This window comes from Salvia miltiorrhiza, chromosome 1 (genome assembly GCF_028751815.1).
Source record: "Salvia miltiorrhiza cultivar Shanhuang (shh) chromosome 1, IMPLAD_Smil_shh, whole genome shotgun sequence".
Taxonomy (NCBI): domain Eukaryota; kingdom Viridiplantae; phylum Streptophyta; class Magnoliopsida; order Lamiales; family Lamiaceae; genus Salvia; species Salvia miltiorrhiza.
Genome location: NC_080387.1, coordinates 23,072,169 through 23,125,213, shown reverse-complemented (window position 1 = coordinate 23,125,213; position 53,045 = coordinate 23,072,169). Strand labels below are relative to the sequence as shown.

The 53,045-nt window shown below is 43.1% G+C and overlaps 1 protein-coding gene across 1 annotated transcript; it reads right to left on the bottom strand.

Moving 5' to 3' along the window:
* Positions 1-21,935: 21,935 nt before the first annotated feature.
* Positions 21,936-26,466, bottom strand: LOC131001840 (uncharacterized). Its single transcript, XM_057928492.1, has 6 exons — positions 26,133-26,466; positions 25,871-26,033; positions 25,717-25,804; positions 24,910-25,197; positions 22,218-22,292; positions 21,936-22,133 (listed from the first exon to the last, which is right to left on the bottom strand). Exons 1-6 carry the CDS (start codon positions 26,464-26,466, stop codon positions 21,936-21,938), a joined length of 1,146 nt encoding a protein of 381 aa, XP_057784475.1.
* Positions 26,467-53,045: the final 26,579 nt, after the last annotated feature.

Below are 53,045 nucleotides of genomic sequence, written 5' to 3'. Positions count from 1 at the left end.
GTTCGTCGTGCATCACACGAATGGGCACACTAGTTTCCATAAATTGGAGGTATAGAGGAAAATCAGTAAAGAAAAGTTCAGAGATATTTATAAAACATCTAAGGTTATTTACGACTTACGAGTTTGTGCAATGCATATATGTTATTCGTTGAATACTATAGTAGCTGCATCTACACATCTGTGTCCTTTTCGTCTTGTGAATATTTTGTGAACGACAATTGTTTTAAACTTTTTTTGATATCCTCGTGCTTTAAATCACAACAGATTCTCACTACTCACTTATTTTTTGATAAATGAACAATATGAAATAAAGAAATTTAAAGGTCGCGTCACAAGGGATTTGAACCCAAAATCTTTAGCTTTAGACATTAACCCCTTATCGCTTGGCCGACACACGCACATCACTACTCGCTTACTGAGTACTAGTGTAGTGGGTGATTTTTTAATATATGATCTTTTTATTAAGTTTAATTAATTTTTTAATATATGAATTTTAATTTTGAGCTATTTAACTTTGGACTTTTAGCAATAATATAACTTGTGTTTTTATGCTTTTTTTTTTACTTAGAGTGATTTTTCGCTTTTTGACATAGTTGAGTTTGGTTTTTATTTTTTCCATGAATGATTGAGATCGATTTGTGTTTTTACGATGAATGATTGAGATTAAAAGTACACGTATTATGCTTTTTAGATGAATGTCAGAGATCGATTTGTGCTATTGTGATTAAGTATTGAGATTAAAAGAACGCAGATTGATCTTTTGCGCTTTATTGCTTTTAGACGAATGATTGAGACCGATTTGTACTTTCGTGATGAATGGTTGAAATTAGAAGCACACTGATTATGCTTTTATCAAACTATTGTATAGTCAAGATATGATCTAACAATTTCTCCACATCAATCCACCTACTTATATTGTTCACATACTTCTCTTCTTCAAACTTTCTTCGTCCATAAAAATGAATGAAAACTTTCTTCGTGTCATTTGATCATCAGACGATGATGAAGATGTGCATATAACAATTAATTATACTTCTTCAACAACAACAAAATATACTTCGTAGAATTTCCAAGAATAACACGATGATCCAATACTTTCTTAATCAACAAAATTGTCAAATAACATGTAGCGGTTCAAATTATCATCATTCATGATCTGGAGAATGCTCATGTACAATGATTATTTTGTAGATAATCTATTGTATAATGAAGTTGTGTTTCCTAGGAAATATCAGACGTCTTGTTCATTGTTCCTTCACATTATTGATGTAGTTAAGGAGCATGATCCCTACTTCGTACAATGGCCATATGCAACTAGGAGGCTCATTTCTCGCCGAAGTATTCTGTCGCATCTGTGATCGCTAATTTATTAGCAATAAAAACTGCAACTATAACAGTGTAATTGTAGCAACAAATAACAAGCAGAGTATCGTATCCACGATGAGATGAATGAAATGGTTTTCGGGAAATTTGAGAGATGAACTTCTTACGGCTCTCTCTTCTCTCGCAAGCGGCTGCGGCCGCCGCCGCTTAACCTCTCCATCCTCCTGTTTCGCCGCCGGTTATTAGTTTTCACCGAGGCGGTGATCTCATGGCGTCTTCCGCCTCCCTCTCGAACATGACTTCCCAAAAGTCTCAAACAATTTCACATGATCGAATCTTTCGGCTTCGTCTCTTGCCGGAGGCCGAACTGATATGATTGCTATGGATTACAGACCGAAAGTTTCCCATGCCACGACGCTACACAATCCGTCTAGGGTTTCTGCTACCAAGCAAATTCAATCTAACCCTAGCACCGCCGCGCAGCCTAGGGTTTCTCCGATGGCTGACACTTTTTCTATTTCGTCGTCTTCACATCTGGTTTCTCCGTCGACTCATGATCTCATGTTCCCCGAGATTCATATGTTCATGCCACCTTCAAACTCGTCTAGGGTTTCTCAAACATCAGCCGATGCCAGCCTGGATCTGAGGGGCTCCTCCTTCATGGTTCTTCTTCTGTTGGGATTGCTATCCCTTCTACACACCCTCTGGTGCCGCCTCAATCTTCCGACCCTAGTTCGGTGATTGCCACTTCGATAATTCCCACAACGTCTAATGCAGTGGCTATGAGCGACCCTGCTATCCATTTCCCAGAGTCTACTGCCAAGGAAAGCTCGGGGATGGCCATTGATCCGAGCGCTAAACTGCCTCCAAACCATGTTCGCGCTAAAGCCTCATGCGCTGCCAAGGTCAGAGGGCGCGCTGGCCAACTGGCGGATGTTCCTGCGCATTATTATGCGGTGCTCTGTCTAACTTTGGTGAATAACAAGCCTTGCCTCATTATCTCACATGAGTTCCATCAACGTCAGATTTGCTCTTTTCTCTACGCTCTCCACGGTCGTCTTATTTTGTGCAAGGGTGACTCTCCGAGGTTCGCCGATGATTTGCACTCGAAACTTAGCTCGCTTTGGCGCCCGTCCTCTCCGTGGAAGATCATACGTCTCGGGAGAGGTTATTTCACTCTTAAGTTTTCTTCGCTGGAGGACTCGGCCAAGGCCTTTGCGCGGAGCTCGTGGCGGTTGAGATCTGGGATTTTGGATCTTCAAGCGTGGGTCCCAAATTTTGATCCTTATAAGGCTACTTCCACTCTTGCTCAGGTATGAATACGTATTTTTAATCTTCCTCATGAATACTGGCATCCTGAAGTGCTTTCTGGCATTGCTTGTCATATTGGTACTCTGATTATTGTTGATGGGATATCTGCCATTGCTGTGGTTGGTCACTTTGCTCGTATTTTAGTTGAGATGGATGTCTCTACTGATGTGCCTGATGTTTTGGATATTAAATGTGGAGACAAGGTTTTTGTTATTGAGTTTGGCTATGAGAATTTACACTACTTCTGTCACACTTGCAATATTGTTGGCCATGCTACTAACTCTTGTCGGCGTTCAAATTCTGAGACGGACTCTTCCGGTGTCACGGCTGAGCGTGCTACAGGGAAGAATCCCATGTCTCCTAGAGATGGTTGGCGTAAGGTTACGTCTAAGAAAGCTGCTCGCACCGATCCTTCTTCTATGGGCGTCTCTTCCTCCACTGGCGTCCCTCTTGAGAACGGGAACTTGATGATTGTGCCGTTTAAGGAAGATATTTCGCATCCCGACACTGGCATTACCGAAGACACTACCGTGGAGGGAGAGCCCAAATCCCCTAATAGTTTGCATTCGGCTCCGGTTGGTGGCACCATGACTTCTAATCCCTTCGCCATTCCGGCCACTGAGGGAGATGTTAGGGATATTGTCACACCACGTCTTACCACCGTGGGTTCTTTGCATCAGGTCCCACAATCGGGGGTTATTTCTGAGTTGAGTCGGCATGAGTCGGCATGAGTCATCGGATGGGATGCTTCCTCTAGCGATTGAGCATCCTGCTTCGGACTTGGCTTCTACTGTGGTTGATATGCAGATCGATAACGTCACCCGTCGCATTGTAGCAGTCCAGATCTAGCTTTAATTGTGACGCCAAAAAAGACGATGATGGAGGATCCCCCCTTAACTCACGGCCAAGGGCGTCCGAAGGGTGTTACCAAGAAGGGGAGGGTTTTTGATTTCTCTATCTCCGTTAGGTTTCAAGAAAATCTATGGTGAAGCACAAAATCATCCATATCCCAAAAGAGTTAACAAGTTAGTGAGAAAGAAAAACCTGAAGTGTAAATCGTGCTCTAACTCAGAAGTTTCTTGATGAATAATTTTCCTTCAGATACAATAGGTGTTTTAGTACAAGTACGCAGTGATAGAGTAAACCGGAATCCTTTCTACCATTACAGACTTAGTATTTATAGATGATGAAAATAAAGGGTACAAGTGTCTTTTTCTCCTACACACGTACTCAACACGCACGACATACTCCCGGTGTCACTATCGCGGTTGATTTTCCTTGTTTTAACGGACTTGCAGCTTTTTTCCTTTATCAGAAGGTAGTTGTGATAGTCTGCGCATGCATTCTCTTGATGGCTGCGTAGGTATATTGCATCAAGTGGTAGTGTAGGTATCCTCGGGTAACTGTGTAGGTATATCTTCGAGTAGTTGTGCAGGTTAAGTTCCTAAGCCTGTGCCGTCTTCGAGGTAGGCTTATCTTCACACCTTTGGTTTACTCTTTTACCTGCGTTGTTAGTTCCCCAATACGTAGAATAATCAATATAGCATATGAATATTATTTAACCATGAGGTGCATATTGAATCCTACACTGATGAGGATCTTACCCCTCATCAGCTACTCCCCTATAGTCTACGAAAAGAAGTGAGTTTTTATATGAATTTTCGTAGACGAAAAGTTCATATTCTAATGAGTATAAAGATAATCAGCGCAGGAGAATATGGTAGGAGGTCTGCACAGGATATTACGATACAATGGTCAGCGCATGAAAATTTCATGTCATTGTCTGCGTAGAAAATTATGGTACAAACGTCATCCATCGCATTTAATGTTATCTAACACACTCAGATACCCGTTCACGTTCCCCTACGTCCCACTTTTGAGATGGTAGAATCACGACCCTCCGTTTCTAACCGCCAAAATGAGGGATGATCTCGGCCCTTCCTCTCCCATCACACAGTTTCCCAAACCTAATCATTATCCCCCTCTTCGATTCAAATTCCCTTCTTATAAATAGCCGCCCCTTCCCTTTCATTTCCTTCTTCTTCTTTCCCTTTCCGCCATTAGAGATCCTCTTAACTTTCTTCATCTCCAGGTTTTCCTTACCATTTCAAGCTTTCTTCTTCTGAACGATTACCATTTCCTTAGCAGGTACAAACTTCTCATTTCCTCTTTCTTCCTTGTCTCCCCTGTCGATCATTTGCAGATTTATTTTAGTGTGCGTGCACCTGTATATAAATTTTACCCATGACTACCGTTGGAGCCCGACAACAATAATAGAACAGGGAGGATGACATGACATGTCATGGATGTTCATTCCCTCGATCCACTATCTCGAGTGCGCAAATGAAGGAGATGTGCCAATCCCTGCGGATTCCTTCGAAAGATCCAGAATTGAAGATTAGACTCCAACGTTCTATTGGCGATATGCCAGACGGTGAAGGGCGGTGGGCCCCCGATACCATTCCCATTTGGGTAGCCCAGGTTAGGGCGGGTCTGCCTTACCCCCCTTTAAGTTTCTTTTAGAAGTGTGTGAGAGGTTCGGTATCCATTTTTTTCAAATTTCTCCCTCTTCGATTCGTAGAGCCCATATCCTTCACATTATTTTGCGCTGTCAATGATTATCGTGACATGCAGCGCAACATTTTTTCACAAAACCCATATAGTCAAGAAGACTGGATGCCATTATAACTTCACATCCAAGCCCGGTAGTAATATGAAATTCTTATCAGGGTTAAATTCAATGGATAAGAAGTTCCACGATAAATACTTCTTTGTTCAGGTTAGGGAGGGTACATGAGAAGATTATATGGGTTCTGCAGAAGTGGAGTGGCACCGCTTGAAACATACCGTCCCCGTGAATAAAGACCGCGTGAATGATATAGAATACCATTTAATCGAGTGTTTAAACGAGGGTCATACCAAAAAAGCTTTCGATGTATTACAACTGGTAACTTCGCCCTCGGTACTAGCCGACACATGCTTATTTAGGTGCTATCCAACACAGTCAGTTGGTATAACCTCAAATTATCACATACTTAATTTTATTTCGTTGTTTGTTCTTTTCATGATTGTGCAAATTTTTGAAATAATACCTTTGTGCTTTGATTGTGCTGCGTAGGTATGTCGAAGGTAACCAAGCACGGGAAAAATCCTTTCTTCGTCCACTTTCCCTTCCTCAGTCAGGAGGATCTTGAGGGTGCGCCATCAAGAGCCGGCGCAGTCGAACAAGTGGACCCCGAGTCCTTCAATCTCGGCCAGCCCCACCTTATGTCTGCCCACGGAACTGTTGAGCCTCACTTGGTAGAGGAGGTTCTCGAAGAAGAAGAAGAAGTGCCTCTACAACGCAAGAAGCGTTCCGGCCAACTCGAGTCCTCCGAAGGGAAGAAGAAGAAGAAGAGGACTGCGCAGGTAGTAAAGAAGGAGGAATCCTACGAGACATTGCTGGCCAACTCTCCCTTCTACGTTGAGGAAGTGCGCAGCGTGGGTGAAACATTGCTGTTGGGACCTGCTGGTCCCCGTGCACTACGAGAGATGACCGGTGCAGAATGCCAATCTTTCATGGAGGCCCAGACTGCCTCCGTTGACCTCGAAAAACATGACTCCAAGGACATTGTGGAGTTTGCTGACGAGCTATGCTTCTCTGTGCAAACGGTACTCATTTTACTTATACTTTGTTAGTTACATCATTTATTTATTCCTGTGTTCCCTTAAGATACTGATTTTAATTGTGAATTTATGTTCTTGGATTGCGTAGGAGAAAGTGAGGTACTTGGCCGCCGCTCGTCACCTCAAAAGGGCTGTGGCGGCCTTGAAGGCTAAGGAGGAAGATTTGTTGGCTGCGCTGGGAAAGTGCACAGCTTTGGAAGAGGAGCTCCGCTAGTCGAAAGAAGCGGAAGCAAAGCTTCAAGTGGAGCGGGACTCCCTCCACTCCGAGTTGGCTAGGATGGCCAAGGAGAAGGATGAATAATTGAAGGCTCAAAAGAATGCGCTCACCGAGGAGTTTAGGGAGAAATTGAACAAGGCGAAAGAAAGCTTGGTTGAGAGGGAGAACCAGGCCTTCAACCGGGGTATAAAGAAACACCGCGCCCAGTATTTTTTATCTGCGCATGGTCAACAATTCTTGCGCATTGTGCTGGAGGATATTTTGCAAGCCTTTCGCCAGACGCCGAAAATACTCGGAGTGTTGGGGCCTGGGATGCAATTCCTAGTGGATGACACCTTCCGCGTGCTCTTGGATTTGATCGAGGCCACTCCTAATCAGCGCAGTCATTACACCTTGGATGCCGTGCTGGATAAGGTTGATGACAAGAAGCTTGATCAAATCTTGGGCATCGACTTTAAGGCTCCAATGACCCCGGGGTGGTGGTTCCTGGTTTTGGATTATGCTCTCCGGCTCTTCATGGAAGGTGAGTGCATGGACCCAATGTCGAAGTAGGCGGCAATGTGGTCCCCTCTTCTTGGATAAGCTGCGAAAATCGTGCCAGTCACCTCGTGGCAACTACCCTGGCAGCGCTATCATCTATCCCCCCTCCTCCGACTCCGGATGTTGAGGCAATGGGAGTGGCCCCCTGAAAGGAATGCGCAGATGGAGGAGCCAGCACATGCATATGTGACGGCGCAGGAGGAGCACACCAGCGAGCGGGCTGACGAAGAAATTGAAATCGATCGGCCTTGAAATTTTCCTTTACTTTGTGAAAATTTATGATGGTTGTTTTTGTATCAAATTTGAAGGCACCTTTTGTGTACTTAACTCTTATTGTGTATATTTTGATCATCCTTCCCATCTATGAAGTATGCATTTGTCGTATATTCACCTTTGTTATTATTGCCTTCTCATTTACTTATGACTTCGTTGAAATGAAGTCCCTAAATGACTATGTTGAAACGAAATCCCTCAAAAAGCTAAGTATTGGGAACGATTTTGCTATGTAATGTGTTAACTTGCAAAGTGAAGTGTAAGTGAAAATGGAACATGTTGCACAAACAATGATATTTATTATTATATATTTTTTCCTAACTCCTCGACTGCGCGGTACTTGCCCGAGTGATATCATTATCCTCATTTCTTGTGGCTGCGCAGTCGACCTTGGTATGTTAAAGCTAGAAATCATGCGCAGTCGTTGAGAGTTGGTTAACTTTATGTGGGATTCTGCGCAGTCATTATTCCGCACTTCGCCTAATGGAGGAGCTACGCAGTCGTTGAGGCATTACCATGATATCATTTATTTCCCCGTAACATGGCTAAGTTACCTTAGAAAATGGCATGATCCCTCCGCAGCGCGGCTAAGTTACCTTAGAAAAGACATTTTCCCTCCGCAACGCGGCTAAGTTACCTTTGAGAAAAGGCATAGTTTCCCTCTGCAGCGTGACTAAGTTATCTTTGAGAAAATGCATAGTTTCCCTCCGCAACGCGGCTAAGTTATCTTTGAGAAAATGCATAGTTTCCCTCCGCAACGCGGCTAAGTTACCTTTGAGAAAAGCCATAGTTTTCCTCTGCGACGCGACTAAGTTACCTTTGAGAAAAGGCATAGTTTTCCTCTGCGACGCGACTAAGTTACCTTTGAGAAAAGACATAGTTTCCCTCCGCAACGTGGCTAAGTTACCTTTGAGAAAAGGCATATCCACATTCATAGACAATGCAGGTGTGTGCCAAGATAATATGCAAACAAGAGTATGTCTTCCTAAACCATGAAATCCATTTTATTAAGATGTCCATGGCCCAAATCTCATTAAAATCCAGTGGAAAAAAGAGTGTTTGGTCTACATGATAATAACGGTGTAGAGAGATTACACATAGAATTTCTTGAAGTGACTGATGTTCCATGGCCTAGTAAGAGGCCTTCCTCCCTGATCTGATAAGTTATAGGCCCCTCATCCCAATACTTCTGTGATGATGAAGGAGTTGGCTTCAAATTTCCCTGTTGGTTTTAAATCATCTGCTCTCTTGAGTACCAAGTCTCCCTTTTCGAGCCTGCAAAGTTTCACTTTCTTGCATAGCTAGCTTTGATGATGCTTTTGTACTTTGCCGCTCTCACTTGAGCCTCTTCTCTTTGTATTTCGACCAAATCCAAGTCTAGGCGGCGCAACACCTCATTATGTGCAGGGTCGTAAGTGGTCACTCAGTGGGATTCCAATCTTACCTCGGCGGGGATCACAACATTTGACCCATATACCAAAGTAAAGGGGGCTTCTCCTGTTGCTATCTTTGGACTAGTTCTGAGTGCCCATAGTACTGTATTCAATTCTTTGACCCAGCGCCCTTTGCTTCGTTCAAGTCTCTTCTTGATCCCTTCACATATAGTGCGATTTGCTAACTCAACTTGTCCATTGGCTTGTGGATGTGCCACTGACACGAACCTTTGTGTGATGTCCATTTGGGAACAAAAATCCTCTATTTTTTTGCTTGTGAACTGAGTTCCATTGTTAGAGACCAAAATTCTCGGCACCCCATACCGACAACAGATATTTTTTCATATGAATTTTTCCACTATGCAGTCATCGATCTTTGTAATAGCCTCCGCTTCGATCCACTTAGAGAAATAATCCACAACAACTAAGAGGAAGCATTTGCCACCTGGGGCGGTTGGCAACTTGCCAACGATATCAATTCCCCATTTGTCAAAGGGGTGTGCTGCGTACATAATTCCCATGTCTTCCCCAGGTAGATTGATCCTTGGGGCATGCCTTTGGCAAGCCTTACACTTTTGCACAAAGGCCTTTGAATCTTTATTAAGCCTTGGCGAATCCTGCCCTTATGATTTTTCTTATCAAGTCTTTGTAGCCGGTATGATTTCTGCAACATCCCCGGTGCACTTCCTCTAGTGCGAACTGCGCTTCCTTCGGGGCCAAGCATTTCAAAAAACGGATGTGTGAAGTATCTTTTGTATAATTGGTCACTGATGAGATAATAGTTCTCATATTTAGCATACCGAGAAGTGTCTTCTTTCATGCGTTCCCCATTCTTTAGGTAGTATATGATTGGAGTCCTCCAATCATCCTTGGTTTCAATGGTGTACACCTGCGCAACCACTTCCCTTTTTGGTTCAAATACCAGGGTGATGTCTTCGCTCTAAGATTGTTCGACTGCGCTGGCCACTCTAGCGAGGAGGTCAGCTTTTTGATTTTCTTCCCTTGGCACCTGTTGTATTTCCAAGCTCTTGAACTTCTTCCCCATCTCTTGCACTTTGTCAAAGTAATATCTCATTCTTTTCTCCCTTATCTCGATCACTACTCCCTTAGCCTCCCAGTAGTTGTTGCGCTACCAATTGAGAGTCGATTTTGATCACTACTCGATCAGCTCTAAGTTCGCTCAAGATGTGGGTGGCTCTCAGCACCGCTTCATACTCAGCTTCATTGTTGGATAATCTATCCTCAAACTTGACAGCGAACTGATAAACTTCCCCTTTGGGCAATGTGATGTATATTCCCACTCCGCATCTCTCTTTTGTGACCGATCCATCGACTTGTGCTGACCACAACTCTCTCATGGGCCACCGTGTTGCCTTTTTGATAAAATCTTCTAACGCCTGCGCTCTGATGGTGGTGCAGGGCTCAAATTTAACTTCGTATTCCCCCAGCTCAATTGCCCACTTCACCATTTTCCCCGCTAGGTCGGGCATTCCCAAGATTTGTTTGAACGGTAGCACTGTTCTCACAATAACTTTGTGTGATAAGAAGTATGGCCTTAATTTTCTTGCTGTGATCATGATTGTATATGCGATCTTCTCAACCTCAGTGTAGCGCAGCTCTGCGCCTTGGATAATTTTGCTTGCAAAGTATACTGGTCTTTAGTGTCGGTTCTCCTCCCGCACTAACACAGAACTTAGAGACTCCGCTCCCACAAAAATGTACAAGTATAACGGCTCTCCTGGTAGGGGCTTTGTAAGTACTGGTAGCTTTGTTAAGTAAGTTTTGAGAACTTTGAAAGCTCGTTGACACTCATTGCTCCATTCAAATCGGCTTCCTTTCCTTAGAATTTTGAAAAATGGTAGGGTTCTCTCCGCTGATCGCGGACTCAGCGCGGTGATCCGGCCATTGAGTGTTTGAATTTCTTTGATGTCTCTGGGTGATGTCATGTTCAAAATAGCCTTGACCTTATCTGTATTGATCTCGATTCCTTCCGGGGTCACCTTATAGCCCAAGAACTTCCCTGATTGTACTCCGAAGGTTCATTTGGCGGGGTTAAGCATAAGCTTATTCATCCGAATGACCGAGAAAGTTTCCTCTAGGTCAGCCACATGCGAATTGGCCTTGATGTTGCACACCAACATATCATCGACATACACCAAGATATTCCTCTTCAGTTGCTCTTTGAAAATTTTGTCCATCATACGTTGATATGTGGCTCCTGCGTTCTTAAGGCCGAACGACATACTTTTCCGCCCGAATACTCCTGCGCAAACTGCAAAGGCGGTTTTCCGAGTGTATTTTTACTTGGTGATATCCTTGGTAGGCGTCCATCATTGACAATAGTTCATAGGCTGAGGTGGCGTCCACTAACTGATCTATCAGGGGAAGTGGATAGCAATCCTTCGGATAAGCTGCATTGAGATCTCTGTAATCTTCGCACATTCTCCATACGCTGATCTTTTTCTCTACCATAACTGCATTGGATACCTACTCAGGGTATTTCACTTCTACGATATGCCCTGCATCTAGGAGACCTTGGACTTGCTCCCGGATAGCTGCATCTTTCTCAGCTCCAAAGTGTCTTGTCTTTTGTTTAACGGGTTTGACTGTTGGATCCACATTGAGACGATGTTCAACCAAATGTCTGTCAATTCCCTTTAAATCAGAAGTACTGAGTGCGAAAACGTCCGCATTCCTGCGCAGGTACGAAATGATTTCTTTTTGTAGAGTAGGTGCCATTCCTGTCCTAATCTTAGTTGTGTATCCTTCCTTGTTTGGAAAAAGCTCAATGAGTAGGCAAGCATCGCTTGTAGAGACCAGGGATTGTTTTTCGGCTTCCTCTCTTAGTTCTATGATTTCTCTTCGTTCCGGCGCCGATGCCGTCACTGCTCTTACCTTTTCTTTTCTTCGGTCGTTTGGTCATCTGAGGTTCTTGCTCGCTTTTGCCTTGCGGTGCTTGATTCACCTCTGGTATTTTCCCTTCGTTGCGCAGCGTGCTGAGTTAAAACTTGCACATAACATTGTTTGGTGGTAGCTTTATCTCCCCATACCTCTCCAATCCTCCCTCCGTCTACCAGGAACTTTATTTTAAGATATAGTGTGGAAACAACCACTTTGAAAGTGTTCAAGGCCGATCGCCCTAAGATAATGTTATACGAAGACTTTAGAGCATCAATGATCAGAAATCGGATCGCCCTAGTTTTGTAATCATGCACTCGCCCAAGTGTAACTGGCAACACTGCCATTCCTACTGGCATTACTGACTCTCCCAAAAATCCTTAGAGTGGTGCATTTGTTGGTTCAATGGTAGCGTCCAATCCAATGGCTTTCCAGTAGTCCCAATATAAGATATTCACCACACTTCCTGAGTCGACAAAAACTCTGTGGACCAGACAGCCTGCTACCTCCGCTGAAAATACCAAGGCATCATCATGGGGAAACAATTATGATCTAGCGTCCTCCGACCCGAAAGATATGGTGGGCTCGTTGGCTGCGTTGTCAATTGCCATCACTGCTGTATTATAGTGCCCGGTTCTCACGGCCCTGACAAGTTGTTTCTTTGCTCGGTTAGATGTAGGAACACCATTCTCCCTTACTATCATATGAACTTCTCTTCAGAATAGGGGCCTTTGCGGAGCCTCCTATCGTTGTCCTTCTTCCCTCCTATTCCTTGGACCGTTATCCATTTCCTCGTACTCTCTCCTTCTTTTCCTCTTTTCATATCCTCCCCTTCCTTTCCTCTCATTGCGCCCCCAACCATTGTTATCATTACATCATTCTCTAGGTGCCTCCCCAAGGGCCCCATCAATAAATGTGTCCAATAATCCCCTTCCTTTCCTTGTACCACCTGGAATACCAACCATGGCAGTAGAAACACAGAGCCCTCCGCCCAGAGCAACACGGGATGAAGGAGCAGGAAGAATAGGAGAGGACCTGCGCAAACGGACACCTTTGAATAGGTCCGCGGAGAAATCTTTCATATCATCAAAGATGAACGCTGGTTTCGAGCTCCATGGGACTATACCCAAGGAGACCCAAATCTGGGGTGAAACAACTCCTTATGTGAATACCATAATGCATATGGACACTCGACTGCGAAGTGCGGGCACCTTCAACACTAACTAGAGATTTTAGTAAGAAAGGGACTACTAGATAGGTTCATTAATGGACTCCATGAAGGCGCACCTAAAAAATAGCGTAACGATACCAACGATCGTGGACGCGATGAAAGAGAAAGAAGGGGAGATCATGAGAGAAAGAAGAGAAGGCTATGAAAAAGAAAGAAGATGGGGGGTATGATAAATGAAGGAATCACGTAGAAAACAGTAGGTCAGTAGTCGTGAGATCACGAGAATGATGCAAACCACATGCTAACCTATTATTCTAATGATTTAATAGCAGGGTATGCCAATGCTCTCCAAAGTATCCATGTGTCCATCACGAGAATCAAATATCTCGTAGTCGTGAGATCAACTACATTATCTAAGAATGTGATGCAAACCACATGCTAACCTATTACATGTCATCAATATCTCATTCTTGTTGACCATTGGTTAGGGCACTTTTAGAATTACACTTTTACCATTAATGTCTCACATCATTAATAACAGTGATAATTCGAGGGAACATATAAAAGAATAAGGTCAAACAATAAAATAAATTATTCTAATAAATGCACAAGCCAATGAAATCAAATAACACATATAAATGTGATCAAGTAAGGATGTCTCATTACAAATTGTTTCTAAAACATTCAAACTAAAACTCTCACTAAATCATAGCCAACTTCTAACATGTTTAACACCCAAGCTCTCAAAGTGTTTGTTGTGTTTTGTTATACAAAACAACTTGGTGAAAGGATCAGCTAAGTTATCATCAGTGGGCACTCTTTCTAATTTCACATTGCCTCTTTCTATTATTTCTCCGATCAGATGATATCTCCGGGGAATGTGCTTGTTTCTATTTGTGGGTCTTGGTTCCTTTGCTTGCGCAACCGCACTAGTGTTGTCACAATACAATGGTACTGCACTATTGGTACTTCGAACGACACCCAGTTCTTTCATGAACTCTGACAGAGCAACAACCTCCTTGGCAGCTTCAGATGCAGCAATATACTCGGCTTCAGTGGTGGAGTCGGCAGTATTGCTTTGTTTGGAACTATTCCAACTAACCGCTCCACCATTGAGGATGAAGACATAGCCAGACTGTGACTTATAGTCATCATGGTCTGTATGGAAGCTAGCATCAGTATACCTAGTAACTAATAACTCTGGTTGTCCACCATAGACTAAGAAGTATTTTTTAGTCCTTCTAAGGTACTTTAGAATAGTCTTAACAGTTCTCCAATGTTCCTCACCGGGATTTTGCTGAAATCTGCCTGTCATTCTAAGTGCGTAAGCTACATCTGGCCTAGTAGATGTCATGGCACACATTATCGATCTTATAGCAGAGGCATATGAGATCATTTTCATGTATTCAATCTCTTGGTCACTAGAAGGGAAACCCTTCTTAGACAAGATTATACCATTTCTCATAGGAAGAAATCCTTTCTTGGAATTTTCCATTGAGAAGTGCCTTAGCAATTTGTCTATGTAGGTGGACTGTGATAATTAGGGGTGTAATCGAACCGAGCTGAACCGAATAGAGGTGTGCTCAAGTTTGGTTTGTTTAGTATCGAATCGAATCCCGAACTTTACTTACCGAATACTTTAAGGCTCACGAGCGGTTCACGAGCCTATACGAACTTTCTAAATTTATATTTATATATATTCAAAAATATTAATTATTTTATTTTAAAAATAAATTAATTTATTCAAAATAATAAATATATTAATTATTTTCTTATAACAACCAAAATTAATTAGAGATTTAATACAATTATTATCAATTTTAGTGGATAAATATAAGTTGTATATACTAATAATTTATATTTTTCAAGGCCGGAACTCCTGAAGTTGTCTCTTCCCGCTCCTGAACCGAATGTGAGTCTTTCACGAGTACTCTTTTTCCTTCTAAGGTCTCTTCTTCTTAGAAGGTTTTAATGAGGCTCGGTCTTTTGTTTGCTCTCTTTTGCGCTTTCTTGGATGTTTTGTACTCTTTTACTTTTCCATTAATACAAGCCTTATTCTCATCATAATTTATATTTTTCAAGCTAAATCACTTGACGAACATGTTCACGAGCTAACGAGCCAAATACTACTAAGCTCAAGTTTGTTTTGTTAATTTATCGAGCTTCTCTAAACGAACTTGAACGAGCTTTTTTAGAGCCGAGCTCTGAATAGTTCGTGAGCGGCTTGGTTTATTTACAGCCCTAGTGATAATCCCAACAATATATTAGGTCTATCCCGATAGATCTTTATCCCAAGGATATAGGAAACATCACTCAGGTCCTTCATCATGAAGGAACTAGACATCCAATCTTTCAAGGATTGCATCATGGAACGATCACTACCCATAATCAAAATGTCATCAACATATATGATAAGGTAGACAATGTTTTCATTCTCGCGTTTACTGATTTATGCCTAATTGTTCTAATTTTGGGTGTTTACATGCGCATAGTTTAAGTTAAATCTTCTGGAAATTGGTGCGTTTTATGGTTTGTTTTATGCTTTTCAGGAGATTTAGGTCTTATAGATGGAATAGTGCGATTTTAGAGATTTTGGGGGTAAGAATGGTGTTTTTAGGCACACTTTGTTATGCAGAGCTGAACTTCTCTATGAAAGCCCGTGCCAGAGTAGAGAAGCCCGCTTCAGAGCAGAGGAGTGCGCTCCAGAAGTCGCCAGCGAAATCCGCTCAAGTCAGAGAAATCGAGGCGAGCGCGGAAATGCCAGAGGAATCGAAGCGAGCGAGGAAGCACCAGAGAAATCACTTCGCTACTGGAAACATAAGTGTCAGAGGAATCGCTATGCCAGAGGAATCAAACGCCAGAGAAATCACCATTTCTCTGGAGTCAGCGAAATCAAGAAGCCAGTGTAGCTAAGTCATCACCAGAGGAGTCATGAGTCAGAGCAGAGGAGATAGAAGTCCATTACAGCGGAATCGAGAAGCCAGAGAAATCACCGTTCCTCTGGCGATAGTCAGAGGAATCACCATTCCTCTGGCGAAAGTCAGAGCGGAAGCCATTCCGCTGGCGATAGCCAGAGCTGAAGCCATTCCGCTGGCGAGAGTCCTGAATTCGGCCAGGGAGGAGATTATTTCTGGAGAGCGCGTCACAGCTGGACTTACCTTCCTTTGCACGATTCTATTCCTTTTAGAGTCCGGCTTTGCATGGCAACTTTCATGGTGATCCATAGGGATTTGAAGTCTATAAATAGGGCCATACTTTTCATTGTAAGATATCAATCTCTTGCCCTAATTTTTGGAGTTCTGCCGTGAAGAAGCATCCAGCGCTGCACTGCTCCGAAGCTTAGGAATTTACTTGCTTTCATAGTTTTCAAATTCATTGCTTTAAGTTAGATTTCAATTCAGTTTTTAGTTTATTCTTGGATTGTGATTGCGTAACACAATTACACGTTCAAGACATTTACGGTATTGCGTATTTAAATTCAATTTCTTTCGTTTAATCATGTTCATGTTTTTCATTCATGTTTATGCTTTCTTTTTAATTATGCAATTTAAATTACGCACTTTAGTTTCACGTTTAGATTAGAAGTCTTTAAATTTACAAGTATTTAATTTCATAAGTAGGTTTAATTTAAGTTCTTTAAAATCTTGCCTAGGGTTTAATAGTTTAATTCGCCTTGTTAATTTTAAGTTCGGTTTTTAATTAAGTTTTTAATTCTAAGTTTTAGTTTAATAATCAATCTCTTTACTGCTTTCTTTATTGTTTTTCCTACGATACTACTAGAAGCCCTTTAAGACTTTCCTTGTCAGATCGACTTGGGTTAGCTTATCACTGCTAGGATGTCCTTGTTCTATTGCAAGTCAATCTAGAGGTGTTTAGGTTGAGTCATTTACTATAAATACATGGATCCTCTTTGCTTCTACAAAATCAAACGATTTGATAGTTTTGTCAAAGCAAATATTCCAACTCCTAGAAGTTTGCTTAAGTCCATAAATGGACTTCTTTAACCTGCGTACCTTATTCGGCCTTTCTTTGGATACAAAACCTTCAGGTTGATTCATATAGACTTTCTCTTCAAGTTCTCCATTGAGAAACGAAATTTTGACATCCATTTGTCAAATGTCAAAGTTATAGTATGCAGCTATTGTCGCAGCCCGACGTCTAGCCAATAATAGCGTAGATCGGGTATTGATACGGCTAAATAAAGGAATGAAGTAAAGAAGGAAGAACTAGATTAAACAACAATAACATCATCTCAAAGACACAAATATTATCGGCTTCATAAGTTCAAAAGTACAGGAATTCTCGACAAAGTTTACAAAGCGGACATAGTTAAATATTTACAAAAGTTCATAATTTACAGAGTCTCGCAGCTAAACGTGATCAGACTATATGTATGAAGACATATAGCCGAGAGTGTATTTCCTGATTAAGTTCAAAATATAAACATCCAACCTCAAAAGGCTACCGTATGAAGTAGAAATACGGTAAAAAAAATAACGTCGTCTAAAATAAGTCCCTGCCAACACCAAATTGATCTCCCCCCTCCTCGCTTATCCTGCACGTTTAGAAATACATGCAGTGCTGAGTACAGAGTACCCAGTGGACATATGCCAAAAAACAAATAAAAGCCTGCTCCTAGAGCTATAAATTGAACTTGCCACGTCTTATCAGGTGGGCTTATTTTCCAAATGTATGTTTGAGTTATTAAGCTCTAAATGTTTCATGAATTGAAAACTGTTTATTCAATAAATATTTTTATGCGCTTTGTTATGTTTAAGGCTCACAATTCATGGATCGATCGAGGTTCTCTTATGACCTAACACGTTGTTTGAGAATTGTGTACACTTGTTAGTTGTTTCGGTGGGTTGATCTCCATCGGGCACTAATTCATGTCAGAGGCGTTATAAGGGTGCTTGGCTGGATGTGTTCCGGAGCATGTATCATGTATGGCCTGCCTGGGTAGCGTCCCGAGGTCAATTCAACTTATCTGAATTACGTCCTCAGGGCAAGTGTTATGGGAAAAAGCGATACGTTGGTGGCTAAAAGGTCCGGTATCACATCGAGTAACTAAAGAGAGTGTGACAATAGCGCGCTAATAAAATGAAATGTTTTAACATGCTTAGAAGTTCTTTTATTTTAAAACCTTCTAAGTTATGTCATGAATGATTGGATAAACTGCTCTTACGAATTGTGAAATGTTTTAAAAGTTGCAGCCCACTAAGTACATTAGTACTTAGCCCAAACATTTTCAAATATTTTTCAGGTTGATGGCTGGTGTTGACGGGGAGAGCTGAGGCTAGGGTTCAACTCCGTGTCTTGACTTCCGCTGTAGTACCAGCCTTTATTTGTCTTTCGTTTCCCTGACTTAAGACTTTTATGTTATGACTCTAAATGATATCTTTTGATGAGCTTAGACTCTTGACTCTTAAGTATTTCGATTAATGAATGTTGGTTATCCGAAGCATAAAACTAAACTTGTGATCCTGAAGTTGTTATGTTTGTCGATTGATTAGTATCGTTTAGATATCTGTCTTTCTTCATCCAAAGGGGCGATGCCCGATTTATCATCCCATTATTCGTATTTTACAAGGTTTTTCCCTTGTTCATTTCAATGATTTAGTTGCACCTCAGTTATAGTTATTCCTTCAGAAATTGGGATGTGACAACTAAACTCAAGAAAATTCTCATATAGGCAACAATTAACCAATTTAATCATTAATAAACACTATTAGTATGCTCAATATCATTTATCGTAAGCCAATTCAGACAATTAACACATAGACATGAAAGCCCTAAATTTTTATTAAACTAAACTTTTTGAAAATTCACAAATGTGTATGAATCATTAATCCAATCTTAGGTCCGTCAATTTAGGTTACTTAATAACATATATAAGCCATCAATTAGCAATTTAAGGCATAGAGACACATATACCAAATTCTCATTAAACTAACTATCATCAAAATTTTACCATCAACTTCAATCATCAATCTACTCCATCAAATATCATATTAGTCATCTCATAAGCTCATATTCATCATCAATTCATCATTTAATCCATAGATTCAAGAATTCCTAATTTTAGACAAACTAACCTAAATGGAAAATCATATCTCATGACAAAGCTTCGCAGTACACATAAGAATCATCTCAAAATATCTCAATAAACATAAATCTCATGCCAAATTAAGAAAAGAATAAGAAATTTTTTTGAAGGGGAAGACCCCTAAATTTTCGAAAAACTAAATTTTTGAAAAATTAGAGAGAGAGAGACAGAGAGAGAGAGAGAGAGAGTGTGTGTTTTCTTGCTTCAATCATACATATATACACATATATAACACCATAGGGTTTAGATCTATGAATTAAAGACACTTACTCAAAGGCTTTGAGAGAAATGGAAATTTCTTCTCTAACTTCAAGCTTCAATCTCCAACAATCTTCTTGAATTCAAGTATATAGAGTGTTTAGGGCTTGATTTTAATGGTGGATAATATCATAGAATTGATTTATGAAGCTTGGAAGTTCTTCTCTAATGTAGTTTCATGGAGGAAAGAGAGATGAGAGAGAGAGGGGTGTGAGTGGCGTGAATGAGGGAGAAGGGGAGTGAGAGGATTTGTTTTGATTTTGTTTTATCCTTTAGATCTTAAGTGTATTTGCATTAAATGCTTTGTCCCCTAATTCATTTACACATAATTAATGCATGCTAATCCACTTGCTCACTTATTCAATTTAAGCACATGTTATTGACTCAACCTAAACACTACTCTAGATTGACTCGCAAAAGTACGAGATCTATTGTAACGAGTAAGCTAACCCAAGTCGGTCTCACAAGGAAAGTCTTTAAGGGTTTCTAGTAGTATCGTAGGAAAAACAATAAAGAAAACAGTAAAGAGATTGATTATTAAACTAAAACTTAGAATTAAAAACTTAATTAAAAACCGAACTTAAAATTAAACTAGGCGAATTAAACTATTAAACCCTAGGCAAGAATTTAAAGAACTTAAATTAAACCTACTTATGAAATTAAATACTTGTAAATTAAAGACCAACTAATCTAGGCATAAACTAAAGTGCATAATTTAAATTGCATAATTAAAAAGAAAGCAGAAACATGAATGAAAAACATGAACATGATTAAACGAAAGAAATTGAATTTAAATACGAAATACTAAATTGAAATCTAACTTGAAATCTAACTTAAAGCAATGAAAACTCGAAACTATGAAAGCAAGTAAATTCCTAAGCTTCGGAGCAGTGCAGCGCTGGATGCTTCTTCACGGCAGAACTCCAAAAATTAGGGCAAGGGATTGATATCTTACAATGAAAAGTATGGCCCTATTTATAGACTTCAAATCCTTCTGGATCACCATGAAAGTTGACATTCAAAGTAGAACTCTAAAGGCAATAGAATCGTGCACAATAAGGCAACTCTCCAGCTATGATGCGCGCCCCGGAAATAATCTCCTCCCTGGCCGAATTCGGGGTTCTCGCCAGCGGAATGGCTTCCGCTCTGACTTTCGCCAGAGGAATGGTTTCCGCTCTGACTTTCGCCAGTGGAATGGCTTCCGCTCTGACTTTCGCCAGAGGAATGGTGATTCCTCTGGCATTTCCGCACTCGCCTCGATTCCTCTGGCATTCCCTCATTTCGCTGGCTTGAGCGGATTTCGCTGGCGACTTCTGGAGCGCACTCCTCTGCTCTGAAGCGGGCTTCTCTACTCTGGCACGTGCCTTCATAGAGAAGTTCAGCTCTGCATAACAAAGTGTGCCTAAAAACACCATTCTTACCCCCAAAATCTCCAAAATCGCACTCTTCCATCTATAAGACCTAAATCTCCTGAAAAGCATAAAACAAACCATAAAACGCACCAATTTCCAGAAGATTTATCTTAAAATATGCGCATGTAAACCCCCAAAATTAGAACAATTAGGCATAAATCAACCCCCCCCCCACACTTAGCCTTTTGCTTGTCCTCAAGCAAAATCCATATGAATCCTAGGAAGAGATTGATTTCAACAATCCTAATTTCCATCCAAACATTCTCAAAGTCAATTCAAAATTTTACAATCAATACACATCTCTCGATCATGCAAGTAACTCAACGTTTAAGAAGCAACAAAACAGTAATGCAAGTAATTCGATCAGACCCAATTCTCCGCTAGAAGTGAATTCCCTAATGTGATCGCCTTTATAATCAATATCACCATTTTTCACACTTTGCGTGCTTGAGATTTTCGACAGTTGAGCCATAATTCGTGAAATAAAAACCATTTGGATGTAATCCAAAGTCTTTTCACGTGGTTTCCCATGCTCATAGTTAGACTAGCGGAGCAGAGACTCAGAGCTATCACATTTTTCAGAACAGGCCAGATGTTTCAGAGCTGGTAATTTTGAAGTTGGCAATTCGTCCAACATTTTCACAAATAAGATACGATCGTAGGCAATCACAATGACAACACTCCATCTAGCATCTATCGGACAAATCACGTTTTACTAACTTACAAAAGTGTTGCAACAAAACTCAAATTCTTTGCACAAACAAGAAACATATATCAAGAGTAAAACAAGAATAACCACCATTCATTCACAAACCCGAAATTCGCATCGAAAACCATCTACTCTTCCATAAATTCATATAAATTAGCAAGATTTGAGACCAAAAACTAAGCATAGACAGACTAATCTCGCCCAATTGAAAGCATAAGCACAATAAAACACCCCTCCACACTTAAAGCATGCCATGTCCTCAGGGCACAAAAGAAATAAGAAGAGTTGAGAAAACGTCCCTGATTATCGGCATGGTAAAACTGAAGCATCGTGAGAGATGGTGAAGAGGGGAATTCACGGTCTATGGCAGAGTGGAGAGTGCCACGCTGAATCGGTCAGTGCTGACAGAGCAGCGCGGAGAAGGGCAGCGCTGAAAACAAGACATGCTCACCAAGCATCAAAGTATCCGCAAAGCAACCGAAACTTAGGAAAGACACAAAACAACAACAGAAAACAAAGAAAACACACAAAAAACAAAAACTAAAAACAAACCAACGGTGGGTTGCCTCCCACCAAGCGCTAGAGTTAGAGTGTCCAGCCCGACTTCAGATCTGACCCTTAGTGAGGATCGTGCAGAGTGTGAGACTCCGCCACCATGAACAAGCTCTGGTGCTCGTAATATGGCTTCACTCGGTGGCCGTTCACTCTGAAGCTCTCATTCGTGTTTTCATTGAATAATTCAACGGCACCATGCTCGAACACCTCCTTGAGTAAAAATGGACCGCTCCACCTAGATTTCAGCTTACCCGGGAATAACTTCAGTCGAGAATTGAACAAAAGCACCTTCATTCCAGGGCAAAGCTTCTTGTGACAAATGCGGCGGTCATGTAGTCGCTTCACTTTATCCTTGTAGATCCTTGCATTCTCGTACGCCTCGTTGCGTAGCTCCTCTAATTCCTCCATTTGCAGCGTGCGCTGCTTCACAGCAGAGTCCAAGTCATAGCTGGCAGCCTTGATCGCCCAATAAGCCTTGTGCTCAATCTCCACCGGCAGATGGCAGGCCTTGCCATAGACTAGACGGTATGGACACATCCCAAGCACGCCTTTGAAGGCAGTTCTGTATGCCCAGAGAGCATCATTCAACTTTGCGGACCAATCATTGCGCGAGGGCTGGACCATTTTCTCCAAAATTCCCTTGATCTGCCGATTGCTCGTCTCGGCTTGTCCAGAGGTCTGTGGGTGCGTGGTATGGTGTTGCAACCTTGTGCGTGATCCCATTCTTCTTCATGAGCTTTGCAAACAGCTTGTTGCAGAAGTGCTTGCCTCCATCGCTAATAATAGCTCTAGGAAATCCAAATCTAGAAAGAATGTTCTCTTGCACAAACTTAAGCACCACATTAGCATCACATGTCCGCGTGGGGATAGCCTCAACCCATTTGGACACGTAATCTACAGCAAGTAAAATATATTGAAACCCATGCGAAGTAGGAAATGGCCCCATGAAATCAATGCCCCATACATCAAAAATTTCGACAATTAAAATGCTTTGGAGAGGCATCTCATTCCTGCGGCCGATATTCCCTACTCTCTGGCACCGATCACATGCAAGAGTGAAAGTGTGTACATCTTTGAAAATGGAAGGCCAAAACAAACCTGATTGAAGAATTTTATGAGCTGTTTTCTGCCCCCCAAAGTGTCCACCACAATGATCTTCATGGCATATTTTTAACACTTGTTGTTGATCCTCTGCCGGCACACACCGTCGGATGACATCGTCCTTTCCAAGCTTGAAGAGGTAAGGAATCTCCCAATAATAATGCCTGCACTGAGCTAAAAATCTCTTTCTCTCCTGCGACGTCAGCTCCGGTCGTAGAATACCACAAGCTAAGTAATTGACAATATCTGCATACCAGGGCTCGGCGCTCGCAGGGCTGCACTGAGCAGCGCTGAGTTCGGCAAGGCTGGCAGAGGTGATCTCGGTGGAACTGGCCAGAGGGAAGCTGGCTGCTCTGGAGTCAGCAAAGCAGAGCTCGGCAGAGCTGGCCAGAGGGGAGTTGGCTGCTTTGGAGTCGGCAGAGTAGAGCTCGGCAGCTCTGCACTTGTCAAGGGTGAATGCATATGCATGCTCGAAAGGAAAAGATTCAGGGATGCAATTAAGACTCGAGTCTATCAAATTATTATCCAAACGGGAAAGGTGGTCAGCTACGTGATTCTCACTCCCTTTCCTATCCCTGATCTCTACATCAAACTCTTGTAACAGTAAAACCCAACGGATTAGACGAGCTTTAGCTTGAGGTTTGGTCATCAAATATCGAAGCGCGGCATGGTCACTATGGACAATGACCTTAGACCCAATGATGTATGCTCGAAATTTATCTAAGGCAAAGACCACAGCAAGCATCTCTTTTTCAGTAGTGGTGTAATTTACTTGTACACTATTTAGAGTTAAACTAGCATAGTAAATCACACGTAACATCTTATCCACACGCTCACCTAACACCGCTCCTACAGCAGAGTTAGACGCATCACACATGATCTCAAAGGGCAATGACCAATCAGGCGCAATCACAACCGGGGCAGAGCTCAACTTAAGTTTCAATTTTTCAAAGGCATGCATGCAAGAGTCATCGAAATTAAAAGGGACATCCTGAGCTAGCAGTTTGCATAGAGGTTGGCTAATTTTAGAGAAATCTTTAATGAAACGTCGGTAAAAACTGGCGTGACCTAAGAAACTCCTAATCCCTTTGACATCAATAGGGGGTGGCAACTTTTGGATTACCTCCACCTTGGCTCTGTCGACCTCTAGTCCATGCTTAGACACCACATGACCCAAGACAATCCCGCTAGTAACCATGAAATGACTCTTTTCCCAACTCAAGGTTAGGCCACTTTCAATACACCTTTGCAACACTACATCAATCTTAGTCAAACAATCATGAAAGGACTGTCCAAAAACTGAAAAATCATCCATAAAAACCTCCACGAATTTACCAATCATATCAGAGAATATGGACATCATGCATCGTTGAAACGTCCCGGGTGCATTGCACAATCCGAACGGCATCCTCTTCCATGCAAATGTTCCAAACGGCGTGGTGAAGGCAGTTTTGACTTGATCTTCTGGTGTGATTGCGATTTGGTAGTATCCTGACAAACCATCTAGAAAACAATAAAAATCATGCCCTGCCAACCGATCTAACATTTGATCAACAAAAGGGAAGGGAAAATGATCCTTTTTGGTGACGGCATTGAGTTTCCTGTAGTCGACGCACATCCGTCATCCCGTGGTAGGACGTGTCGGCACCAACTCCATCTTGTCATTGCGCACAACCGTCATTCCTCCTTTCTTTGGCACGACATGCACCGGGCTCACCCACTCACTATCGGCGACAGAGTAGATAATCCCTTCGGCAAGAAGCTTAAGGATTTCCTTGCGCACAACCTCCATCAGAATAGGGTTCAAGCGTCGCTGGGCATCTCTCTTGGGTGCAGCTCCTTCCTCTAGGTTGATCCTGTGCATGCATGTGGCTGGGCTAATGCCACGTATGTCACCTAGGCTCCATCCCAGCGCTGCTTTGTTTCTCTTCAACACATCGAGCAGCGCCGCTTCTTGCTCTAGAGTCAGAGTAGACGAGATGATGACTGGCTTCTCCTTGCCTTCTTCCAGAAAAACATACTTGAGATTGGCGGGAAGTTCCTTCAGTTCCAGCGCTGAGCTCGGCAGAGCTGGTTGGTCATCACTGAAGGGCAGAGTCGGCTGGGCATTGCTGAAGGGCAGAGCTGGCTGGGCAGCGCTGAACTCTTCAACTTCCCTAGCCAATTCCTCCATGTCGGCTGATCCAGCGTGGACTTCCACGCATTCCTGCTCCTGTAAAAATACCTTCTCAACCAAGCCATTAATAGCATCTATATATGAGCATTCTTTCATAAAGTTGCCAGAAGGCATAGCCCGATTTTCATGTACCGAGAAAGACACTGATTCCCCTAACACTGTCATTTTAATAGTTCCATTTTTGACATCAATCAAAGTGTTAGTGGTCGCCATAAAGGGTCTTCCTAATAGCAGAGTGTGATCTCTACCATTCTCATGCACATCCCCAATATCAAGTACTACGAAATCAACGGGCACAATCAAATCCCCGACTCTAACCAGAATATCTTCTACTATCCCACGGGGGTACCTAACGGACCTATCAGCAAGTTGTAGACACATGCGAGTGGATTTCAGATTACCTAACTCTAATTGTTGAAAAATAGAGTAAGGCATCAAATTAATTCCCGCTCCCAGATCTAACATACCCGTGGCTTCCTTACCATTTCCCAAAGCAATATTAATTACAAAGCTACCTGGATCGCGCTGCTTTGGTGGTAGGGATTGTTGCATGATTGAGGTTGCTACTTCTGAGACTAGAATCTTCTCATTGTCTCCGAACTTCCGCTTGTTGGAGACCAATTCCTTGAAAAACTTCACATATGCCGGGACCTTTCTGATCACATCAAGGAGAGGGAGATTCACGTTCACCTTGGCAAGCATGTTGTAGAAGTCGGTGAACTGTTGGTCCTGCTTCTCGTTGCTCAATCTGTCCGGGAAGGGAATCGGTGGTCGATAAGGTGTAGAAGCTTTGTGGAGCTTGACCTCCTTCTCCTTCTCTCCTTCCTTTTGCTGGTCTGCCTTTTCTCCATCCGTCGAGTTGGGCAGAGCAGAGTTCGGCAGCTCTGTTTTGGTAAAGCCAGAGGGATCGGCTCTACTCTGGCGGGACGGTTCCTCTGCTCTGGTTTGTGTTGGAACATCCACTTTGTTATCCAAGATCTTACCACTGCGGAGAACAGTTACAACTAGAGCTTGATGTGGCTGAGCAGGTTGGCCATGAAACTTCCCGGGCTGCTGTTGTTGTTGAATTTGATTCAATGCACTGGAAAGTTGTCCAACCGTTGTTTCAAGCCTTTTGATTGTAGAAGCTTGGGACTCCATACTTTGTTTGCTGATTTCCATAAAGGCTTGCAGCGTTTCTTCGAGCGTGGATTTTTGTGGTGGAATCGGCTGCACACTCTGTTGCGGAATGGATTGCTGCTGTTGGTATTGTGGTCTGTATGGTTGAGAAGACCCCTGCTGTGGTGGGAAATACTGTTGTTGTTGTTGATAGCCCATTTGGGGTGGTCGACGGAATTGATTCCCCCCAAAATTTTGATTTCCCCATCCAACATTCGGCTGGCCTCTCCATCCTCCAACTATATTCTGTGGACCTTGATTCATATTCTGGCCATATGGTCTGTTCTGCACTTGATTGTAGGATTGGAATCCTTGTGCTGCATAAACCTCAGCTTGTCCTTCCGGAGTAAACTCTCCCATTCTATGGCACTCATTAGCTCCATGGCTGAAATCTCCACAGATACCACACGGCTCAACATACTGCATGGCTGGGTTCTGCGGAGTTGACATTGGCAGAGCCGAATTCGGCTGAGTTGTCATCGGCGGCGCTGAGCTCTGAACTGGAGAATTTTCCATCTTTTCCATCTTGAGCTGTTGAACTTCTCGCATGATCGAAGCCAATTGTTGCTGCATCTCGAACTGATTTGTCACGGCACTAGCCTCCACTCTCCGTCCACGGACTGACTTCTGTTGGGAGCTTTCGGCCAAGGTCTTGAAAATCTCTTTCAGATCTGTTTCCTTCTGCCGTGCTGTCCACCATAAATTGGGCAGTTTGCACTAACCCATCGTAGAAGAACTGCATCAACATAACATTCGTGAATTGATGTTGAGGGCATTGACGGAGGAGTTCTTCATATCTCTCCCAAGCTTCATGCAAAAGCTCATCCGCTCCTTGGGTGAACTCCATTATTTTTGTTCTCAGCTCCTGTGTTTTGTGGCTTGGGTAGTATTTCAGCATGAATTTTTCACAAGCATCTCCCCACGTAGTGATAGAGTTGGGCGGCAGAGAGAGCATCCACGTCCTGGCCCGGTCTTTAAGTGCATAGGGGAAGCACTTGAGCTTGAGTTGGTCCTCCGTGAGGCTAAGCAGAGGAATCGTTTGCACTTGTGTGCAAAAGTCTCGGATGAATTGCAGAGCATCCTCGCTTGGCATCCCGTGGAACACCAGCAGCAAATTCGAGTCGTTTGGTTTGAGATTGTAGTTTCTCACAGCAGTGGGGAGCACGATTGCCGACGTGTTGGTATCTCCGATTACCGGCCTGGTGAAGTCTCCCATATATTCCATGTGCTGGGCTATCTCCTTCTTTTTCTCGTTTAAATTCTGCTTAGGGTTGAAATTGGCGGAGCTGGCCTCTTCCTCCTTAGCTTGGTTTGCCGTTTCTTTCGTATGCTCTGTATCGGCAGAGTTGGCGTCCTCTTTCGTTGGCTGCTCTGAAGGTTCAGAATCAGAGTAGGACTTGGCAGAGCTGGCTTCCTCCTCTTCTACGGTCTGCTCTGAAGCTTCAGGTTCAGAGTCAGAGCTGGAATTGGCGGAGCTGGCTCCCTCCTCTTCTTTGCAGCTATACTTCCGAAAAATCCCTTCGCTCGTACTATGCAACGGGGACACAAGTTTGCCTTTAAGACTACGGCGTCCCTGCATGCATAACACTAAACAAACGGATTAAACGCACCGAGTGGAAGAAACGTAATAACAAAAATTAAATAAAGCAAGTAAAAACGACACAACTAAAACGCCTAAAGCTTTCCCCGGCAACGGCGCCAAAATTTGACTCAACCTAAACACTACTCTAGATTGACTCGCAAAAGTACGAGATCTATTGTAACGAGTAAGCTAACCCAAGTCGATCTCACAAGGAAAGTCTTTAAGGGCTTCTAGTAGTATCGTAGGAAAAAAAATAAAGAAAGCAGTAAAGAGATTGATTATTAAACTAAAACTTAGAATTAAAAACTTAATTAAAAACCGAACTTAAAATTAAACTAGGCGAATTAAACTATTAAACCCTAGGCAAGAATTTAAAGAACTTAAATTAAACCTACTTATGAAATTAAATACTTGTAAATTAAAGACCAACTAATCTAGGCATAAACTAAAGTGCATAATTTAAATTGCATAATTAAAAAGAAAGCAGAAACATGAATGAAAAACATGAACATGATTAAACGAAAGAAATTGAATTTAAATACGAAATACTGTAAATGTCTTGAACGTGTAATTGTGTCACGCAATCACAATCCAAGAATAAACTAAAAAACTGAATTGAAATCTAACTTAAAGCAATGAAAACTCGAAACTATGAAAGCAAGTAAATTCCTAAGCTTCGGAGCAGTGCAGCGCTGGATGCTTCTTCACGGCAGAACTCCAAAACTAGGGCAAGGGATTGATATCTTACAATGAAAAGTATGGCCCTATTTATAGACTTCAAATCCTTCTGGATCACCATGAAAGTTGCCATGCAAAGTAGAACTCTAAAGGCAATAGAATCGTGCACAATAAGGCAACTCTCCAGCTATGACGCGCGCCCCGGAAATAATCTCCTCCCTGGCCGAATTCGGGGTTCTCGCCAGCGGAATGGCTTCCCCTCTGACTTTCGCCAGAGGAATGGTTTCCGCTCTGACTTTCGCCAGCGGAATGGCTTCCGCTCTGACTTTCGCCAGAGGAATGGTGATTTCTCTGGCATTTCCGCACTCGCCTCGATTCCTCTGGCATTCCCTCATTTCGCTGGCTTGAGCGGATTTCGCTGGCGACTTCTGGAGCGCACTCCTCTGCTCTGAAGCGGGCTTCTCTACTCTGGCACGGGCCTTCATAGAGAAGTTCAGCTCTGCATAACAAAGTGTGCCTAAAAACACCATTCTTACCCCCAAAATCTCCAAAATCGCACTCTTCCATCTATAAGACCTAAATCTCCTGAAAAGCATAAAACAAACCATAAAACGCACCAATTTCCAGAAGATTTATCTTAAAATATGCGCATGTAAACCCCCAAAATTAGAACAATTAGGCATAAATCAGTTATAATCTATTATATAATAGGATTAAGCCTTAACTTATGTGGCATATCTAAAGTCTCACCATTTCAAAATTTACCATATACAATATTCATCATTTATTAATTAATTAACTATTACATTTTATATAAAGATTCATTAATCATAATAAATATAATTAATAATAAATGTATATATATAATAATATTAACATTACATATAATCTAAATTAATAAATTTTATCATTTATTTTTTCTAGATAAAAATTAGGTTTATATGTCTGATAAGAAAAAAATTATAATCTATATACGATAAATTATTTTAATTGAATGTTAATGATTAGATGTATATTTGTTATTAATTTTATATTTCTCAATACCGTACATATTATATGTATATGTTGCAATATATTATATTGTGTGTGTGTATATATATATAATATTTATATCCTTAATTTTCAATAAAATTAATTTTAAATTAAGTTTGAATTGAGACATGCACGTATATGTAAATTATAAATAGGTTCGGTCATTGATTTACATGTTTGCATAATAAGGCACAAATTCTATAAACTGATTAATTAAAAAAAAATCTTATTTTATGTCTATCAAAATAATTAAAATTTTATTTTTATTTTTTATAAAATAAATCCATACATTTTATTTATATAGGGAAGAAAAATATATTTTTCATTTCTGCAAACTTTATTTGTTTCAGTTCATCCATTACTATAATAATAATAATAATAATAATAATAATAATAATAATAATAATAATAATAATAATAATAATAATAATAATAATCTATTCTATAATACGATTAGACCTTAGCCTACGTGACAGGCCTCAAATTCTTTCTTTTCAATCTCAATCTCCAACGTGGCATTTGAGAATCCAATCTATATATTCTCATTCTCACTTTTAAAACAAAAGTCACGCCTCCCTCTTCCTCACGCCTCCCTCTTCCTCACCCCATCGCCGTCGTCCCTGAATCCGGTCGGCGTCGTCTCCCCCTTCACTGTCTCTATCTTCTCTCAATCATTTTCTCTCTCTAAAGTCGATTGCACACTCAACTCGAGCTCTAATTCCCCCCTTAAACTGCCCGCCTCTTTCTCCCTCTAAATTCCGGCGTCGCCGCCGTCCGGCGTTGCTCCGCCTCATCTCTAACTACCTCTTCCATTCCTTAATTAGTTCGATTCTGTTTCCACTTCTTAAACCAATGAGAATTCTCCATTCGAAGCAATTAATACAAGAGCCCTAAGATTTCTTTTTCCTATAACCCGTTGCCGTTCCTTCTTCTAGACTCCGGCGAAATAGTCGCCGCTGAGCTTGCGGTTCGTCTGCCGCCGAGTCACCGTTGAGCCCTGGAGTTCGTCCACCGTGCCGTCGACCCCAATCCCACCGACGACTTCTCTATTTTGATACCTTCATTTCCGAATCTGCCGTGATTCTTCCTACACACCTATGGTAAATATTAAATTAGTTTCCTAATTTAATAACACGTTTCACTATTTTAAATATAGAATGATTATTATTTTAGAAAGAACAAATTTTGGAAAGAAGTTTAACAATGGAAACTTATAACCTAGATTTTTAGCAGAGTTGCCAGAGCAGAGGGCCAGAGCCAAGTTGCCAGAGTAGAGATGCCAGAGCAGAGATGCCAGAGCTAGCCAGAGCAGAGTTGCCAGAGCAAAGCTTCTAGAGGAGAGCTGTCAGAGCAGAGTTGACATAGCAGAGCTTCCAGAGCAGAGCTGCCAGAGCCAGAGCAAACCAGAGCAGAGCTTCCAGAGCAGAGGGCCAGAGCCAAGTTGCCAGAGCAGAGCTTCCAGAACAGAGATTCCAGAGCTAAGTCATTAAAGTCAGAGCCAGAGCCAGAGCCAAGTCGCCAGATCCAGAGTCAGAACTAAGTCGTTAGAGTCAGAGCCAGAGCCAACTCGCCAGATTAGGCCTTAGTTAATTGCATACCTACATTCTTAATCCTCGCTTTTCCGATATTTATAAGTTTTAATTGCATACCTAGATTTTTAGCTATAAATTCCTTAGTTAATAATGATTTACGCTGCATCGTGTTTTTTCAGCCAACACAAGGTACTTTTGTTCTTCTTTTGCTGTGTTTAGGGAGCAAAGCAAACCTTTTGCTGTGTAATTTTAGTGCTTCGTATTTGAAAAAAATTTGTTTCTGACTTGTGAAAGATATGTTATAAGCCTTTCGACAGAATATGTAAATTATAGTTGATTGGGTCCATATATACCATTTTGAGTTGCCAGAGTAAAGCTTCCAGAGCGGAGCTTCCAGAGCAGAGTTGCCATAGCAGAGCTTCCAGAGCAGAGCTGCCAGAGCCAGAGCTAACCAGAGCAGAGCTTCCAGAGCAGAAGGTCAGAGCCACGTTGCCAGAGCAGAGATGCCAGAGCCAATGCTAACCAGAGCAAAGTTGCCAGTGAAGGAATATTAAATTGAATTAATACTCGATTGCCCGATGATCGTTTCTTGGATTATTATTAATTCATCATACAACGATTAAACCTAACATGCTCCTATGAATTTAACAGCTGCACGTTGGAGTTCAGAAATACCTGAAGAATTCAGAAGAATTCGCAGATTCGTATCTGAACAGACCAGTCATCTTCAAGCCTTCGTTTGAAGCCTCAAACGTCCTCAAATCGTATTTCGCCCAGAAATACGACTTCTTCGTCTTCGAGAGAGCTTTCCGCGGCCGTCTGATTCGTCTGAATCGGAGTTCTGTGGAGGAAGTTATGGCCGTTTTACGGAAACTGCCAGAACTTGGTTTCCTGCGAAAATCTGACTCCAGCTCAGATCTTCTGAACTGTATCCCGCTCAGCTTTCACCGTTGGATGGACAACGTTCTATGAAAGTCCCAAGAGAGAAATAAGCCCCACACGTTTTTCTTCCCTGCGCCCCATAGCTCTCAAAACCCTAATATTTTATCAGAGTATTTTCCTGAGAGCTGACAGCTGTATTTAAATAAAATTAAATACGTGTGGGCACAGAATTAGTGTAGGAGGCGTCTTTCTCTCCTTCTAGGGCTAGGAGACATTGGGCCAGTCCAGGGACCAGATACAAGGAATAAAGATGGGCCTCAAATAAATTAATTTATCTATGGTCAGCCCAGACCATAATTAATTTATAAATATCAGTTCATTCCACTAGAGAACCGATACTGACTTACCCCTTTATTGCCGGTGATGAGTCGGGGGGCTTGTATTCAGACTTATTAAATCTCCGTATTTAAAATATCTGACATCCATTAATTAATTAGAGCTCTGACAGCTTAAATTAATTAATCTCTTTATAAATCCTTAAGCAGTACCACTCAAACTTTATTATTGCGCCTGAACTTAATCAACCTGCAGGGTTTAGCGCAATAAACCTTATTGAGCTCCTTAAGGGGATGTCATTATCCTATACCGGATACGGGTACTAATACAGATAATCAAATATCATATATTAACCGCTATCACTCAAGATACAGAGTACTCGAGTTAGTATATAACTTTCACCCATAGTAAGTCAAAGTGATATACGAATTAACATATATATCTGAATACTTATTAGTATTAAGATCTTATAAGTCACCGAGATCTTGATTCTTCACTTAAGTCAGATAGAAGAATACATCTCAACTGTGGTCCTATCAATACGTAATGACGTACCAGTATAGACAAGTAGCCAAGACAAACTACTTCCATCTATACTGCAGCCTAAACCAATAACTTGTCCTAGAGTTATTTCGGCTGTGATCATATTATATCTCTTAAGGTTATTCCAATTATATGGTCTTCTGTGATCTACAACACACCATATAATCTACTCATATAGAGATAAAGAACATACATATGCAATCATGAACACAATCAGATAGGAGATTAGATAGTGAACTTAGGAAACATTGTATACAAGCATAAAACGTTCTTGCTTTCAGTATACAAATCCAACAATCTCCCACTTATACTAAAGCAAACTTTTAGTATACAATGCGTCTATTTACCAATCACCTAACACTTCTCCCACTTATACTTAAAGTTTCCTAAGTGGGTGGCATCAATCTGGCATCAATCGCATTCCCATCTTTCAATGACCATTTGCGATAAGCCTTTTGTGAAAAGATCAGTAGGTTTCTCCAATATGTGAGAATTTATTCTTTGAGCACATAACCTCGATTTACGAATAATCGTATAACTTGGTACTTACTCTCCATGTGTTTGACCCCTTGTGGTTCTAGGATTCCTTAGAGTTTGCAACTGCACTTGAGGTACCACGAAGGTGATGCTCTCACGCAAACTAGGAATCACTCTTAGACCCTGGAGGTAGTGGTCAAACCAAAAGGTTTTACCTCCCAAGGAAAACACATAGCTCGAGGTAATTATTCTTTGTTCCGGTCAGCCTGGAAATCCGAAATCGTATAATCCAAAAAGGAACTAAACTGTCTAACTGGTAAACTATCCTTATTTTCTAGTCAGGGACTTGAAAATATAATTTACCACAGTTCAGTATCCTTAACTAGGACTATACATATATCTTACAACCATGCTAACTTCATAGCAAATATAAGATCTCGTACATAGTAATCCATACATGAAGCTTTCTACTGCGGAAACGTAGAATACTGCCTTCATTTCCTCAACCTTAATAGGCATCTTAAGACATAGTCTTTAGATCAAGGAACGCCATATCTAAAAGGTAGCAATCATTTCTTGGCGGTATTCATACTAAAACGAGTATTCTCAGTATCAGTGTAAGACACTCGAGATAAGCCCAACATCTTTTTCTAGTGATCCCTTATAACCTTGATCACAAAGATGTATATTGTACCTCCTTAGTCTTCCATCTGAAACTGTTCGGATAACCATTACTTTATGTCTTGACAATAGCTCCATATTGTCGCCAATTAGGAGGATATTATCTACATAAAATGCAAGATAAACCACATCACCGATGACACGAGAGCGATTGACACGAGATGCTTCTCTCCCTCCCTCACGTAACCTCGATGGTTTAAGTGAGCTGCTATAGGTAAAATGATCCGAATGTTCTGAGCATGGCACTGGCGAAAATGTCATCATAACCTATACCCTTACACTGGGCATAACCTTTCGCCACCAGTCTAGCTTCGGAAGCTACGACGTTGCTCATTCGGGCTTGTCATTATCTTGTATACTCACTTACAACCTAAGGCTTTACTGCCTCCTGGTAGCAAGATTTTCTAGTATACACCCATATTCTTAATGGATTGCTCCGTTGAGGTGTGCCAAGAATCTACATTCTCGTCTCCCACTAATTCCAAGTAGATATCTGGGCCGATTCTCTTATATTCACTACCAGGGACTGAATCCAAAGATTCTCCCAAGAATATAAATCGATCGGGTTGTCCCACAACCCTCCCACTACAATGGATCTGTGGTGGCACATGTGTGTCAACAGTGCGTGCAGTGTCTTGTGGTACAAAACTCTTGCACACTTGGCTTGGGTGATGGAATCGCCTGTCTAGTGTCTTCAATTTCTTGAAGCACACTAACTGACTTGGATTAGTGATTATTCCCATAGCCCACTTCTAAGAATCGTGTGTCATTGCTAATAACCACCTTCTGATTCTTTAGGACTAATTGCAAAGATGCATAACTCATCATCGGACATATTTTTCCAAGAGTGACCTATTTCTTCTCTCCACCACACCATCTTATATAGGGATTACATGGTGTAGTAAACTGGGTTGGAATCCCAAACACTGACAATGAATCAGAAAAGATCATTCCTAACACATTATTGGCCCTTTATCCCCTTTGTCATGAATGACCCAGTCTCCATCTTTTCATCTATACAGGATTCGCAGGTTCCAAATGGTACAGCCTGGATTGAATCCAATGTACTTATTTAGACACGAGCCTTTGGATCCTATTAAGATAGATGTGACCTAATCTAGGGTATCAATATATGCGTAAGATCCTCATGAGAGATTAGCCTTCACTTTTCTCTTTCTTTTGTTCGATGATGTAAATGCAATATAAAGGTATTTTGAAGACAAGTTATAGTATGAAGAGAGATGTTCAAAATACCAGAATAGACAACTTTGTCATTTCTTATGATAGAAACACCACTATCAAAAATGACATAAGATCCATCTATTCAAAACTTTGGAACATGATAAGGAACTCTCAAAAACTAAACTATGTCTTTAGAACTTAAAGACAAGTCTCCAATTGCAACAACTGCGACTCTAGTCACGTTGCCTATGAAGACAAACATCTCATCACTTCTCAGCTTCCTTGTCAGCCTAAAAGCCATGCAAGGTGCAACAATCATTATCAGTTTCTCTCGTTATCCACTACTCACAACTGAGTAGAAAACGAGCTGACATGTCTCAGTTACTATAGCAAGTTTACCTTAAGCCTTTGCCTTGAGTATTGAAAGAAGAAAATCTCCAATACCCAATCTTATCACACCACTACTCCCACTAGTTCCCTTGTCTTTCTTGCCCCTTGGATCCTTCTTCTTCCCGTCTTTTGACGAAGAAGATGGCCATCCTTTGGCAATAACAAGTGCTTGCACATCTCTTTCCCACAACTTCCTTAGCCGTAACCAGAGTAACTCAAAAGAAGTATCTTTCTTGCTCATAACAGCATTGAGGCGGAAGTTCTTAATTAAAAGACTTGGGAAGAGAGTTCAGGATAATATCGACTTTTGCCTCACCGTCGATACTCCCACTGAGCAAGTCAAGTCCGTCAAAATTGCATGACATGCTCGTGCACTGAGCTGTGCTCACTCATAAAATTAACAAGATTACTCTCATCAAATTTAAATGAGCAGCTCAGTCCGACTCTCCGAACACTTTCTTGAGATTCAGCATGATGCTAATAGCATTGTCCATGCCCTGATGTTGGAGCTACAAGGTTTGTGACATTATACTCATAATAAAGCATATAGCCACATTATTCGTCACATGCCACCTTTTATGCAGTTCCTTTTTCCCATCAGTTGTCTCATTGTTCGAACAAATAGAACGTCGAGTAGTAAGCAACACAAAAAAATGTGTTTAGTTTGTGATAAAGATAAATATCCAAAACTGCGTTTCCATTTTATATATGTGGACCGGTAAAAAGAAACTTTGTGCAAGAATAAAGAAACAGGAGACATAGACATATCTGAAAGTAACGAACATAAAGTACATAATTCGTAACAATAATATTGTAACCTTTTGATAAAACAATAGTAATGAAACCTCCAACGGCTCAAAGAATTCCATGTGCAAGCCACGTGGGGTGGACGTTTACACACGAACTCCTCAACCAGACTATTTACCTAGTCATTTAATTTCTATCCATGTCAACTTAACCTTTTGACAAAAGAAATTAATAGTTGGCACCTTGACTAGACCATATCATCATCAAGAAGGGACTCCGTGGGGGAGTTGTACATTGTACTTGATATGATATCTAAGCAATGACCACATTTTAACCTTGAAAATTAAATTCTCGAAATTAACATACTCACTAGGACCATGCCGCTTTCAATTTAATTTTCTTGGTTATCTTATTTAATTCCATTCTCCAAAGTACTTGTGAAAATTACACAAGTAAGCCACGTGGGGTGGACGTTTACTGCATAACTCCCACTACTTTAATGGTTTAAATATTTTTATAGAAATCTCTTCTGACAAACTTATGAGAAACAAATATGAAGTAAGCCACGTGGGGTGGACGTTTACTCACATTGTCAATCACTTTGTCTAGAGACCGCATGTGGAGGTCTATATAATTTTAAGAATAAAAATCATTAAACAATTACCACAATCTAACTTTGAAATTAAATTCTCGAATTTTGACATACACACTCGGACCATGTCGTATTCAATTTAATTTCTTAGTTATCTTATTTAATTCCATCTTCTAAAGTACTTGTGAAAAATTACACGAGTAAGCCACGTGGGGTGGACGTTTACCGCATAACTCCCACTACTTAAATGGATTTAAATATTTAATAGAAATCTCAACTCAACAAACTTGTGAAATAGAACATGAAGTAAGCCACGTGGGGTGGACGTTTACTCACATCTCAATCACTTTGTCTTGAGACCGTTTGTGGTGATCTAAATAATTTCTAATCATCTATAAAATTATGAAAAGCTTAGTCTTTTTCTTTCAAAAGGTTTGATCATGCTCAACACATAATCCTAAACATGCTCTTCTAGAACGCAACATGTAAAACATGCTCGCAGAATTCTAAAACATGCTTAAGAAAACGATAAACCTAGCATGCTTGTCTAAGCGCAGTTAATAAACACATATTAACAAGCAAAGACAAAACAGCATGCAAAGAGCATAAAGGATTAACACCACGACATGCAAAGAACAGAATTAAAAGAATAAAGTTCTTCGTGACCCATTCGTGGAATCCCAACACTAAACTATTACATTTTGTAAACAAAAGTAAAACTCGGCCCGAACATCTCCATCAAGCCCGTATAGGGAATTAGGGTTTGGGCCCCCTAGGGTTTCTTGAAAAACTTGCGCCTACCTAGGGTTTGGTACCCCCTAGGCGCCGCCGTCACCACGCCATGACAGCAGCCGAGCGGACTCGGCAACAATAGCCCGGCTCGGCAGCAGCCTGGCTCGACAACAGCCTCCCATCGCGAGCAACAGCAGCATGGCTCGGCAGCCTCGGCGCCTGGTCACGGCAGACTCGGCAGACCCGGCGTGTAGACAGCAGCCTCGCAAGTAGCGGCCGCGCAGCGCGCAAAGCGCGCACGCACAGCCCTCGGCGCGCACAGCCCCTGCCCGCCGCCTGTCCTCCCTCGCCCTGCCTCGCCTGACCAGCCTCGGCAGCCCACGGCATACAACAGAAGCGGCAGCAGCGGCGGCACAGCATCGCTCGACCAGGTGCGCAGCGCACAAGCGCGTGCGCGCGCGCATCCCTCGGCGTGCGCATCCCCCGCCTCGCCCTAGTCTTTGCCTGCAGCCATCCAACCCGTCCTCCGTTAATCCGGTCTGATCGTCGTCGTCTTCGTCTCGTTTTCCACAATTACAGATTACAATCGAAAAACAAAAGAATTGAAATTCTAATCTAACCACGGATTTTCTCGCGGTGAAAAACGATTACAACGTCAAAACGACGTACCCCACGAATCAACAGACCACGAAGAACAGCAGCAGAAAAAACAACGCACATTATTAATCGTACATAAATTAATAATAGAGCTAAGAAATTAATCCTGGGCTCTGATACCAATTGAAGGAATATTAAATTGAATTAATACTCGATTGCCCGATGATCGTTTCTTGGATTATTATTAATTCATCATACAACGATTAAACCTAACATGCTCCTATGAATTTAACAGCTGCACGTTGGAGTTCAGAAATACCTGAAGAATTCAGAAGAATTCGCAGATTCGTATCTGAACAGACCAGTCAGCTTCAAGCCTTCGTTTGAAGCCTCAAACGTCCTCAAATCGTATTTCGCCCAGAAATACGACTTCGTCGTCTTCGAGAGAGCTTTCCGTGGCCGTCTGATTCGTCTGAATCGGAGTTCTGTGGAGGAAGTTATGGCCGTTTTACGGAAACTGCCAGAACTTGGTTTCCTGCGAAAATCTGACTCCAGCTCAGATCTTCTGAACTGTATCCCGCTCAGCTTTCACCGTTGGATGGACAACGTTCTATGAAAGTCCCAAGAGAGAAATAAGCCCCACACGTTTTTCTTCCCTGCGCCCCATAGCTCTCAAAACCCTAATATTTTATCAGAGTATTTTCCTGAGAGCTGACAGCTGTATTTAAATAAAATTAAATACGTGTGGGCACAGAATTAGTGTAGGAGGCGTCTTTCTCTCCTTCTAGGGCTAGGAGACATTGGGCCAGTCCAGGGACCAGATACAAGGAATAAAGATGGGCCTCAAATAAATTAATTTATCTATGGTCAGCCCAGACCATAATTAATTTATAAATATCAGTTCATTCCACTAGAGAACCGATACTGACTTACCCCTTTATTGCCGGTGATGAGTCGGGGGGCTTGTATTTAGACTTATTAAATCTCCGTATTTAAAATATCTGACATCCATTAATTAATTAGAGCTCTGACAGCTTAAATTAATTAATCTCTTTATAAATCCTTAAGCAGTACCACTCAAACTTTATTATTGCGCCTGAACTTAATCAACCTGCAGGGTTTAGCGCAATAAACCTTATTGAGCTCCTTAAGGGGATGTCATTATCCTATACCGGATACGGGTACTAATACAGATAATCAAATATCATATATTAACCGTTATCACCCAAGATACAGAGTACTCGAGTTAGTATATAACTTTCACCCATAGTAAGTCAAAGTGATATACGAATTAACATATATATCTGAATACTTATTAGTATTAAGATCTTATAAGTCACCGAGATCTTGATTCTTCACTTAAGTCAGATAGAAGAATACATCTCAACTGTGGTCCTATCAATACGTAATGACGTACCAGTATAGACAAGTAGCCAAGACAAACTACTTCCATCTATACTGCAGCCTAAACCAATAACTTGTCCTAGAGTTATTTCGGCTGTGATCATATTATATCTCTTAAGGTTATTCCAATTATATGGTCTTCTGTGATCTACAACACACCATATAATCTACTCATATAGAGATAAAGAACATACATATGCAATCATGAACACAATCAGATAGGAGATTAGATAGTGAATTTAGGAAACATTGTATACAAGCATAAAACGTTCTTGCTTTCAGTATACAAATCCAACAGCCAGAGCAGAGCTGACAGAGCCAGAGCTAACCAGAGCAGAGGTTCCAAAGCAGAGGGCCAGAGCCAAGTTGCCAGAGCAGAGATGCCAGAGCAGAAATTCCAGAGCTAAGTCATTAAAGTCAGAGCCAGAGCTAAGTCGCCAGATCCAGAGTCAGAGCTAAGTCATTAGAGTCAGAGCGGGATGATGAGGACAGAATCCAGCTCAGTAATTAGGGGACAACGACCTGATAAGTTATAATCTAATAATAGCCTTAATTAGTTTAATGACGAGCATGCAGAATAGATGACCAGACGAATTTACTACTTTACCCCAACTGTAATGCCTATAAATACATACGATGATGAAATAAAGCACACGCTCTCTCTTTTACTGCTTTAAGAACTCTTCTCTTTCCTTTCTCTCTAGAGTTTGAACTAATAAAATTACATATATAAATAAAATAGGGTTAATGGTTGAAAATACCCCTTTTCATAAACAAAATCTAAAATGTACCCACCTATTTTAAAATATACAAAATGTACCCACTTAGGACAACTTTGCCCTTTAGCTATTTTCACCCTTAGCTTTACTATGTCCAAACTTGCTATTGTCACTCCAATTTTGCTTTGGACAAGTAATTGTTGGAATTCTCTTTACTTCATTCCCAGATCTCTCCGAGGAAAAAATTCAAATCCTCAAAGTATCTTTAATATCACACAAAGATATTAGAGAAGATGAATAGGTGTCCATTGCCGACGTCAAAAGGAGGATTCAGAAGTGTTACCATGAGAATCCTTTGGCATGGTGGGACAAGAACCAGCTCAAAGCTACCTTAAAAGTTAAAACTGGAAAGGAGCATGAGTTCGTAAGGTTTAGACCTATCCTGATGAACCCTCAAGATCAACAGGATATGATGAATATAATCAAGGAACACCTTGATTTAAAGCTGATCGAAGAAGGAAGATCACCCTACAGCAGTCCTGGATTTCTGGTGAGAAATCATGGGGAGATCAAGCGAGGAAAACCAAGATTGGTTATTAATTATAAAGGGATTAATGACATTCTTGAGTTCGATGGATATTTCATCCCGAGCAGAGAACACCTTATCAACTGCATCAGAAGTGCAAGGGTATTCTCAAAGTTCGATTGCAAATCAGGATTTTACCAGATTCGCATGGAGGAGGGGAGTAAGAAGTTCACAGCCTTCTCAACTCCACAAGGACATTATGTCTGGAATGTCATGCCAATGGGGTTAGCCAACGCGCCTCAGATATTCCAAAGGAAGATGGATAATCTCTTCAAGGATTATTCTTCGTTTATGTTTGTTTATATTGATGACATTCTTATTGCATCAAAAAACATTCATGAACATGTCAGGCATCTGGAGATCTTTGCGGATGTTTGCCAACAAGAAGGACTAGTGCTGTCAGAAAAGAAGGCAGTCATAGCCACCCAGAAGATAGAGTTTCTGGGAATTGAGATCGATGAATCTGGAATAATTCTACAGGATCATATTGTGGAAAAGGTCCAGAATTTCCCGGAGGATCTCAAAGAAAAGAAGCAGCTCCAAAGCTTTCTCGGAGTTGTCAACTTTGCAGGAATGTTTATTAAAAATCTTGCAGAGCACAGGAAAATCTTTAGTCCACTACTGAAGAAAGATGTTCCATTTATATGGAAGGAGGAACATCGAGAGGGTATGAAAAAGTTGAAGGAGATTTGCAAAAATCTCCCAAAGCTTTTAATACCACAAGATGAGGATGACCTGGTCCTCTATACAGACGCAAGTGATTCCTGGTGGGCAGCCGTGCTCACAAAGATCACCCCATTTGGAGAAGAACCTTGCAGATACTGTAGCGGTCTTTTTTCCGACAACGAGGCTGTGCGATGACACATAAACGAGAAAGAATTTTATGCAGTCAGAAAGGCGTTCAAAAAATGGCCGCTCTTCTTACATGCTAAGAAATTCGTTTTGAAAGTTGATAACACTAATGTTAAAGCTTTCTTAACAAAAAAGATAGAATCTAAACCTGAAAAGGCTAGATTACTAAGATGGCAAGCTGAATGCCAATATTATGAATTTGATATTGTCATTTTGAAATCTGATGATAATGTTCTTGCAGATTTCTTAACAAGAGATGGAGCCAACTGAGGTTGACTCTATCATGGAGAACCAGAGGCAACTCCTGGACAACCTGGAGATGCTACAACAAGAATGGCAAGAGTGCTTACTCCATGCCAAACAAGCGGGAAGGATACAAACGGATGATGAATCCAAAGTGTCTAACCGTATACGAGAATGTATCAAAAAGATGTTGAATCTTAATGATGCAACCCACAAGCCGCTTGTTCACCTCGTTTTTGGGGGGTTTTTGTTAGTGTTTTACCGTGTTTTCGAGCATGTTTTATACCTCTTTGCCTTATTTTTCACGTGCTCGATGACCTTTTGGTATACTATTGTCGTGTGCAGGATTCGTGAGTCGCTAAGCATTTTCAGCATCTTTTGGAGCATTTTTTGGAAGAAGACTCACGGCCGCCGCCGTGCCACGGCGGCCGCCGTCCAGACGGCGGCCGCGGCCTCACGGCGCGGGCCGTGTCTTTTCTGAAAGAATCTGCGAAAGGGCCTCACGGCGCCGCCGTCCCACGGCGGCCGCCGTCCACGGCGCCGCCGTCTCACGGCGGCCGCCGTGCCTGTTCAAATCCGGCAGTTACGGATTTTCATATAAAAACCCATTTTTAGGGTTTATCTTGTCACTTCCGATCAGCACAGCCTCCAGGGCGATTTTCCACTATTTTTCCACTGTTTTTAGAGTTGCTAAACTTTTACTTCGCTTTCGGATTCATCGGATCGCTTGTGATTTCCATTACTCTTTCGTCGATTGTTTTTCCATTGAATTGCTACGTTTGTAAGAATTCCTTTATTCTATTTAGTTAATTTGAATCCTTTGGTTTATTTAAATTCCTTGGTTTATGCTTTGATGATTGTGATGATGGTGAATGTGATGTTTGTGATTGATGACGTTTGATCTCGAATAAATTGTTAGAATCGTTGGATTAATATTGTTGCTTTCAGATTTATCTTTTTGGTGGATGTTTAATAATCTTTTTAATTGTCTTGAAGAGTTTGCTCAAGTTGGAATTTGATCCTCAATTTGGTTTCTTGCCTAGGTGTTAATTAATTGTTGATGCTTATGAGTTTATGATTGTTTGGTTCAGAGTTCAAGATTGAAACCCTAGTTGATCTCGTTAAAGTTTAAATGCCGTGTTCTTAGTTTTTATTTGTGTTCGTATATGTTCCTGTATTAGTTAATATTTATTGCTTCTTTTCAATTACGTACCGGTGTTAGAGCGTTAGTCAGTGCCAGCCCCAATTATCCAATTAGAGTGTTTAGGTTTTATTTCTGTACTTGTGAGTAGCATAATCGAAGCCCTGTTAAGTCTTCCTTGAGAGACGACTTGAGTCACCTTACCACCCTAGGACGACCTCGTATAAATTCGAGTCCATCCATTAGGTGTTTTAGGATGAGTCAAATTTTGGCGCCGTTGCCGGGGAAGGCTTTAGGCATTTGATTGTGTTGCATTGTTTTCCGTGTTTATTTTTGTTTCTTTCTTTTGACTTGGTTATTTTCTCCCTCCGGTGCGTTTGATTTGGTTTGCTAGTGTTGTGTATGCAAGGTCGCCGCAGCTTAAAGAGAAAGCTTGCACCTTACTACGACAACATTCATCGACCTAGGGAGGTCATTTTAAGCCTGGAGGAGGAGTCCGAGTCCAGTTCGAGAATTCTTGTGGAATCACAGTCTCGAGAGGGAGACCGTGAAGAGAGAATCGCTGCCAACCCCATCCTGGAAGCCGTTGAGGATACACCTTCTGTGCACTCTGACGAAGAAGAAGAAGCTCGGCCCAACCCTGACCAAGAAACCATGGCGGAGCAGAACGTCCAGTACATGGGAGATTTTTCCAGGCCAGTTATTGGGGCCACTAGCACGTCAGCGATAGTGCTTCCCACGGCGGTCCGGAATTATAATCTGAAGCCCAACGATTCAAACCTGCTGCCGCTCTTTTATGGGATGCCGAGTGAGGACGCCTTACAGTTCATCCGTGACTTCTGCACTCAAGTGCAGACCTTCCCACTACTGGAGCTCACCGAGGATCAGTTGAGGCTCAAGTGCTTACCTTATGCACTCAAGGACCGGGCTAGAACGTGGTTGCTGTCCTTGCCGCCAAACTCCATCACCACGTGGGCGGAGGCGAGTGAGAAGTTCATGCTCAAATACTACCCTAATCACAAGACGCAAGAGATTAGGACACAGATAATGAACTTCATGCAAGGAGCTGACGAGCCTCTTCACGAGGCTTGGGAGAGATTCCAAGAGCTTCTCCGCCAGTGCCCGCAGCACCAGTTGGCTCCCGTCATGTTGATGCAGTTCTTCTATGACGGATTGATTCAGACGGCACAGTTCATGGTGGATAGTACCGCTGGGGGCAACATTGCCCGAAAGACAGCTGATGAGCTCAAGGAGATCTTCAACACACTGGCCGCGAGCTCTCAACAGAAATCAGTCAGAGGAAGGAGGGTCGAAGCCCATGCTGTAGCCCCAAACAATGAGCTGCAGAAGCAAGTAGCGGACCTGATGAGGCAAGTTCAGCATTTAAGAATGAATCAGGTGGAGCCTCAAACCGTTCAATCACCGCCAGCTCAAGCACCACCAGCTCAGGCGCCGCTAGCAGAAGGATGTGGCATATGTGGCGATTTTAGCCACGGAACCAACGAGTGCCACCGAATGGGGGAATTCACACCTGAAGGGGAAGCAGAGGTCTATGCTGCCCAGGGATACCAGGGGAGACCTCAATTTGAACAGAGGCCCATGTTTAATCAAGGGCAACAGAATCCCAACGTGGGGTGGAGAACTCAGCAGAATTCTGGATGGAGGAACCAAGCGCCTGGCCAAGGGTCGGGACCAAATCAAGGCAATCAATTCCGCCGCCCTCCTCAGCAATTTGGGTATCAGAATCAGCAGCAGTTTTACCCACCTCAGCAGCAGTTCCCCTTTCCTCAGCAGCAGAACTACCCGCAAGCTTATCAGCAGCAGCAGCCCCCGCAGTATCAACAGTTCCCTATGCAGCAAGGGAATTTCCAGCAGCAGCAGCAAGGGAACTTTCAGCAGCAGCAGCAATACCAGAATGCGCCCCAGCAGTTTCAGAAGCAAGCCCAACCACAGAAACCGTCTCTCGAGGACACCATGCAATCATTTATGGAGATGACAAAGCAGAGCATGGAGTCCCAGTCGGCTACAATCAAGCGTCTCGAGACAACCGTTGGGCAGCTCTCCGGGACATTGAATCAGATGCAGCAGCAGCAACAACCAGGGAAGCTACATGGACAAGGATTGCAACCCCACCAAGCCCAAGCAGTTACTGTTTTACGCAATGGGAAGGTGGTGAACAACAAAGTGGAAGCCCCTGTAGAAGAACCCCCCAAAGAAGCCCGCATGGAAGAGCAAGTAAAGGAGCCGCTGCAGCCAAGAGAGGAGGAGAAGGAGAAAGAGAAAGAGCCCGAAATGAAGCTCCACAAGGCCGCCAAGCCATACAAGCCACCGGTTCCTTACCCAAACCGATTGAAGAATGAAAAGCTGGACCAACAGTTCACCGACTTCTACAACATGTTGGCAAAGGTGAACGTGAATCTGCCACTTCTGGACGTGATCAGAAATGTCCCGGCTTACGTGAAGTTCTTCAAGGAGCTGGCGTCCAAGAAGAGGAAGTTTGTTGACAACGAGAAGATCCTTGTGTCCGAGGTTGCCAATTCCATCATGCAGCAGCCCTTGCCACCCAAGCAACGAGATCCAGGTAGTTTTGTTATCAATATTGCTTTGGGGAACGGTAAGGAGGCCTCGGGTATGCTTGATTTGGGGGCAGGGATTAATTTGATGCCGTACTCTATTTTTAAGCAACTAGAGTTAGGCGATTTAAAACCCACTCGAATGTGCTTACAATTGGCAGATAGATCAGTTAGATACCCTCGCGGGGTTATTGAGGATATCCTAGTTAAAGTGGGTGGGTTGATTGTGCCTGTCGACTTTGTTGTGCTTGAGATAGGAGAAGTTCATGAGAATGGCAAGGAACACACTTTACTGCTAGGAAGACCATTCATGGCCACCACTAACACGTTAATTGATGTGAAAAATGGAACAATAAAAATGACCGTGTTAGGAGAGTCCGTGTCTTTTTCCGTGCATCATAGTCGCGCTTTGCCATCATCTTCTTTCACTAATGAATGCTCTTATATAGATGCTATTGATGGCCTCGCCGAGATGGTTTATGTGCAGGAACAAGAGATAGTGGAGGTCTTTGCAGGATCGGCGGACATGGAGGAGTTTGATAGGGAAGCCGAGGAAAGAGAGAGAGAACGAAGAGACAAACTCCCCATTGATGAGCCTGTGGTGCTCGAAGAGGCCACGAAATGCAAAAAGCCCAAGTTGGAACTGAAGGATCTCCCAAAGCATCTCAAATACGTGTACCTGGAAGAAGGAGAGGAGAAGCCCGTGATAATATCCGCCGAGCTCACGCATGAGCAAGAGATGGCGTTGTTGGAAGTACTAAGGAGCAACAAGTTGGCATTTGGTTGGGGCCTTGCCGATATCAGTGGCATTAGCCCCGCCACATGCATGCATCGGATTCACCTCGAGGATGGAGCAACACCTAAGAGGGATGGTCAACGAAGGCTCAACCCCGTCCTCATGGAGGTAGTACGCAAGGAGGTACTCAAACTATTAGCGGAAGGGATCATTTACCCTATCGCCGATAGTGAGTGGGTAAGCCCGGTGCATGTGGTGCCCAAAAAAGGAGGAATCACGGTGATCCTCAATGACAACAAGGAATTGGTGCCGACCCGTCCGGTCACTGGTTGGCGTATGTGTATCGATTACAGGAAGCTAAACGCCGTCACAAAAAAGGATCATTTTCCGCTTCCTTTTATTGATCAAATGTTGGATCGTTTAGCTGGCCATGATTTTTATTGTTTCCTTGATGGTTTGTCAGGTTATTATCAAATAGCAATCGCGCCGGAGGACCAGGACAAGACGGCATTCACCACCCCTTTTGGTACCTTTGCGTGGAAGAGGATGCCATTTGGGCTGTGCAATGCACCGGGGACCTTCCAACGGTGCATGATGTCGATCTTCGCGGAAATGATAGGTGATTTTGTTGAAATTTTTATGGATGATTTTTCCGTGTTTGGTAATTCGTTTAGCGATTGCTTGGGCAAAATTAACTTGGTGCTAAAAAGGTGTATAGAGAGTGGGTTAACTCTTAGCTGGGAAAAGAGTCACTTCATGGTGACTAGTGGCATCGTTCTTGGCCACGTCGTGTCAAAAGATGGCATAGAGGTTGATAGGGCTAAGGTGGACGTGATTGAAAGATTACCACCACCAATCGATGTGAAAGGCATTAGGAGTTTCCTAGGTCATGCCGGGTTTTACCGGCGTTTCATTAAGGATTTCTCTAAGATTACCCAACCTTTATGTCGTCTGCTTGCCCAAGATGTAGATTTTGATTTTGATGAAACGTGCATGCATGCTTTTGAATTGCTGAAGCTTAAGTTGAGCACTGCACCTGTTGTTGTTGCACCTGATTGGTCTTTGCCTTTTGAGATTATGTGTGATGCTTCAAACTCCGCTGTGGGGGCCGTTCTTGGTCAACGTGTTGACAAAATGTTGCGTGTGATTTACTATGCTAGCTTGACTTTGAATAGTGCACAAGTGAATTACACTACCACTGAGAAAGAGTTGCTTGCTGTGGTTTTTGCTTTAGACAAGTTTCGTGCTTATATCATAGGCTCTAAAGTAATTGTCCATAGTGATCATGCGGCTCTAAGATATTTGTTGACTAAATCTCAAGCTAAACCACGCCTTATCCGTTGGATCTTATTATTGCAAGAGTTTGATCTTGAGATTAAGGATAGGAAGGGGAGTGAAAACTCTGTTGCCGATCACTTGTCTAGACTTGAGCATAATGTGGTTGAATCGAGTCGAGATGTCATACATGAGTCTTTCCCTTTTGAGCATACTTATGAAATTGCCTCTGTGCCTTGGTTTGCTGATATTGTCAATTACCTTGCGTGTGGGGAATTAAGACCCGATCTAACATCCCAAGAGAGGAAAAGGTTTTTGGCTACTTGCAGGCAATACTATTGGGAAGATCCCTACCTTTTCAAGTTGGGAAAGGACGAGGTGATTCGGAGATGCATTCCGGATGTGGAGCAACAACAAGTGTTGAGGCTTTGCCATGAAGCCCATTGTGGTGGGCATTTTTGTGGACAAAAGACGGCTCATAAGGTCCTCCAATCCGGTTTGTTTTGGCCAACTCTGTTCAAAGATGCTCATTCTTTTTATCTTGCTTGTGACCGGTGTCAAAGAGTGGGGACAATTGGGCGCAGGAATGAAATGCCCCCCACGAGCATTCTTGTTGTGGAGATTTTTGATGTGTGGGGCATAGATTTCATGGGCCCCTTCCCCATGTCTTACGGTTATGAATATATCTTGCTTGCCGTTGATTATGTGTCCAAGTGGGTTGAGGCCATCCCCACAAGGACATGTGATGCTAATGTCGTCTTGAAGTTTGTGCAGGAAAACATATTATGTAGGTTTGGATTTCCCAAGGCCATAATCAGTGATGGAGGCAAACACTTCTGCAACAAGCTTTTTGAGAAGCTTATGAGGAAAAACGGCATTACTCACAAAGTGGCCACACCTTATCATCCTCAGACCTCGGGACAAGCCGAAACTAGTAATCGGCAAATCAAGGGCATACTGGAAAAGACGGTCCAACCTTCCCGGAAGGATTGGTCTCTTAAGCTCAATGATGCCTTGTGGGCGTACCGCACCGCCTTTAAGGGAGTCCTGGGAATGAGCCCCTACCGCCTTGTCTACGGTAAAGCATGCCACTTACCGGTGGAGGTTGAGCACCGAGCTTATTGGGCAATCAAGGCCACCAATTGCGACATTACTACCGCGGGGAAGCACAGAGCCTTGCAAATGGAAGAACTCGATGAATTGCGCAACGAGGCGTACGAGAATGCAAGGATCTACAAAGACAAGGTCAAGAGGTTGCATGATAGCCGTATTGTGCCAAAGAATCTCCAACCCGGAATGAAAGTCCTTTTGTTCAACTCAAGGTTGAAACTTTTCCCGAGCAAGCTCAAATCTCGTTGGAGTGGCCCTTTCATTCTTAAGGAGATTCTCCCTCATGGCGCTATGATCTTAAGCAAGGAGAACAACGAAGAGACGTTTACCGTCAATGGACATAGAGTGAAGCCCTACTTGGAGCATGAAGTGGTTGCCGCCGTAGTGGAGTCCCAAGCACTCCACGACCCTTTGTTTTGACAAGCTTAATACCGTCGAGCTCTCGACCTTAACTAGAGCGCTTCGTGGGAGGCAACCCATGTTTCTTCTTTTCTCTTTTCCTTTTTGTTTTGTGTGGAGTGAGTCCTTGAGGTGTTGTTTCCTGTTGTTGCCGGTGTTAGTTGGGTTTTCATTGGTGTCTTTTGTGGTGCTGCAGGAAACAGGTGTAATGAACTGACCCCGTGCTCGAAGGATGTGCATTTTGCTGCCGGACGGCAAATTCAGACAAAAGGCCGAAGGGGGGGGACGGCGGCGCCGTCTCACGGCGGCCGCCGTCCACGGCGGCGCCGTCTCACGGCGGGCGCCGTGCTCGCGCACCACCAGATGTTCCTTTTTCCTCACCAAAAAGCCGAAGGGGGGTCACGGCGGCGCCGTTGCACGGCGGCCGCCGCCCACGGCGGCGCCGTTCCACGGCGGCCGCCGTCCACGGCGCCGCCATGTCACAGCGGGCGCCGTCACCCTTTCTCCTCGCCTTTTCCCTTTGCAACCCAAAAACCCCGAAGGGGGTGCACGGCGGCGCCGTCCCACGGCGGCCGCCGTCACCCCCAGCCCGCTCCTCCCAGCCCGGCCCAGCCCAGCCCAGCCCGCTTCACCCCTTTAAAAACCTAAACCCTACCTTTCCCCTCCTACCTTCAGCCGCCCACCCCCCCCCCCCCCTCTCACACCATTCTCCCTTGCCACCACCTGAATACCACCTCCGACCACCACCACAGACACAACTCCCATCACCTCCGACCACCACCATTTTCCATGGCCAACCACCACCCTACCTTGCCCACCGCTGCCCACCAAACTCCACCAACAACCCTCAGCCGCCTCCACCTCTGCTGGCCTCTATCCCAACCGCCACTGCAGCCGCCGCCACCACGCCGTCTCCGCCACAACCGCCGACCCCGAGCTACCTCGCCACCATCCTCAGCAGACCACGGCCCCAGCCGTCCGCACATCCGCCGTCGTGCTTCACAGCCGCCGCCGTCCACACGGCCGCCGCCTTGCTCCACAGCCGTCACTTTCTTCACGGCCGCCGCCGTCCGGACCGCCCCCGCCATCTGCACCACCTCCGCTGTTCACCTCCATCCCGCTCGTCCCATGGCACCGCTCACCACTTACAAGCGCCGCCGCCATCATGTCATAGTCGATGAAGACGAGGACGAGGCCCCGCCTAGTCTTCAAGCCTCCCCGAGCCGCCAGCCGGCCTCTTCTAGCCGCCAGCCGGCCTCCTCTAGCCGGCAGCCGGCCTCGCCGATTCCCCGCCCTCCGTCGCCACCGAAGGACATCCGGCATGTATACAATGCTCCTTTTGCTATCTTTGAGGACTGGGAAGGCACCCGATGGAAGGCCCTAAAAGGGAAGAAGGTGACTCAGCCTCGATGTCTTGATTGGCCCCTGCTCCGAAGGGCGAAACTCGACCAAGACGTCACGGCACATTTGAAGAGTTTGGGACTCTACAAGTTTTCCCAAACCACGCCGCCGGGTTTGCTTCCTTTGCACTTGGAGTTCCTTTGTACACTCAACATGACCGCAGACAAATCACAGCTCCATTGCCGCATGCTCAATACGCCATGCGTCGTCACCTACCGGATTATGAGTGACGCCTTTGGGTTTCACCCGAAGCGATTGAAGGGATTCCCGGATACGTGGGTGCCGGCTAAGGCTTGGCAAGAACTGACTGGATTGCCCACTTGGACCGGCCAAGGTGCCCCGAGCAACCAACTCATTGACGCCGACATCGGCGTGCTCCACAAATTCCTGTCTTTTTGCATTTTGGGCAAGGAGCAAGCCAACAAAGTCAATGAGACTGAATTGTACCTGCTATGGTGTGCAAAGCGGAAGAAGAAGATTGACGCCACGACCATCATCTGGAACCAGCTTCACAGCATGGCCCGGCATGGGGGTTTCAAGCCTTCCCTGAGCCCCATCTCTACCGCCCTAGCTCTCCATTTCGGCCTCTTCACGCCGAACCAGGTTCCCGCACACCTAAGCGCCGCTGAGACAAGGGCGATTGATCACTCTGAGCTCAAGACTTTTGTGGCGAAAGACTTCACCATCATTCCACAGTCCAAACGCCACAATGTCCGTTCCATTTTGCAGCAACTCCAACGGGGCGAGGGCACGTCATCTTCGGCGCGCCAGGTCATAGATGACAATGATGAGGACAATGATGAGGAGGAGTACGACGAACCTGCGCCACCACCTGCTTTCGTATATGATCCTGAGGCGGGCCCCTCCGATGCCTTTCAGCAGTTTCAGGCCCATTTTGACGAGTCCTTTGGCCAGTTCCGCCAGGAGGTCTCCTCCCGTTTTGATTCAGTGGAGGACTCGGTGGGCGGCATCTATGCTCGGATCGACGACATTTATGGTCATCTGGACCATCTTGGTGGCTACGTGACGCCCATGCATGCACAGTTGGGCGACGTCTACGGCCGGGTGAACACCATTGGCGGAGAGGTCACGCGTTTGCGTGAACAGGTGTCGTCTTATGATGCTCGGTTTGCCCAATACAATCAGGGCCTCACCGATGCCAACCAGGGCCTCACTGACACGAACTACTACCTCGCCGACCTTGAGCGACAGTGGGCCGCCTTCTCGTTGCAGAACCAGGACCAGTTCTGGCACCCTCCCCCGGGCCCCCCTCGGGGCCCCAACTGAGCATTCCTTTTACCCACCTTTGTACATTTTGCTTTATTTCCTTTTACTTTGTTTTCTTTTCTTTCTTGTTTTATGCTGTCTTCTTTTGTGGGTTTTTCTGGTTGCTCGTTTTACAGGTTGTGGTCGCCACCCTCTCTACCGCCGTCGCCGTGTTGGCTGCACTCCTATCCAGGGATGTTCTTAAACTTTTTTTCTTTGTGCCCTGAGGACAATGCTTGTTTTTCTCTGTGGGGGAGGGGCGTGATTTATGAGTTTTGAGGGTTTTATGGTTCTGCCTTGGTTGCGTGGTTTGTTGTGCCGCATGCAGTTTTTATGATGCCTTATCTTTGCGTTGCATGCTTGGTTGTGATGCCCTGTTTTGTTTGTTTTGGGGCGAATGGTCCCCTTCTCTTGTTTTCTTGCCTGTTCTTAAGTGCATCACATGATCGATGGTAGCTCATTGGCGATTCTGGATTGTGTCTGTTTGGATTGTTGTCCTCGTTCTTTTTGATTGATTTGTTCCCAATGAAGTGCAATTAGTTTAAGGTTTTGGTGCAACACCCTGATGAGCAACTCTTGACGTGATTTGTCCGGTAGATGCTAAGGGGAGTGTTTTCAGTGCAATTCCTAATATCTGTCTCTGTTTTGAATTGTCTGGTTGGTTGTTGAGTTCTGATAGTCTGGGTCTCTGCTCCTCTAATGTTGTCATTATGAGCATGGGAAACCACACGAGAACATTTTGGATCACCTCCAAAAGTGCAATCTCGTGAATTATGGCCCATCTATTATGAGCAAAAATAACATGACCCCAAAAAAAAAAAGAGGGAAGTGTAATGAAAGATTATGAAAAAGGAATGAGACATGATTGTAAAGGAAATTGCATTAGGAAATTCACCCTTAGCGGAGAATTGGGTCTGATCGGATTGAGTTGTATCACCTCGTTGTTGCACTTTTAAATCTTAGCTTTGAACACTTGTTTGGGGGACATTGATTTCTTGAAGGGCTTTGATTGGTTTGAGCTTGATTGGTGAGAAGAATCGCTTGTGGGTT

Excerpts from the sequence above, each read along its gene's own strand:
- LOC131001840 (XM_057928492.1), bottom strand. The coding sequence starts at position 26,466 with ATGGGCTATCAACAACAACAACAGTATTTCCCACCACAGCAGGGGTCT. Across the intron at positions 26,034-26,132 it reads TGTAACTGTTCTCCGCAGTG|AGCTGCCGAACTCTGCTCTG; the intron begins GTAAGATCTTGG and ends TTACCAAAACAG. Across the intron at positions 22,134-22,217 it reads CAAGGATCTACAAGGATAAA|TTATTCCCGGGTAAGCTGAA; the intron begins GTGAAGCGACTA and ends TCTCGACTGAAG.